The sequence below is a fragment of the Amblyomma mixtum genome, chromosome 5 (genome assembly GCF_055824585.1).
Source record: "Amblyomma mixtum isolate Tamu chromosome 5, ASM5582458v1, whole genome shotgun sequence".
Classification (NCBI taxonomy): domain Eukaryota; kingdom Metazoa; phylum Arthropoda; class Arachnida; order Ixodida; family Ixodidae; genus Amblyomma; species Amblyomma mixtum.
In genome coordinates, this window is record NC_143016.1 from 199,650,924 (window position 1) to 199,723,012 (window position 72,089).

General features: G+C 47.2%; 1 protein-coding gene across 1 annotated transcript; it reads left to right on the forward strand.

The window, feature by feature from the left end:
• The first annotated feature begins 13,829 nt into the window (after positions 1–13,829).
• LOC149345409 (uncharacterized) lies at positions 13,830–38,163 on the forward strand. The gene is made up of 3 exons (XM_089546618.1): positions 13,830–15,464; positions 35,235–35,352; positions 36,286–38,163. Exons 1-3 carry the CDS (start codon positions 14,108–14,110, stop codon positions 36,326–36,328), a joined length of 1,518 nt encoding a protein of 505 aa, XP_089402744.1. The 5' UTR covers positions 13,830–14,107; the 3' UTR covers positions 36,329–38,163.
• The last annotated feature ends 33,926 nt before the right edge of the window (positions 38,164–72,089 follow it).

Here is a 72,089-nt window from a genome sequence, read left to right on the forward strand (position 1 = left end):
ATCTTACCTCGCGATACTTCATCCACTTCGTTCAGATTAGATAATGACGTCATCAGTGAGCCGGCAGTAATATCAGATGCTTTCAACAAATATTTTCACTCAGTGTTCGTTCCCGATAACAATGTCATTCCACCGCTCACCAATATAATTTCTTCTTCAGCAATCAGTGATGTTGTGGTAAACCCTGATGGCATCCTAAATCGTGTACTCAACCTCGATGTTAAGAAATGTACCGGTCCAGAAGGAATATACAATGCGTTCCTGGTTCGTTACTCCATGTGGTCATCGAAATACCTGTCCATCATATTCAATAAGTCCTTATCATCTGCTACTGTCCCTTCTTCATGGAAATTAGCCAAAGTGCTCCCTCTTTATAAATCCGGTGATAGGCAATGCTTGTCTAACTATAGACCGATTTCTTTGACATCACAATCATGCAAAATGTTGGAACACGTCATTCATAAACACATCATGGTTTTTCTTGAATCCAGTAATTTACTATCTAACTTTCAGCATGGCTTTAGGCGCGGTTTTAGTACGGTAACACAATTAACAGAATTCACTCATGATATATTACTTAACCTCGACATCGGCAACCAAGTTGATGCCATTTTTATAGATTTCTCGAAAGCGTTCGATACTGTTCTACATTCCAAACTTTTTGCTAAACTAAATGCTGTACTAAACAATCCTCACTTGGTTGATTGGATTTCTAGCTTTCTCTCATCCCGTTCCCAGTTCGTATCTTATAATTCTTCTCATTCCGCTGCGGTTGATATGACGTCAGGAGTGCCTCAGGGTTCCGTCCTTGGACCGCTACTTTTTTAAATATATAAATGACTTGCCACATAACATTTCTTCTAACATTCGTCTTTACGCTGATGACTGCGTTTTATACGAAGTAATTAATGGCCCTAATGATCATCGTCACCTCCAAGAGTCATTTGCTATGTTTTGTAGTTGGTGTAGTACCTGGCAAATGAGAATTAATTTCGACAAAACTGTCCTCATGTCTTTTTGTAACAAATCATCCGTTTCCCATTTTAGTTACTCGTTCAATGGCCGTGTGGTAGATAGGGTCTCTCAGTATAAATATCTTGGTGTCATATTCACGCATAACATGTCTTGGTCTAAACACATTGATTACGTATGTAATAAAGCACTAAAAAAACTAGGTTATCTACGACGCACGCTACCCAATTCACCAAAAGACACAAAGCTACTGTTGTATAAATCTCTAATCCGCCCTGTTCTTGATTACGCAGCTGTAGTGTGGAACCCGTACAAGCAGTTTGAAATTAACATGTTAGAAGCAGTTCAGAAAAAAGCTGTGCGTTTTATATGTCATCGTTATGATCGTGATTTCTCACCCTCTTCTACACTTCTCTCATTGAACTTAACCACGCTCTCCGCCCGTCGCCACACTGACTCACTAAAATTCTTACATTGTATCGTCAATTCCTCGGTAAGGCTCTCAGTTAACCACTACATTAACTTTGCACCTTTATCATCTACAAGAAGTCATCACGAGCTAAATTTAATACCGTATTTTGCACGTACTAATTTGTTCAAATTCAGTTTTTTTCCCCGTTCAATAGAAGCCTGGAATTCTCTACCTGGATCCATTCGTTCATCTCCAATTCAAAGTTTTATAACTGCCATCGAAGACACATAACACCTGAATATTCCTACCGTGCCATTAACAGTTCCTTTTTTGTTTGTTACTTTTTGTGTGTTTTGAACTTCATTGTGCTCACTTTGTACATTTTGTTGTATTTTGTTACCTTTAGTATTTTGCTTTTTGTTTTTTCCCACTCCTGCCATAGCGCATATAATTGCGCTGCAGTATGTACAAATAAATAAATAAATTTACAATGCCATTGCTTCCCTTCCGCTCGTTCCCACATTCAATGCAGTTCATATTTATACAGACTCCCTCGCCGCCCTTAAACAGCTTAAGGCTGTTCGACGCACATTCCAGATTACACAATCAATTCACCTACTCTGCGCAAAATACCCATGTACTGTTCGCATACACTGGATTCGCGGTCATGCTCACGATCCACATAACATTCAAGCAGATGCTATGACTCACATTGACACATCAGACGACCCGCCACCTTCCCCTCTTCCCCCAGATCCGTTCCTGTCCCTTGTCTCCGATTCACAAGCTCTGCGCCAGCGAACACGCGCTCTAATTCCTCCGTGTTCGCACCCTCTCCCCCGTAGTCTAACTCGGCAGGAGGAGGTATCAGTGCGCCGGATTCGGGCAGGGGCGGCCCTGACCCCATCTGTCCGTTATCGGTGGGGTGATAAATATCTGCCAGCAACTGACAGGTGCCCTCACTGCGGCGCTGCACCGGACATTTGTGATGTGCGGCACCTGTTGTGGACTTGTCCAGCGACGGCCCCTATTAGAAAACGGCTCCTCAGGGAGGTCGGCCTGTGGTGGAACCGCGACGGGGACTATGTGAAGTGGACTATGGACAATCACTTCACCAGCAGCCTATGCGAGTACCTCGCCGAAACTGGTCTACACTCCTTCTTTTAACTTTCTGTAACCTACATTCCACTCCCCCTTTTCTCAACTTATGCCTCAAGGCAGACTTCACGAATAAAAAAAAAAATTACATCGTGGAGCCACTCAACCCCTCTTCAGACCTGCGCCATCGCGGCCGAGAAACCGTCCACGTCAGCCGCCTGAAGACTTACTACGACCCGCTCCTCTTGCCCTCGCCATAAGTCGCCAGGGTGGCTCCTCTTCGTTCCCGGGGTAATTGTAGCGAACCACGACGGCCGCGCCTGATTCGCCTAGGCCGATCGCTGACGGAGCGCCGACGACGACGAAGCGTTGATGAAAGCAGATTTCTTTTTGCCATTCAGCCCGAGGACATCATCAAGTGCGGCCACGCTGCACGAGATCGCTTGGGTTGGACTGGCCGTCTTCAGCGCTGCCCGCCGTTCCGCTCGCCGTTTTGTGACGCCCGCCGTGACGTTCCGCTCGCCGTTTTGTGACGCCCGCCGTGAACACCACGCCTTGTACAATTTGTGCAGAAACCCCCTTTCAGGTTGTTTATTAGTGCTAAAGCAATCTAAATGCGAAGCAGTTGGCACATTTCAGCTTTTACACAGGCACTCGTGTGCGTTTCTGACAGTCTGATTTTTTTTGCAATGTTTAACGTCCCAGAGTGGGACAGTCTCCGAGGGATGCTGTTTCTGAAGGGATCTGCACCAAATGCACAGTTGTGCTATAGATAACAGCTGTGATGAAGAGTGACATGGACTATTTATTCCAACATTGTTCATGCAAAATCACTGTATTAAGATATAATACGTTCAACATGCTTTTTCTTTTCCCAAGTATCAACAATACTGCATCAAGGCAGCCCTGTTAGGTATTGGACAATTAATAGCACAGTTCTTGGCATTGTTTTCATTTTTTTTTCATGTGCATTGTTCGAATGTGTGAAAACATGTGAAAGGTGTTGAATGCTACACTGTGCATGAATGAGACATTATTTACATGTTATGATATATTTATTTGTCTACTTTGTACAACAGCAAGCATTCACAAACATAACTGCTCAAGTTGAATAACTGTCCACTATGAAACCAGCTGTAACTTTACAGTGACAGGTTGTATAATAATCTCACATACTTGTAATTGCGAAGATACACTGATTGTCAAATTTTTTATGCAGATCATGGCATGAATTTTTAATATTTCGAAAGCTGTACAGGAGCAAACCGCATTCCAACATTTTGCTCTACTATCATTACCTTGCAAAAGACTATGCTGGTGCTCTCTGAGCGCGACTTAACCCACATGTCTCTCGCATAAAATTATTTCGTGTATGTACGCTTAGGTGCTTCGTTGCACGCATATTGAACATTCCAGAACGGAGTCTGTTTGCACTGTATTCAAACTGAATTCGCATCTTGACAAGCAGCGGTAGAAAATGAAAACGGAACAGAAGGCAGGCGCTGCACTGTGCGCGTGGGCCGTCTCCCTGTTGCCTCGTCTCCATTATGGAACAATAACGCGTCTGAGCACTGGAGGTGACGATGGTGCACATTTTACTAAAGGGACTCCAGGTAACGCCAAAAGGCATGGGGCATGCATGTTTACTAACACCCCGCACATCAAAACGAACCTTGCTGAACCTCACCAACAATACTCGTTGACCTTGGCTCACACAAACACAAACAACACGTAATGAGCGGCACAGGATTCACCACTACCTGGAACTATCTTTGGACATGAACTGGAATATAATTCAACACAGTACGTAAGCAAGCCGCAGCACCGTTCCTCGCTCAGCTTTTTAACGCGCACTACGAAGCGTGCGGCCATGCTGCACGAAGTTGCCAGGTTAGTACGCTGTAATTGACGGTAAACCGTTAAACTTGGTCTAGATCGACTGGATCATGCAGGGAACTATGAGCGGAGTAACAAGATGGCTGCCGCCCACGGTTACAAAAAAGTGGAGAGGGTTTACATGGGAGTGTTGCCGCCGCTTTCGCTCCAGACTTGGTATATTAGCTCTGTGTTTCAGAGAGCAAAACGCGTAAAGCTTGTCAGTGAAAGATTTATAAATTTCAGAAAATTTGCTTTTTGAGACATATTAAGCTGCGTACTGCACGATGAGGTAATCTGAATTAAATTATGAAAGGTAGAAAGTTGCACAGTACGATTTAATGGGATTTATTTCTAGAAGTTTAATCGAAGCATTTTTCGTTTCAAGCGAGAAAACAGTTTTGCAAGCTGAGTCCCTTCGTTTAGCATCGACATTGCTCCGTGCTTTCTCTTCACTCCAGCACGTCTTGCCACCGGCTGCAAATATGCACAAATGGTGTGCTGCACTTCGATGCCGCCAGCTTCAGCAATGCAGAAAATAAAAATGAAGCATGGCAGAATGGCTATTGTTCTTCAACACACAAACAGTACTGGGCAGGGGAGAACTCTTTGCGGTCTGACGAATCAGAGTTAGAACACCTGCTACCTTGGAAATGATTTGTTTTTAGTGGAATCGACTTTTTCGCCACGTTACATGGGAAGAGTGCTTATGACGGCATTGGTGGAACTGTGAGGCCCTTGGTAGCAACACAAAGCACAATTCAGAGGCCATACGAAGTTTGGTTTCATGTTTCAGTCTCAAGGTGGTTTAGCGTCCAAAGCAACTCTGGCTATGAGGGACGCCGTATTGAAGGGCTCCAGAAATTTCGATCATCTGATTTTCTTTAACGTGCAATGACATCTAAAAGTTTATGGGCCTCTAGAATTTCGCGCCCATCGTAATTCGACCCCCGCGGCTGGGATCGCACCCGAGACTTTCGGGTTGGCAGTCTAGCGCCATAACCACTGCGCCACCGCGGCGGCTACGAGGCCATACAAAGGTCGAATACTATGAGTTCCATGAGCTGTTTACATGCGCGCAGAAAACCATCAAGCGTCTGAGTGCTCCAACAAATGATTCAAGAAAACGAAGGTCAGCGCACTGGGCGGTTTACAAGATAAAAGGAATGCGCAAGTTTCGCCTTCAACTCTCTCTCAACAGTGCATGCTAACTTGCGTCATGCTCGAGTGACAAAATGTCAGTGAGCATGCCAGCAGACCTTTCAGGTCGACGACATGAGCAGCATCCACCCAGAGCACCGTGCAGCGGATGTGTCTCCTTGTTAAAACTGAAGGCACAGCGCACGAAAGACAGGACTAAGGTAGGGACAAACACAACGCTGCTGTGTTTGTCCCTACCTGTGTTTGTCCCTATCAGCGCTGTGTTTGTCCCTACCTTAGTCCTGTCTTTCGTGCGCTGTGCCTTCAGTTTTAACAATGTACGGACTAGCCCAAACTACTAGACACCTTAGACACCTTAGTGTGTCTCCTTGATGCCGGCTCGAGCGTGCGCCGCAGTGACGAGCAAGAAGCGAGCAGTGTTGGGGTTGAACGCAGGGATTCAAAATTGCAATAATATTTTCTTGCCTCAAACAAAAATTTTTCCAATTAAACTTTTAGAAATAAATGGCATTGCCATTAGAAAATAACTGAGGACCACCTCACTCTGCAACTGATGGCTGAGTATGCCTCAAAAATGGATTTCTTTTTTTTTGCTGACATGCCTTAAGTTCTTTTTTTTTCATCTCCGAAACATTTTTATCGCCTTCTTTGTCTTTTGGACAACACAAAAACAGTTCAACTGACGACTATGAGAGCATAAATTGGGTAAGAATTTTCAGTTTCATATTTTTGTACCTTCTTTCTTTTTTTATATTTGAAACCAAAATGCAAAAGATCACTGCTACTTATTGGATATCAAAGCAAATCTTTTATTTATGCGAAAAAGCTTGTGCCATGCGTAAAAATGTTTATTATTTACAAGTTGTTTGCAAGACTAGGCTCCGGCCGCTACCGCTTGTAAACATAAGACGGCGGCTACGACATAAAACATTTTTTTTTTTTCTGCGAAAAACAAGCTGGGCGAATCTTTGTCATAGTAACAAAATAAAGCGTTTTTTTTAAGAACTCAAAGGCGGTCGAGTGCAAAGTCTCGATCTATTGGCCTCGAATCGCCTTATCCAGTATAGCACAGCAACAAAATACACGGCCAACTTATCATCAGGCGTATAGCAGCACTCATACGGGTCAAAATATTGGCTAGACTGCAAGAAGCTGCTGCAACGAGAAATGGCATGAACAAGATCTAAAGAGTAAGTAGCGGGAATACTTAGAAGATCAAAATGTGAGAGGCCAAAAAAAGTTTATCCTAGGGACATTTGAAATAATGCTAAAACAACCCAACTTGAAACAAAAAAACAGTGCACAACAATAAATATAGCTACAAGTTAATTACTAGGAGCTCTCTAAATAGCAGCAGATGCAAAGTAAGCATTTGCCACACTTCCCAACTTATGTATTAGTGCCCGTCCAAAAATTTTCTTCGAAACTTTTCCTTTCCTCTTTAAATGTAGACACAACAAATTTTTGTATGCGTTTGTTTCTTTGGTGTAGTGTGTTTTTTTTTTTATTTAGTAGGATGCAAGTCAAAACGTGGAATTAACCTGCAGGAGCTGAATGATCAATGATTAAATTTTTGTGTCTTTTTTCGATGTAGGTATCAGAAGGCAAACAGCGGCTCTGACGCTTTCACGTCATGTGAGGCATACAAAAACTGCGATGCAATCTCTTCTGGCTCATTTTTTGTGATTCCCACTCTTTAACTGGCTTTCGTAAGAGTTGATGTGAATTAAAATGATGAAGTTGTGACCGCACTAGTTTTTGTATGGCTCGCGTGCCTGAACCAGCCTTGTACGTCTCAGCGGTTGTTCGGCTTTTGAAACCGAAACAGAAATCGCATGACAGAAAGAAATTCAATTATAGATAATTTGCCACTTGTAGGCGCAATCCAAGTCTATGACTTGTATTGTGCTGCACGTCATTCTAAAGAGAGAAAACCCAAGTAAATGTTGGGGTCCCCACTTCTGTAAAGAGCAACTTCAAGTACTTTTTCAACACTTTGAGTAAATGAGTTAATGAGCTAACTGCGCTCCTCTCTGCGGCACAAAAAAAAACTTTTTTTCTATGTACCAAAAGGATTTGCTGGGCTAGTTGATTCATTTGTGAAAAGTATGCGCTTCTATGTCGTAAAAGTGCCTCCCTGGTGTCCTAACCCTTTAGCACAGTTAAATATTTAATTCAAAGTATCAACTGGAGCTTTTAAAGCAGGAAACTAAACGTTGGTTCACGGGCAGGGACGATGCTCCAGTTGGTGCTGCAATGATGTCATGGACATTATTCAGAAAACCCTGGTATGCGCGCTCAAAGGCTGAAACAGCGACTGGCAATGATACCTTACAAAATGCCTTAATAAACTTAATACAAGTCTGAAAATTGGTTCTACATGCTCGGAGCGGGTAATAACGTGCGGTTAATGTTTGTGACATTGCACATGCGATGTTGCCCACAGAAATCTCCGGAACTGAGGCCACGGAATCGGCGAAATTTAAAATGAATATGCAAAAGGATGGATTTTCGCACGCCTGCAAAATTTGAAAGAAATGATAAGGATGAGGCGAAAAGTTAGAGGAAATGTTTTAAAGCGGCGCTGTCTCTTTCCAAAATGCTGCTGGTACCACGGTAGGTACTTTTTTAGCCCTTTTACAATTTTTTCTTAGTAGCACTTTTATCCCTTTTGACGATCAACCTTACTTGCAAAAGAAAGGCATCTCCATCGGCTCTTGCACAGCCTCTATACTTTGCAATACCTTTTTATCATTTATCGATCGCTCTTTACACCACCGTTTTAACGATACGAACAATGACAAGGTCCTTGAAGTGTTCTGTTAAGTGGAGGACTTTTTAATTGTTTTAAACAAGCAGCAGACTCTGTCGACTGAGACAACGGTGAATAGTATTTTAGATGATTTTAGACAACTCGGTAAAGGGCTTCCTGGGCTTATTCCCATCGTGCTCAAAAGGGTCTCCTGACGTATAATTCTGCCCACTCAAAGGCTGTGAAGAGGGGCATCGCAACCCTCAGCCTGGAGTCCTCGCTCCAGAAAATGTGCGTACATGCGATGCAAGCTAGCTTTAATAATTAATTGGACAGGCTTGTTGAAGCCGGCTTCCATGAGTCGGTCTTCCTCCCTGTGGCGGAAACGCTCCTGAAGAAGATGAAGGCTGGCGCTTGCAGAAATGAACCGGCGGGAAATGAGAGGCCTGTAGTGGTGGCACCTTACATCCACAAAGTCACTCATGGCCTGAAGGAAGTGGTAAACTGGTTTAAAGTAGCGGTTGCATTCTGTGCCCTCCGCAAGCTTGCGCAGCTCAGCCGTCGCATAACTTGCGAAAGCCAAACGATCGGCTACCAGCAGAGGCATGGCCAGCGTTTCCTGAAGTGTGACACCAACGTTGCCTACGAAATTCCGTTGTCCTGCGGAAAATCCTATATTGGAAAGACGGGACGATGCCTGAATGACCGACTTAGGCAACACGGAAAAGACATTGAAAATACTCTAGGCCAGCGACTTGTTGAGCACTGTAGGGCTTGCAACAATTGTAAGCCACGGTTCTGCGAGGTGAGGAATTTGGGCAGTGGTAGACATCATATCAAAAATGCAAGTCTGAGCTGCGTTAGTGACACTTCTGTCTTTCTATATCAAGCTGAGCAAAACTTTTTGTCGGCCTATTGTGATAAGATTGATGCATGGTGTGTCTGGGTGCCTTAATTGTACGCGTGCGCATACGCTTGGAGGGCTATATATTTCGTATGCTGTCTCTTGATTAAACATTTGGATTAAGCGTCCGTGCTGTCGTCTTTCTTGTGTTGAGTCCCCGTTGCCCTAAAAATCATTTATTATGTCTGAAAACCAACTAGCTCAGCAGTTAACCCTCTTAAGTATAAAGAACATGTTTGTGAGAAGGGTTGGTTTGTAGGCCAGTTGGTCATACATATTTCAAGAAATGCTTCGGCGCGGCAGACGAGGACAAAACGTAGAATAACACCACAGAGCGCCAGCTAACAACTGATTTTATTGGAACCCGCGTCAACGAATATATGCTTTGCGCTCATCAATGACAAAAGAAAAAAGATAACATGCAGTGAAGGCAGCATTAGGCAAAAACTGTTATCTTTTGTTATCTGCATGTTATCTTTTTTCTTTTGTCATTGATGAGCGCAAAGCATATATTCGTTGACGCGGGTTCCAATAAAATCAGTTGTTAGTTGGCGCTCTGTGGTGTTATTCTACGTTTTGTCCTTGTCTGCCGCGCCGAAGCATTTCTTGAAACATGTTTTTGTCAGGTGCGTGAGCCCGAACAAAAGAAAACTGTTTTTACTCCCCTTACTACTTCTGTGTTCCTGCTTATCGAGACTTGAGCATTTATATGTTGCAGTACAACTTGTTTTCAGGCATCACAATTGATGCTTCGACGTGTTTGGTACATAGTCATCTTCAGACATTTCATGTCGGTTTAGTAAAAAAAGATATGAATATTACTTGACTGCATCAATTGTGACTGATGCAACGATCACTTATAGCACGGTTTTGAAATTCCTCTAGCTGTTGTAGAGAAATCTGTAATTGGCTTCATTGTAGCTTCATACTTGCACCATTTAAACTCTGCACATCGCTCTTTTTTTTTCACAAAAGGAAATGCGGTTAGGTTTCTGCATAGAGCTGTGCATGGACCGCAATTTCGAACCCGCGACCGGCCCGGGCCCTACCCTACCGGCAGGAAGCCCAGCCCGACACTGAAGGACCCTGAGCACGCTCGGGCCTCGCCCGGCCTGCAAAGCGGCGACGACACAAAAAGAGAATTTCAGGAAGATGACTATTTCAATGACATTCATATTTCGACCTCGCATTCCGGATGACAGTTTGCGAATATACACCACACACAACGTATAAAGGTATAGATTTATCACACTAAGTTACTATGCAAGATCGAGTTGTTCATTGATGATGGCTTGATCGAAACACGAGCGGCGCTCCTTCATTACGAATGCGCTGAAATTACGAATGCGCTGCTGGAACGGGTGGCCGAAACGGCTAATACTTTCATAGCAAGAAGAGAAACGCTTGAAGTATGAAGAGCAGTGACAGGCGTGGTGTCGTAAGCCGTGGATGGCGTGCCACGGCAGGAAGACTTTTTGTCTTGTCCGAGGATGAGGGAGCAAATAAGCGACAGCACGGCGCTATCCTGCGAATGCCGATGTGGCCGCGACGTCCTGCTTCTGCTATTCACGGGAAGGCACGGTGCTGTGTTCAGTACGCCGAAATGCAGCAACCAAGCCTGCTCCAGAATAGTACACGAGCCGTAGTGGAGGCACCAGTTCATTCTCCTAATGCCATACATATGGTTGGGCCACCCCCCCCCCCCCCCCTTCGCTCGCACCCGAGACTATTGTCCGACTCCCCTGCCGGAACCGCAGCGAGTAGCTCCTGCCAGGGAGACTGACAAGAGGGAAGGCAGCCGGCTCTGCGGTACGTTGTGAAGCGTCTACGCATAGAATGGCAACGCAAAGCGTCCCATCGTTACCTTCGCTGGATACTGACACTGGTGAGTGGAAGAATTTAACCCTTTCCCAATGTGCTGCTGCAAGAAAACATACACATCTCGCGCGGGTAGTGGCAAGTTCTGCTTGTCGAGCTCTGTCGCCGACCAGTCTTCTAGCAATACCGTAATTCATTAGAAAAGCTTCCCTGGACACCGTGACCCCGCGACCTCGTGTGCGCCATACGCAGCCCTGCCTCCGCTTCCCGGAACCTTCCATTCTTATTACCCTTCCAACTGCAAGGCGCCCAAAACTGGTTGCTTTTCCCCAACGTTGGAACTTGCTAGAACCGAAAATGCGTTTCCAGCCCCAACCAGGTTTTTTTTTAGCGTTTGTACTATCCTCAGAAGAGCAAGGTTCCGGGCTAGTTGGTAATGCATTTGAAGGAACAAACAGCGCGACGAAACACGGACACACGTAGAAAAGACACACACACGAGCGCTGACTCACAACTGAAAGTTTATTCTGGTGGAAAGACCCTTAAATAGAAAACATGAGGGGGTGGGTAACAGGGCTGCTCAGCGATAACCGGTAATCAGTGTGGTCGCGTCACAGGATACATATGGTCACAGGATACATATGGTGTGTCATCCTGTGACGCGACCACACTGATTACCGGTTATCGCTGAGCAGCCCTGTTACCCACCCCCTCATGTTTTCTATTTAAGGGTCTTTCCACCAGAATAAACTTTCAGTTGTGAGTCAGCGCTCGTGTGTGTGTCTTTTCTACGTGTGTCCGTGTTTCGTCGCGCTGTTTGTTCCTTCAAATGTACTATCCTCCCGGATGTTTGTACATTCCCTCCTGGATGGTCTACACAAAAAGTACTTCCTGCTGCGCATGCAAGACGCCCAGCGCACCACAGCCATATTCGCACTTCCACATATGATATACATGCTTTGTCCAGCTTAGAGCCCAGGGTGTTTGGTTCTGAATAACACCGTGTGGCGCGTAATGCATTCCCACCAGGCAGAATTAAAATATGAGAAAATTTACCGCATGCTATTTCCTTGTATTCTCCGAGTAAATTACTTCTACAATAACTGCTCTCTTCTGAATTTACCAAAAGATAAAACTCAGTTTGCAAAAATGGTGCATGGAAAAATACACTACTTTTGTGCAAACTTCACAGGAAGTGCACTTAAACAGGCACAAGTGCATGACTAATTAAGCAAAAACAAAAGAGCGCTAAGGACGGAGACGCAAAAAAGGAACACAGTACGACGCTGTCTTCTGTGTTCCCAGTTCGGTGCCCCGTCCTTTGCTCTGGTTTTCTTTCTACAATCATGCACCAATTAACTCGTCCAGCTCTCCACTCTACTGGACCAATTAAGGCACCAAGCTTCACAGTGCATTAGTGTTTTATCTTACGCTACATATTTTGGAACTGTTTTTGCTTCAAAAGAGATGTAAGAGGTCAGCATACACGTGTTTCATGTACTTTACTTAGGAACAAAGCAGTGCATTTTAAGAGAACTTCTTGCTGGGCTAGTTGGTAATTCATTGTAAAGTAAAGGCGCCAGAAACCACACACACACACAAGACAAAAGAATGGGACAGAGCGCCACTCACAAGTAGTTTATTTTGCAGACCACATATACATATATACACAGCGCCAGCGCCTGCGCAAGAAACACGATTACGCATCAATGTGATAACTAATGCTCAAAAAACTTTTTTTCCGGTCTGATAGAGAGATACAGAAGTTTCGCTAACACATATTGCTGCTTCTGGCAAGGATCAGCACGAATGAAAAGCATGGCTCACAAGAGCGTGAAGGGCAGAATTTTATATGTTTCGGCAAATTTGGTCCCTCTTCATTTTGTTCTACGTTTCGTTCATGTTTAGAGCAAAACAAAACTGCGCGAAGACGACGGGACAAAAGAAAGGCACGAATACACACACACAAAGCGCAGTGTGTGTGTGTATTCGTGCCTTTCTTTTGTCCCGTCGTCTTCGCGCAGTTTTGTTTCGCTCTAACCATGAACCGACTAGTCCAACATCATGTCTTACTTCGTTCATGTTCCCTAATTCGCTAAGTAACGCAGCGCCCTGTTTGTCCTTTATAGGAACGACCGCACGAGAGTGTAATTTCATAAACAACCCCTTCGGAACATTTCATGAAAGGTCGCCCATGCTTAGTACCACACCCTCTTTCTTGTTCTTTTAAGGCGGAAGCCTTTAATGTCTCATCGTTGTAAGCAGCAGTTGTCGACAGAAATGTCACGCTTTTCAATTGTTCGAAGTGGTCGGGACGTCACAGTGCACAATTTCAAGGGCGAATTCTACTTTGTCTAGTAACCATGAAACCAATTAAAAGGATCGTATAGTGATGCTCCAAGTAAGTGGGACAGAGTTGAGTTAATTGCTTAATTACCCGATTAGCCTAGTCAACTTTCTAGTCAGGCAATATATATAACTAAAACCGAGTAGGAAATTGGTCGAGCTCGGGAATCGCACCCCGGTATTCGGCGTGCGAGACGAGCATGCTATCCACTCCGCCATGCCAGCTCGATGGTTTGGAATGAACAAAGGTGCGTCTAGTGAATACGGTGTCTTCGCTCACTCTCATCCTCCTCCCTTCTCTTCCGGCGAGGTTTAGATGTCCACCGAGATATGAGAGACAGATACATTTCCTTTCCTCAAAAACCAATTTACCGACGAGCCAGGCGCAGAACCGAATGGGCGATGGCGTTCTATGGACTCCCTGACAGCGTTTCAAGACGCTGTCGCGTTCCACACTCAGAGGCGAAGCTTAACATCTTAACGAGAGACGCTTCGGGTGTCCACCGCGAGCGACGTGCTCCGCATGGGCTCCGCAAATTTTGACCAGCCAGGCCCGATCATCTCAACGGACCTCCAAAATTTTTGTTGGAGCTTGAAGAGGAACAGAAGCGGACCACTTGGACACCAAATTCGAAGAGGTGGGCCCATTTTTGGGTTTTCTACCGGACTTTGAACTTGCCGAGTGGCGGGGTGCGAGCTAAGCCTCGTTGGCCTAGCACGACTACGGGCGTTCGAGGACTCTCCGGCCTCGTCACGAGCGCCGACGACGATGGCAACGGTCCCCTACCACGACAACCGACCCAACATCGAGAAGGCACTAGAAGATTCGCCAAAAAATTTCATGGAAACCCAGGAGATGGAAGAAGACTGCCACGTCAGCACTCGGCCAACGGTCGAGGCGGGAAGCGAGGCGGTTTTCGCGCCTCAAGAGGCCGCCATGCTGGGCCCGCAGGGAACGCAGGGCGGAATCGAGCAGGACGACGACCAAAACTGGGAATTAGCCACGTCGAAACGCAAGAAGAAACCCCGCAAGGAACGGAAACACCCCGGAGACTTCCCGCCTTCCGCCCAGGCGGATTTTGACGCGAAAACCCCGGGGAGCGCCTCCACGGCTGCTGTCGCGCCAGCTGCGCCGAAGCAAGACAAGAAGGAAGCGGCGCGTCGGCCGGGCCCGAGATTGCCGCCGCTCCCGAAAGACGATTTCAAGATAATCCTGAGGCCGAGGGGCCTCGTGGTACGATCGCTGCAAACTCATCAAGTCGCCCGAGCCGTAGTCGCGGCGACCAGTGCAAAGTGTAAAAGTGAAGACTTAATCATAAGACTACGAAACGGTTCGAACATCATCATAGTCAGCACGGACAATGAAGATGCAGCCCAGAACGTGAGACGCATTAACCATCTAGCGTTCGGTGACAAAGTGTACGAAGTCAACGCCTACGTGGCAGCCCCCGAGGGCACTCAGCGAGGCGTGATCCACGGCATAGAACCGGGGACATCATCCGCCGAGCTCAAAGCCAACTTAAGGGTGCGGACCCAGGGAGTCAAGATCCACAGCGCCCGAATGCTTGGAAAGTCAAGCTCAGCCGTCATCACGTTCGACGGACCCACCACCCCAAGACAAGTACTATACTACGGAGGGGAGATGTGGTGCTACCCATACCGCCCAACGCGGCAGATTTGCTATATCTGCTGCCAACAAGGACATAGATCGGACGTCTGCCCCAACCCGGAGAGCAAGGCCTGCAGGCTCTGCGGGACGCAGAACCCAACAGAAGGACATTCGTGCGCAACCAAGTGCCTGGTCTGCGGAGGCGATCACGCAGCCGGCACGAGAGTGCAAGCACCGGCTCAAGACGGCCGAAGAGCTGCGAGGAGGACCCCCACGAGGAGGGCCCTCACAGCGACAAAGCCGGAGCCGGAACCGAAAGGGAGGACGTGGACCAAGGTGGTTCAGCTCGTAGCGGACCGGGAGCCAGGGCCGGGACGAGGCGAGCCAGTCCAGGAGCCAGTCGCAGAGCCAGGGCCGGGGGCAGAGCTGGACCAGAGACGAGTCCTACCCACCCCTGGTAAAGCAAAGCGGAGGCCCGGGACAACAAAAACAACAACAGAAGAAGAGTGGAGTGAAGGTGAGCTGGGGAGCAGGCCCTCCCAAATCACTCTTTCCGCACTCGGGTCAGAAAAATCAGACAAATCATCATCATTTATTTACCCTTAAGGGCCCCAGGGGGCATTACATAAGGGGGGGGGGGGGGTCGAACAGTAATCAAGTCACAAAGAACAAAGAACAAAGTTGGAACATAAACTTAGACACATGTAGATACAGCTGTGAACACTTCAAAAGAAAAACAAGCGAGTAAGTAGGTAAACACAAGAAAAAGAAAGAAAAAAAAGAAAAAGAAAAAGGGCCTTCAACGGGAATCATTTGCGGAATAAATCAATTAACATCTGTTTAAATTTTAGGGAATTAACTTCATTCACAACACTGTCAGGAAGGACATTCCACTCGGCTATGGCAGCTGGCAAGAACGAGGAATTGAACGCATTGGTTGAACCATGAATGCGTTGGATACTACGGCAATTAAACAAACGTCGCGATGATCTTAGAGGGGGCAAAATTAGGCTCTCACGCAGTTGGGGAAAATTATAATAAAGTTTATGAAATAGACAGAGCCTTGCTATCTTACGACGGGATGCCAAGGAAGGTAAACCAACGGAGGATTTGATATTAGTAACACTCGACCAAGAATCATAATTTGATGTTATGAACCGAGCTGCTCGATTTTGAATGGCCTCTAACATATGTGCTAAATACTCTTGATGGGGATTCCAAATGCTCGATGCATATTCAAGTTTAGTGCGGATGAAAGTTTCGTATGCGATTAGTCTAACCTTAGGGGGAGAAAATGTGAGCGATCGTCTGATGAATCCTAGTGATTTAGAAACGCTAGCAGCCAGGGACGTAATGTGCTTCGACCAGTTAAGATTACTTGTTATTTCTATGCCGAGGTATCTGTAGGATTCAACTTCAGATAGCGCGGTCCTGTCTAGCGAGTATGAAAAGTGCAGGTTAGATCGTTTACGGGACACGTGCATAAACTTGCATTTAGTTTCATTCAATTTCATGAGCCAGGTAGAGCACCAACTTTGTATCAAGTTCAGGTCGTCCTGCAGCAATGACTGGTCGTTCGTAGTGCTAACACGGCGGTAAAGAACGCAATCATCTGCGAACAAACGGATGGATGATGAAATGCCAGCAGGAAGGTCATTGATAAAGACAAGAAACAGGAGCGGCCCAAGAACTGAGCCCTGAGGCACTCCGGAGGTAACTTTAGTAACGGTAGAAGGATGGTTGTCGATGACGGTGTATTGCGAACGATTAGTTAGGAAACTGCGAATCCATGATAATATCAGCGGGTGCAGTGAAAGGGAGGAAAGTTTAGCCAAAAGGCGCTGGTGGGGAACTCGGTCGAAAGCTTTAGAAAAATCGAGGTAGATGATATCTGTTTGAAACAAGGAGTCAAGGTTTAGGTGGAGGTCAGTCGTAAATTCAAAAAGTTGAGTTTCACATGAGAAGCCAGAACGGAATCCGTGTTGGTTTGGAAAGAAAAAAGAATTTCTATCGAGGTGATTAGCTACTTGGGAGTAAATAATATGTTCAAGTAGTTTACACGCAATGCATGTTAGCGAGATGGGACGATAATTTGATGGATCAGAGCGGTTCCCTGCCTTAAAGCAAGGCACGACTCGGCTAATCTTCCACTCAGACGGAATTTGGCCACTAGAAATAGATTGCGTGAAAATGATTTGCAGGAAGTGGCTGGATATTACTTTGGTACATTTAAGAATTTTCGCAGAAATGTTGTCGGGCCCAGGAGCACTTGATACCTTTAAATCTTCAATAAGTTTACATATTCCTTCGGCTGAGATACTAACAGGTGGCATTTCAGATACATTTAGGCTCTGTGATGTAGGAATGTTTACGGCTGGTTCGTGGGTGAAAACAGATGAGAAGTACGCATTCATTACGTCCGAGCGAAGCTCATTTGGAACATGACAACCATCTTGATCTAATAAAGATATATTATGCGAACCGCTACGACCTGGAGTTAAAATAGTCCAGAACTTTTTTGGGTTGTTTCGAAGGATATCGAGTAGGTCATTGCTGTAAAAATTTTGTTTAGTGCTCTTAAGCAACTTGGTGTAATTTCTCAGGCAGCTAAAATATTTTTCCCATTTAGACGCTAAGTTGGAGCCCTTAGCTTCTCTAAATAATCGTTTTTTCTTATTGCACAGACTTCTTAAAGAGTTGGTAAACCACGGTTTTCCGGCATCACCACGAATGCAAACGAGGGGTACATAAGATTCAGTTAAAGAGGTAATTTTATCTCTATACATGGACCAGTTATCATCAATAGACCTGAAAGAGGCAGTCTGTTCGAAGTGGTGAAGAAATTTTGCTAGTTCTTCATTGATTTTAGAAAAATTGGCCTTTTTGTAGTCGCGTATGTATTTCACTGAGCGTTGTCGTGGAGTGATGCGAACTGAAAAATTGAACAACACTATGCTATGATCGCTAAGACCGGCGATGGATGATAAAGACTGGATTAAATCAGGATTAGATGCAAGTGCAAGATCTAGGATGTTAGTGCCCCGAGTTGGTGTTCTGACTGCTTGAGAGAGGTCAAACGAAAGAATAAGATCCAAAAATTCTCTGGAATGGCGGGAAGATGCGGTTAGATTGTCCCAATCGATGTCAGGGAAGTTAAAATCGCCGCTAACTATAAGGTTGGCTCTGGGAAACTGTTTATTTATGTCGAGCAGAATGGTACTTAGGTCGTCGATGAAGGAATGATCGGAGTCAGGTGCTCGGTAACATGCGATTATTATATTGGTGCAATGAGCAAGAGAAACGTTCACGCAAATTATTTCACTTTTACTATTGACTGCGACAGCAGAAGAGACCAGAATACTTTTAACAAGAACCATCACGCCGCCTCCCCTACGCCCTGGTCTGTCACGGCGGAAACAAGTGAAGGATTGCTTATCTTGCAAAAGTTCGTCATTCAGTATATCAGGTGTGAGCCACGTTTCAGTAAAGATCGCAATATCTGTGCTGTTGTCTTGCAATATAGCTTCCACGCCTTCTTTCTTTGGAAAATAACTTCGGATATTTGTTAGTAAAACGGAAACTGATTTATCGATTGGGGCAGGGGCTGCACGCGTGCGATTTTGGAAGCATTGGTGCATAAAGGACCTGTGTGCCTGCGGTGAGCGCTATAAATTTATTTCAACCACAGAATCTTTAACAGCATCGTACACAAACTGTTTGTTGTTCATGATGAGCTTATCAAACCGGATTTTAAATGAGCCACCTCGTTGCTGACCATACGAAAAAAGTTTCTTCCTTGCCAAGCGAACGCGTGCAGAGTAGTCCTCACGGACAGAAAAGGAAGAATTTTTAAGCTTGGAGCTGGCAAAAAGGATACGCCCTTTGTCTTTAAATCTCATAAAGTTTACAATGATAGGGCGGTTTTTTCCTTGTTGGAAACGGCCAAGTCTGTGAGCACGCTCAATATCGTGGCTATCAATTGTGACATCGAGCTCGTCCGCGCAGAATGAAATAATCCGCGATTCAGACTCGGACCAAGATTCATCTTGTTGATCTGCGATTCCAAAAAACAGCAAATTGGACCGTCGGAGGCGGTTCTCAGCGTCATCACATTTATCTGAAAGTAGCTTAATGTCGGATGAAAGTTTAGCCATATCAGGATCGGCTGATGAACTCTGGCTACTTAACTGATTTGAGCTCGTGGATTGTTCCAGGGCGTCAACTCGCGCTGAAAGGCTGGATATTGAATCCTCGACCTTCGACTGAGCAGCGCGAATCAACGCTAGTTCACTAAGCACAGTATTTTGAGAGCATTCAATGCGGGATATAGCCAAGGCAATTGATTCGAGGGACGGCTGAGGGGCGTTATTCTCTGGGGGTCCTGGATTCAATTCCACATCCCCGGCTAGCACAAGCATAAGACAAACGACATATGCGTTGATACACTGGTAGCATGAAGAGCACAAGAACCTTCGCAAACTGCAGTCAGCGTCGATGGGGCACGACACCGCAACCAAAGACGCGTTATCAGAGCGAATGCAAATTGAATTTGGTAAGTAACCAACCTGCATGAAAAAGGGCATTCTTGTGACCTGCATCGTTGCGGTGGCGTGCCCCGAGTGATCGCAGTGTGATGGCGGTATTTGTAGTCCAACCAACGCGGTGGCGCTGAGCGTAGTTCCTGGTTGCTGCCAGATGTGGAAACGGTTCGCCAGATGGGGAAAGGTTGATACAAGCGGGTACTGCACGGCGTCGATTTCGTTGTCCATGAAGTCAACTTGCTGCCGAACGTCGGAATCCATGTCCAGGTTGTAACAGCTGCCTTGACAGCCCGGCGGCGTTGACGTGGTAATCCATATCAGTAAGGCCTGCATGAAAAAGGGCATTCTTGTGACCTGCATCGTTGCGGTGGCGTGCCCCGAGTGATCGCAGTGTGATGGCGGTATTTGTAGTCCAACCAACGCGGTGGCGCTGAGCGTAGTTCCTGGTTGCTGCCAGATGTGGAAACGGTTCGCCAGATGGGGAAAGGTTGATACAAGCGGGTACTGCACGGCGTCGATTTCGTTGTCCATGAAGTCAACTTGCTGCCGAACGTCGGAATCCATGTCCAGGTTGTAACAGCTGCCTTGACAGCCCGGCGGCGTTGACGTGGTAATCCATATCAGTAAGGCCTGCATGAAAAAGGGCATTCTTGTGACCTGCATCGTTGCGGTGGCGTGCCCAAGAAACTAGCTGAGGAGAACAGGGCACTAAAACAAGAGCTCGAACTTTGTCGCGAGGAAACGCGGCAACTTAAAAAAAGAATAGATGATCTCATAAGGGAGATGCAGCTCCAGAGGCAGGGTTCGCCTCCGTGGATAATGAGTCCGCCTCCGCGAACGCCGGGCCCGCCCTTGGAGCAGCATACAGAACAACCACAGAGCTTAGAAAGCAAATTAGAGAGCTTTATGAGTATGATGCAAAATCAAATGACGCAACTGCAAACGCAGATGCAAAACTGTCGTGTCCGGTCGCTGTGTTGAATGCAGCGAAAGACGCACACGGTACTTTAAGACTTCGTTTATTTAAAGCCGATGAGGGTGCGACCAGCGTCGACCGAGGCAGGAGCCGAACTGGCCGCCCGAAGAAAGGAGGGAGCGGAGAAGCGTCCACGGGAGGGAGTGGCTTCCCAAAACAGGAGGAGGATGCGGGGGCGCACCATGGGGGGGCATCTGGCGACAGCGTGCGACGAGGGGCAAGTGGTCGTTAGGAGGAGGATGCGAGTGGTCGTTAGGAGGAGGATGCGAGTGGTCGTTAGGGGCGCACACACACAAAAGCAATAAGGGGACACAACACTTCCTTCCCCCTTAGAAAGTTGCCTGGTATCGTGCAGGGGGTCGGCGCTCACGCGTGGAGGCGCGCTGGCTTTGTGCGCTCGGGGGAGAAACACTTGTAGGCTGGCTGTTGTTCGCTGTGTCTCCTAGGTCTGTCCTGGGCGAAGTCTCTTCTTCCGGGAAGAGGTGCCAGGCTATGTGGGAAGATGGTGCACGTGTTCTCTCCGCTGGCGGACAGCTCTCAGACGGCGTCGTAAATCTACGCAGCTGGTTGAGATGTCGGCGTGCTACTGTGCCATGTATGTTGACGAGCCAAGAGCGCAGGCCTATGCGTCTGACAATTGTAGCTTCCTCCCAGCGTGGCTTTTTCAGAAACTGTCGGGCGAGGACGCGCTGCCCCTCATTAAGCGCGCCGCAGCGCGGAATTGCTTTTTCTTCCCGGAACGTCTCTGCCTTTGGCTCGGGGAGGATGGCTGTGAGCTGGGTTCGCATTTCACGCTCGAACATCATTTTCGAGGGGGTCTCGCCTGTTGTGCTCTGAACCGTCGTGTGCTGCTTGAAGAGAAAGCGCGCAAGGCGGCGCTGCAGCGAGCCTGTCTGATCTCTTTCAAGGGCGCGTTTTAGCTCGGCTACGTAGCGCTGGGCTTGTCCGTTTGTCGCTGGGTGGTAGGGGGCCGATGTAACTGATGAGATCCCGTTGTCGCGATAAAACTTGAGGATCTCCGCAGACACAAACGGTGTTCCGTTGTCCGACACTACCTTGCGCGGCAGGCCGAACGTTGCAAATAGTGATCGGAGGTTGTCAATGACTGCTGCCGAAGTCGTCTGTCCCATTTGCCTTATCTCAAGCCACTTTGTGTAGGCATCTACGACCACAAGGAAAGTGCAGCCCTCAATTGGTCCTGCAAAATCAATGTGCAGTGTGTGCCATGGTGTGTCTGGCTTTTCCCATTCTGGGACAGGAGCTTTCGGCGGGGCGCTCCGGCTGCTCTGGCAAGGCTTGCATTCTCGCACCACTGTTTCGATGTCGTTGTCAATGCCAGGCCACCACATGTAGCTTCTGGCACACTTTTTCATTGCAACGATGCCCCGATGTCCGGCGTGGATGAGAGACATAGCTTGTGCGCGTAGTTCTCTCGGCATCACAACTCGGGACCCAAATATGATGCAGCCGCGATGGGTGCTCAACTCTGTAGCTCGCCTGCGGTAAGCGTCGAAGTTGTCCCCTTTGAGTTTATGCACGTTGCCTTGTTGAACAGCTGTGTAAACTAGCCGGAGAGCTGCGCACTTCTGCGTAGATGCTGCAACTGTGCCTGCTGTAAGCGGAGGTTCTGGCAGTGCTTCGAACATCAGAACGTCTCCTGGTGGAAATGGTTCGTCAACAGTTGCGTCTAGTGGCAGACGGCTTAGCGCATCGGCGTTTTGATGTTTACTCCCATTGCGGTAGACCAGAGCGTAGTCGTACGCTGAGAGTTTGATGCACCAACGTGTCATTCGCGGAGACAAAGTTGGTGGCATAGGCCTTTGTGGTCCCAGAATGCCCAATAGCGGTCGGTGATCGGTTATAAAGGTCACCTTCCGGCCGGCAATGTACTGGTGAAAATGTGTCGCCGCGTAGACGATGGCTAGCCCTTCTTTGTCAAGTTGCGCGTAGTTGCGTTCTGCTTGCGACAACGTACGTGAGGCGAAGGCGATGGGAGCTTCCCTTCCTTGCTCGTCAGTTTGCGATAGAACCGCGCCGACTCCGTACGGTGATGCGTCGCAAGCCAAAAGCAGAGGCTTCCTTTCGTCGTAGTGGCGGAGGACTGTACATCTTCGAATCAGGTCTTTCAGGGCATCGAATGACTGCTGATGGCGTGGCGACCATGTCCATGTCACATCTTTCCGAAGGAGTTGGTATAAGTCGTTGGCCACGGTAGCTCTTTGTTCCAAGAACCGGTCGTAGAACGTCAAGAGTCCGAGAAAAGCCTGTAGCTCCTGCTTGTTTGTTGGAGCTCGTGCTTCTGTGATCGCTCGCACTTTGTCCTCGGTAGGGTGAATGCCTTCCGCATCAATTCGGTGTCCCAGAAATTGCACCTCTGGCACCGCAAAACAGCATTTCACTTTGCTTATGCGCAAATTTGCGTTTGATAGCCTTTCGAGAACGAGCTCTAGGCGCACTGCATGCTCTTCAGTGGAAGTGCCACTGATGATGACATCATCAAGGTAGACACAAACTCCTGGGAGGCCCTGAAGAACTGTCTCCATGAATTTTTGAAATATGGCTGGGGCTGCAGCTACGCCAAAAGGCAGTCGCTTGACTTTGTACAAGCCCTTGAGTGTGTTGATTGCCAATAATTCAGCAGTTGACTCGCTCACCTTGAGCTGCTGATACGCCTGGGTGAGGTCCAATGTGCTGAAGACTCTTGCGCCACGCAGTACACTGAATACTTCTTCAGGTGTCGGTAGCGGGTAAGAGGACGCTTTAGTCGCAAGATTGACGGTGCTCCGGTAGTCTCCGCAGAGGCGTATGGTTCCGTTCTTCTTGCGAACTACGACAAGTGGTGTGGCCCATTCTGAATGCTGCGTCGGCTCGATGACACCTTGCTGCTCCAGTTTGTCCAACTCTTTTTCAACTGAATCTCGGAGAGCAAACGGCACCGGCCTGGCCTTCAGAAATTTGGGTTGCGCGTTGTCCAACAACTCCAGTGTGACCGGGGGCCCTTCGTTTCCTGGAATCTCTTCCGAGAACACTCTTTCGTATTTCTCTTGCAGTTGCTCAACCATGTTCTGGCTCGGCGTCTGGTGTATGCCGCATATCATCACGCCTAGTGGAGAAAACCAGTTTCTCCCTAGAAGGCTTGATCCTGTGCCCTTCACAACAAGCAGAGGTAGCGTATGGGTCTGGCCGTTGTAGTTAACCTGCACGTTGGCAGAGCCCAATAGTGGCAGATTCTGTCCTGACCACGTTCGCAGGTGCGTGTCGTCTTGTTGCAGGGCGGGTGCGTCAGATGGCCATGAAGTTCGGAACGTGTCCTCACTGATCAGAGTACAGGCTGCGCCGGAGTCCACCTCGAACTTAATCAGCTGGTGATGTACGCTTACTTCTGTAAAAATCTTCGGTCGCGGGCCGAGATTCATGGTGTTCAGGTCGTACAACACAGATGGTGTTGCTGATGTTGTTCCATGGAGATCAGGTAGCGGCGTATTCTCTGAGGCGTTGACGCTGTGATTAGGCTGGGAAGGTGACTTTATCTTGGCAAGTCTCCGTTTCGTAATGCATGCTCTTTCGATATGCCCTCGCTTGTGGCAAAAATTACACGTGGCTGACTGGAATCGACATCCCTGGGGGTTGTGTTGGTCGTCACACCGCCAGCAGCGTTGTGCCTTTTTGACCGATTTTACAACAACAGAAGGCTTGCGCACCTGGTTGCTTGTCTGGTGTACCGGCTCGGTGTTCCGGCGAATCCCTCTCTGCTGGTGACCGGCGCTCTCCGCTCGAACGGCGATGTCGTAAGCTTTGCTGAATGTGAGGTCCTTCTCAGCGAACAGGCGCTGCTGCAGTGACTCGTCACTCAGTCCGCACACAAATCTGTCGCGTAACATCACGTCCAAGGGAAGCATGGTGGTGTTAGCAGAAGAAGCTGCGTCTCCCTCCTGCCCGGTAGCTGTTGTCGACAGCGTTCCAAAATTGCAGTCGGCAGCGAGCTTCTTGAGCGCGGCTACGTAGGCGCTCACAGTTTCTCCTCCCAGTTGATCTCGTCGTTGGAAGCGAGCCCGGCTGTAGACCTCGGATGGCCTTGGGTCGTAGTGCTTTTGCAGCGCTTTTACGATGTCGTCGTAAGACACTGCCGCTGGTGTGCTTGGCTGAATAAGGGCGCAGACAGTATCGTAGGTCTGCTCCCCGCACAGCGTCAGCAGGTTGGCCCTCTTCAAGGCTGGGTCTGTGATGTTGTTAGCTTCAAAGTAGAACTGAAGGCGTCCAACCCACGATGACCACGATGAGCCGTTGAACTCTGGTATCTGATTGGGAAACCCTCGCGTAGCCATGGCTTGTCAATAGCGTTGCGTAGCGCGGGTCGAATCCACTTTCTCGTCGCCACTGTCGTGTCCGGTCGCTGTGTTGAATGCAGCGAAAGACGCACACGGTACTTTAAGACTTCGTTTATTTAAAGCCGATGAGGGTGCGACCAGCGTCGACCGAGGCAGGAGCCGAACTGGCCGCCCGAAGAAAGGAGGGAGCGGAGAAGCGTCCACGGGAGGGAGTGGCTTCCCAAAACAGGAGGAGGATGCGGGGGCGCACCATGGGGGGGCATCTGGCGACAGCGTGCGACGAGGGGCAAGTGGTCGTTAGGAGGAGGATGCGAGTGGTCGTTAGGAGGAGGATGCGAGTGGTCGTTAGGGGCGCACACACACAAAAGCAATAAGGGGACACAACAAAAACCAAATGACACACATACAGCAGAAAGTAGCGCTGCAAGATCAGAACTTCCGAACATACGTCAAAAGCCAAAACACACAAAAAACCACAAATGACGCCAGAGACAGGCTTTTTAATGAAAGAAGATTCGGAGCAGAAAACCAAAGTGGAAAAAGTAGTGACGCAATATGGCAGGACACAACCAACTAGACATATGGCAGTGGAACTGCAGGGGATACCGGCGCAAGCAGGGACTCCTCCAGCAGTTCATTAACACTAGACACGCAACACCAGACATGATCATGTTACAGGAGACTAACATAACACCCACCCTGAGGGGCTATACATGCCAGGAAAGCGGACGCACCGCCACCCTCATCAGCAACAAGCTGGTCACCATAGCACACAAGGAGATTGAGGGCACACAGATAGAACATGTAATAACAGAGATTATACCCAAAAAGAAACACAAGGCCAAAAGCACTTTCATAGTTAACCTTTACAGCCCCCCCAGACAAAGGGATGGCGATTTTAGCAAGCTTTTTTCGGAGGCGAATAAGCTAGCCAAGACGAACACCTTAATAATCGCGGGTGACTTTAACGCAAGGAGCTCGAGCTGGGGATACCAAAAAACTGAGAAAAAGGGGCAGCAGATATGCGTAGCGGCGGAAAACATAGACTGCGACCTCCTAACGGATGAAAACCAACCAACTAGGCGAGGTAACAGTGTGAGTCCAGATACTTGCCCTGACCTCACCTTTATTAAGGGAGCAAAGCAGGCCGAGTGGGAAAATCTGCTGGAAGACCTTGGCAGTGACCACTACATTCTAAGAACGAGAATCGAAGCAGACAACGTAAAGAAGAAGATCGGAACGGCCCACCTTACCAACTGGGACGCCTTCCGCAAGCACAGCGAACGGCTAAAAGGGGAAATCACTTCCATAGAGGAGTGGAGCCAACAGCTGAAACAAATACAAGAACTCTGTACAAAGGAAATAGATAGAACAGAACAAGCACCGGAGGTGGACAGGCGGCTACTCGGGCTATGGGAGGCAAGACGCGGGCTCACCAAACGCTGGAAAAAACAAAAGCTAAACAGAAAACTCAAAAAGAAGATTGCGGAAATCACGATGAAGGCAGAGGAGTATGCGACGCAACTGGCCAGGCAGGGATGGCAGCAGTTCAGCAGCTCACTGAACGGCACGCTCAGCACGGCCAAGACGTGGCGCATACTCAAGGCCCTCATGGACCCAACCAAGACAAAAGCAGAAAGTGGCAAGGCAATTCAGAAATTGGCCTACCAGTACGAAGGATCGGACGAAGAACTGCTAGAAGCAGTCCGCATCAAATGCTACGGCAAGGACAACCCCCAGGGCTACAACGGGGAGTACCAAGGAGCAGAAAATCCCGCAATGGACAGGCCGATCACAAGAAAGGAAGTCCAGGCGGCGATAAGCGCGACATCAAGAAATACAGCAGCCGGCGCAGACAAGATCAAGAACGCCTTGATCCGCAACCTCAGCGACGAGGCGATCGACCAGCTCACGGCGCACCTCAACATGCTGTGGGCAGAGGGAGTGGTGCCGATGTAATGGAAGCACGCTGTCGTGGTTATGATACCCAAACCCGGCAAGAAGCTTCAGATTGAGAACCTGAGACCCATTTCCCTCACGTCGTGCCTTGGCAAATTGTACGAAAGAATCGTCACCAGGCGAATTCAACAATACCTGGAGGACGAAGAACAGTACCCGCACAGCATGTTCGGCTTCCGGGCGAACCTGTCGACTCAAGACGTCCTGCTGCAGATCAAGGACGAGATCATAGACACGGCACCTAGAACTGGCGAAAACATTATCATGGCCCTGGACATCAAAGGGGCCTTCGACAATGTTAGCCACGAGGCCATTATGGAAGGCCTAAACAACGCCAACTGCGGAAGAAGAACCCACGACTACGTAAGATCCTTCCTGTCAGAACGCACAGCGACTGTGGGATTGGGAGACCTGCGAAGCGACACCTTTACCACCCCACGTAAGGGCACGCCGCAAGGATCCGTAATCTCACCAGTGCTTTTCAACCTTGCAATGATCGGACTGGCCAGAAGACTCAGCAAGATCGATGGCATCCAGCACGCGATGTACGCCGACGACATTACGGTCTGGGTGAATCGAGGCTCGCTAGGACAAAAGGAAGAGAGACTGCAAGAAGCAGCAACGTGTGTAGAAGAGTACGTGAGGGAAAGGGGCCTAGTATGCTCCACGGAAAAGTCGGAACTTCTTAGGGTAGGGTCCAACCCTACCAAGGAGGAACTGACAGTAAAGTTAGAAGGCCAAAATATACCAGAAAGGGATATGATACGCATCCTGGGCATGTGGATCCAAGGAAGCAGGAGATGTACCTACACAATTAGCCTACTCAAGAAGTCAACAGAACAAATAAGCCGCATGATAAAGAGGGTATCACAGAACAGAAGCGGGATGAAAGAAAGCGACACGATCAAGCTCGTCAGAAGCCTGATAGTCAGCAGAGTCACGTACTCGCTGCCATACCACCGCATGACCAAGAAAGACAAAGAACAGACGGAGGCGCTGCTAAGAATGGCGTACAAGACGGCACTCCACCTGCCAAGAAACACATCAAATGAAAAGCTGCTACAAATGGGCCTAAACAACACATTCGAAGAACTAACGGAAGCCCAGCTAAGTGCGCAAATAGCCAGGCTCCAGCAGACAGCCACCGGCCGCAAGCTCCTAAAGAGATTAGGGCACAATGTAGAAGGGATCGTAGATAGAACTGCTAGCATTCCAGACGAGGTCCGCCAGACACTGGACATCAGCCCTCTGCCGAGAAACATGGATCCCAACCTCCATGCCGCTAGAAGGCAGGCCAGGGCAGACTATGTGAAGCGGAACCTAGCCACAATGGAAAACACAGTATACACAGACATGGGACCGCAGGACCAGAAAGTTCCGAGTCGCGGCAGCAGTGGTAGATTACATGGGGGAACCAATTAGCAGCGCGATATTAAGAAACTGTACGGTAACGGAGGGGGAGGAATCTGCCGTAGCTCTAGCGGCGGCCGAAGGTTACCGTAGGAACAAGTCTTTGATAATCCTGACAGACTCCAAAGCAGCATGCAGGAACTACATACAGGGCAAAATAAGCAAGGAAGCGCTGAAGATCCTCCTCGAAGCAAAGCTTCCAAATAAGACCTTAAGACACAGGATTTTCTGGATACCGGCACACACCGGGATAGAGGGTAACTCGAGGGTAGACAGCCTAGTTCGCGAGATCACGAGCCGAGCCGGGCAGTCGGAAACCCTGGAGGACCCCATGACGGTGGAACCAACATATGCAGAAATATTAATTAAACTATCACAGAGGGCGGAGATTCAAATACCCACCACCGCACACATCATTAACACAGCACGAGGCGGTCTGCTGGCGGAGACTGCAAGCAGGGACTTTCCACAATTTATACATACTACATAAGATGTTCCCTACACAATACAGGGACACATGTCCGTGGTGCGGAGCAACCCCCACGCTATATCACATCACATGGGAATGCGAACGTAACAGAGCATTTCACAAGCTAAATGACCCGAATGCGGAACAATGGGAGGGCCTGCTGACCAGCAGCGAGCTCACGGCCCAAAGGGCACTGGTGCAGCACGCCTGCGAAGCAGCAAGACTCAGCGGTGCCCTGGAAAGGAGCGCCGACCTTGTGAAGAGGCCGAAGACATGAAGACATCGACCCACCGCTAAACCCTGATTTTTGGAGCATTAAATGTTTTTCACTCACTCACAACATCTTAACCACACATCAGTGACCACACTTTAGGTCAAAAAAGTGCCCCTCCCCCCCTGAATTTGGCGGGTGTCCACCAATATATGTGACAGTTACTGCAAAACTTCTCTCCCTCTAATACAATTTTCATTTTCTTCTTTACGGGCCCTCTTTTTCTTCTTTCACTCCCACTTCCTCCTTTCCTCTACGGTGCGGTTCAGGTGTCCAAGGAGATGACAGAGAATTACTGCGCCATTTCCTTTCCTCAAAAAGCGTTGCGTTCAAAGGGCAAAGCATCGCACCGAACGGGTGATGGCGTTCCGTGGACTCCCTTGCAGCGGTACAACACGCTGGCCCGTTCAACTCCTAAAGGCGAAGCTTATGCGTCATTAATTAGCAGTTGATTAGTATTCAGACATTAATCAGTAATTAACCATTAATTAGTGATTTGTCATCACTTAGTAATTAGTACTCAATGATATGTGACGCCACCAGTGCCACAGAAGCAGCGAAAGTGGTGCGGAAAACGCTTTCGCCTCTACGCACTTAAGACAGTCAAAGTGTCTCCTGAATTTTTTCTTTTGTCGATTCGAGGACCAATGCTTCCGAGCTTCAGGTGGGCTGAAAAGACGAGCGGGACACTATGCCTGCTCGCAACCTTCTTCAGGTTGTGGGCCAAATTGTGCACATACGGCAACGCCACAGGTCTCACCTCTTCACGAGGGACCTCTGCCCCAGCTCTCACTGCCCTCATCATCAACTTCTGTAAGAGGCATTCGGCGACCCCTGTCACGAGCGAACCAGGGAATCCGGCTGAAGCCAGCCTAGCCAATTGGTTTTCAAAACTCGGTCGCATCTTGTGAACGCATGACTTCCTTAGAGCGTATTCAAGGCACAATGAAGCAATACCTCTTTTCACTAATTTGGAGTGCGAAGACTCGTATGGCAGAAGCCCTTTTCTTGCTCGCGGAGCGTAAGACCAAAAAACATGATCCGTACAGAACTCAATTTTGATATCTAAAAACTGTAAAACATTGTCCACGGCAGTTCACACTTAAAATCCAAGCCTTTTTCATGTTGTCTGAATAGAGATAAAACATTATGTGCAGCTTCAGCGAAGCTTAAGCTTGCGGCCTTGGTTAAAACAATCAAAAAATTGTCCACGTATCTAAAAACTTTAAAAACGGTGTTAGCTGGCAAAACCTGATGACGGCCTTGGTCCATTTGTGAAAGAAAAATGTTACATAAAACCGAATTGACACACGAACCAATACAAATGCTCGCTTACTGCAGAAAAAACCGCTGGTCAAATGTTATAAAAGTGGACTCCAGGTAAAACTTTAATACAGTTAAAAAACCATGAACAGAAATACCGGCAGAGTTCTGAAAGGAAATGGGATCATTGCTCTACGCATAGAGATCTACTCAACGCATAGAAATGTCTATTGGCGCCATTGTGTCATACTTTAGCAATAATTCCCTAGCACTTCTTCATGCACATGAGGGTGGCTTCGTCTTTACCTCGGAGGATAACTTCTCGTTAAAGGCAGCCCAAGCGATTGAGAACAATTTTTCACCCATCCCTGTAAGGTCTACAAAAGTTAAAAGTCGTGCAATGGCTTTGTGTGACCGTCTGGGTTTCGTCAGCCTTGCAAACAAAGGTAAAAACGTAGCGCAAAGAGACAAGGACACAGAAAGACAGACAACGCACGGCGCTAACTTCCAACACTGGTTTATTTCAGAAAGGAAAGGTGGTTTTATATCGACATCAAGACCAACACGCCGTCAAACCATGCACTAGGAAAGCGTATCAGCCAGATATGCGAGCTCTTTTGCCAGCAATGAATCAGAGGGGGTACTAACACAATCATCTTTCAAAAGTGATATCCATTCCGCTTCTATGATTTCTCGTGTCAACCGGTTATTGTGCACTTTTAAAACCATGCATTGTTCAAGAAGCGGTATGCAGTGACACCCACGGCAGTGGGCTGACAACCCTTTTCCATGCATATCATCTACGTCACGCCCATGCTCTCAAAGCCTAAACATTCAGGCATCTGCCGGTTTGCCCTACATACTGCTTGCCACAGGAAAGAGGAATCTGATAAATGACATTTTCAATACAACTGACAAACTTTTTCCTATGTTTTTTCGTACAACGAACACCCTTTTTAGATTTTTTGAAATGTTTCGTACACAGATGACTAAACTTCTTAGGCGCCGAAAAAACCACTCTGTCTCCCGAACGTGGAGCTATTTTTTTTAGATAGAAGCTCGAAGGCCTTTGATCGCTTAAATCATACTACATTACTAAGGAAACTTGAAATCTACGGATTTCGAGGGGTTTTCCTAAGTTTACTGAAAAGTTTTCTCCAGTATCGCGAACAAAGAGTGCACATTAATACTCACATATCTGAAATTAGACAAATTAACAGCGGGGTGCCTCAATGGAGTATCCTCGGCCCATTGCTGTTTAATATTGACATGAACGATTGATGAATCAGCTACGTTTGTTATTTACGCCGATGATACTACCATATTTTTTACTTCACCTACTCCAGTGGGCTTATTCAACCGAGCAAACCTTACATTGTTAAAATTGCACAAATGGAGCGCTGTAAACTCATTAACAATCAACACTAATAAAACCAAAGCTATTCTCTTCAGGCCAAAAAATCAGCATGTGTCCGGTACTGGGAATCTAATGATCGGTACATCAGTCATTGACATCGTCCATTCCTTCAAAAGTCTTGGGGTCATATTCGAGGAGCATTTATCTTGGAATTCACATGTCGACATGGTGGCTAACAAAATTGCCAAAGTAGTTGGAGTACTAACCAAATTACGTTCCTTTTTACCGAGCCGAATAAAATTAGCTATATATAACTCACTCATCCTTTCGCACATTAGCTATTGTCATCTGATTTGGGGGACTACCACTGCTACTAACATGAACAAGCTATTGTTACTCCAGAAAAAGTCAGTGCGCGTCATTTCAGACTCCTCATATGATGCTCATACAGAACCCCTCTTTGAAAATCTGAAAATCCGTCCAGTTCACTTTCTGTATAATGACACATTACTCAACCGATACTTTAAAACAAGAAACCAAGGAAATAATTTCATTGCAACATTATCGAACCTCATGAGAAATGATAATGTTTATGAAACACGTCACCATGAAATCTGGCACATTCCATCAGTGCGTACCAACTATGGAAATCAGTCATTACGCGTGAGATTGCCGTCCCTATTGAATATTCGCAATCTATAAAAAAATCAGTTAGTTAAAAGCAAACCTAGAAGAAAGTCTACGTCTTTTCCTACACATTTTAAACTTTCATCAACGTGTCATTTTCTCTTGTTTTTCCTAACGTTCTTATTGCTCGCTTTGTTATCCTGTATTCACCAGTGCTTTCGTGCTGTCGTCCTCTGTTTGTTTTGCTTAGCTATTCTCCATGTATCTGCCTTGTATCATTACCGAGAATGTTTTACTAGTACATTATGAATTGTTGGTCTTATTAATAACAGAATTGTTCATTTAGTTTTCAGTCATGACTTTTTATGTTCTGAATTACAAATCTGCAACTGAAGATGCCAAATATCATTTCTACATATCTGTACGCGCATGAAATGTTAAGGGGCACAGACCCCGTCAAGCTGTCTTCTTCAGCTTTTTGTCTGTACTCCAGACCTCTCTAAAGATGTCGAATAAAGATGAATGAATGAATGAATGAATGAATGAATGAATGAATGAATGAATGAATGAATGAATGAATGAATGAATGAATGAATGAATGAATGAATGAATGAATGAATGAATAATCCATGCAACAACGATAAAAAGACGCCTCGGAGATGGCTAAGTAGTCTAAGGCATCCCTAAACGGAGCTTTCCTGCTGCGCCGCCACTGGTACGAATCCAACTCGGAGTATACATACTCGTTTCGGTTTAGTTGTTCTTTTTACTGCGTTAGCAGTATAGCCTCCTTACGCAAAAATAACCACACTGTGTGTGCGTGCCTGGAGCCTCCACCCTCGGTGCGCACTCCGGTGGGCGCACATCCGGGCACTAACTGGTAAAAATGCATCTTCAACAACATTCACTGGTCCCCCATCACCCACCTGTACCCAATGTAGCCGAGGCGGATTCTTGTGAATGCTCAACGTATGCCGTTCGCCCAAGCATTCTACAAAAAACCACATGCAAGCATAAGCCTCCCGTCTCAGACACCAAGAACCTGATGTATGATAGCGAAAAGTAGATGTAAGCCGTAAAACAGAGAATTCAAGATCCAGCAGTCCGAGAACAGTGTGATGAACCCACCCGCTAACGACTGGCATCAATTTTTTTTTTATAAGCAGAACACTTCAGCGAATCGGCGTGTCGAAATCATTTCATCGCAGTTACATTTCTTTGCAATAGCACCTTTCTGGGCGTTATCACTATCACGTACCAGCGGACGCATGCATTTCGGCATTGCCCCCAATCGGTATTTAATTTTTTCCTTGTATCTCCACCGCTGCCAAGAGCCCGAGCTTTCGTTGCTTTTTTTTCGTCGTGTGCAAAAAAGAATATTCGGATCCTAAAAAAAAAGAAGCTGCACCAATTCAGACATCCTTTGTTTGGTACTATAGATGCTCTTTGTCATGGCTCCGTAATTTTCTTTCGAATCGGCAACAGTTCACACTCATTAATAATCATTTATCTCCTCTTTCTGATGTTACGTCAGGTGTGCCACAAGGGAGCGTCCTTGGTCCCTTACTTTTAATTTACATAAATGACCTGCCGTGCAACATTTCATCCCGCATACGAATATTTGCTGACGATTGTATTGTATACCGATCCATAAAGAGTACTGACGACCACATTTCACATCAAAGTGACCTGGATTTAATTCATGATTGGTGTAGAACATGGCTAATGACCCTAAATGTTTCAAAGTGTAAAATAATCTCTTTTTCTCGAAAATCTGCAAACACTTACTTTAATTACCACATTAATAACAACATATTGGGTCGGGCTACTCAATACAAATACTTAGGTGTTCACTTCTCACCAAACCTTTCGTGGACTGCTCACATAACCACCATTGTTGTCAATGCTTCACGATCATTAGGTTTCCAGCGCCGCAACTTACAAAGCACTACTGCTAATGTGCGTAAACAAGCGTATTTAACTTTTGTTCGATCTCAGCTCGAGTATGCGTCTTCCATTTGGTCTCCTCACCAGAAGTACTTAATTGACATGCTAGAAGCAATCCAAAATAAAGCTAGTCGATTTATTTCACTAAATTATAGTTTTCAATCAAGCGTTACCCAAAAGAAGCTGGAACTTTCTCTCCTTCCATTAAGAGCCGCCGCGGTGGCTCAGTGGTTATGGTGCTCGGCTGCTGACCCGAAAGACGCGGGTTCGATCCCGGCCGCGGCGGTTGAATTTCTATGAAGGAGAAATTCCAGAGGCCCGTGTACTGTGCGATGTCAGTGCACGTTAAAGAACCCCAAGTGGTCGAAATTTCCAGAGCCCTTCACTGCGGCGTCTCTCATAGCATCAGTCGCTTTGGGACGTTAAACCCCATAAAACCAAACCAATCTCCTTCCATTAAGAACTCGTCGAGACATAGCCCTTTTATCTCTGTTTCACAAATTAATTCATGCCACTCGGTCACCTTTATCTCACCTGCAACGACCGTCTTATTCATCAACCAGATCGCACAATAACCTCAGCTACACACGCATTTATGGCAGTACTCACGCCTTTAACTTTTCTCCGCTCCCACGTGCTATATGTCTATGGAATGATCTTCCAAACTGCACTGCATCGCAGCGCAACCACGGCATGTTTCATAATCACCTGGTCAAACATTATATAGATAACACCTAGCACGTTTTCTTCTTTACCCGAGTCATGCCTTTTTTTTTGTCACACCCTGTTTATCAGCCCATTTGCGTTCCTATGTATTTTGCTCATGTTCTTTTTTTCCCGTTACTATTAAGCCTTATTTAGACTGTGAAAGGCAGCATAGGTGAAATCAGCTGGAAGGCGTCGTTTCCTTAAGTTTAGAAAAAAAATTGTGTGAAACTCTAAAAGAATAATATACCCTGGCTTAAGCATTATTAGTGAAGCATAAAGGTGATTTTGCTATTCAAGGTAAAATTTTCATAACAGTGCTACATCATCAGTTACACAGCAGTCCGTGGAAATGACAGTAGGAGGGGGAAAAACATTTCTCTTAGGGCACGCGGAAAACAAATATGTATGACTCTTGTACATTTTATTTACAGGTGTGTTGTTCCTGCCATTGAAGGTTCCAGCTCACACGAAGTCTATGCGGCATCCATCCATGACCCACTTGTGTGCAATCTCTCTTCATGGGCTGCCCGCCTGGAAATCGTCAAACTGGTGAGCACGTGCTTAGTGTGTTGGGGCAAGCATGAAGGGATAACATGTTTGCCTGCAGTAAGATTGCGTACGGCTAATGATATCTAATTATGTATAGTTTATTGAGCAAGCAAGACCAGTGTAAATAGAGCCACATATGAAAATAACGTAACTAAATCATGTCTGTACTTTTCAGGTGACAGCAGAAATAGGTGTGCGTGACACGCAGTGTTGTTCTGTGGCTTTGAATTTCTCTCAGTGACCACAATGTCAAGGTAGCCTCATTTCGATTGGTGCAAAATGCAAAAGCATGCATATACTAAAAAACTCAAGGTAGTCATAAACAGTCAAACTTGTGCCCTTCCTTGCAGTGCATTCTGTAGCGGTTTTCTTGAGTACAAAAAGACTAGTAATTATTTCTTTGCATCAGTTTGGGAAATCTGCCATCAAGTACCTCTAGCTATATAGAAACAGTTTATTTATTTATTTTTATTTATGAATACTGCGATCTTGTACACAAGATCATAGCAGGTGGGAAACAATGTATTAAGATACAAAAATACAGACACACACGAACAAAACAGAATTGCACATAGAAAAATCAGGAAGAAAATACCGCGGCAAGACCATAAACAAAAAATTATTTCAAGTGCTCTTCAAACAAATGCAATGATCTCTGCCTGCCTGACTGTTTGTTTTGATACTAATGATTGGTTTTGCAGTGAGAGTATTTTACATTTGTAGTAAAACTAGACTAGAGTTGAACTTGCGGCTTCAACAATTTCACATATTTGGAAACACAGTGTCTAGCTCGTTGGGAGATTTCAGTGCACAGCGTTGATTAGTGTGCAGGTGATGGTGCGCATCTTATGCAGACGTGACGGACCACCCTCACCATGGGGTCTCATGTGCTCTGGAGCCGGGATGCCAGATTCATGTTTTCTCACCTCCCAGCTGGACTGGTTACCCAGCTGGGTGGCCATACCGGGCTCCTTAGGTGTCTGCAAAGGCCATGGTACAGCATGATCAAGAGTTCTCTGCGAAGGTCACCACAGCTTGCACTGTGCAACCCAACGTATTCATCCACATTCAGCTGCAGGACCATGACACCACTGGCAAGTGGTGGTAATAGCAGGAGCACCAACATCTGCAACAAGGAGGAGGAGAGAGCACCATTTGGATTCTGCCTGACAGACCGGAAGTGCATGATCAGCAGCTGCGTGCGGGAATTGCACTCACTGCCGCTGTTTTCATGTGTAGCTATGCCACAAGTAATCAGTGTACATTTGCTCTGCTTCAAGTTTGATGGCATACTGCTAAGAAGCTGGTGAAGTCTTCATCACTTTGGTGTTCCTCATTAAACTGGACCATATTGATGGTATCCATGACAGTAGAAATCAGTTTTGTCTGGTGCTGCATTTTTTTGTGAGTCAGGAAGTGTCCCAAGTGTTTTCAGTGTGCCGTCTGCCAAATTGCTGAGTGCGTGCTTCAACACATGCTTGGTGATTGTGAAGAAGTGCCGTTCCTTCGTGTGGTGCCTCCCTATGGGTTCTGCTTGTACACAATGCACATTTTATTTGGTGCTTAAGTTCAGTGAAAGACAGGAGGGCACCAAAATGTTTTCCTTCCAGCACCAGGGTGTTGACTGGACATGCTTTCACCAGTGCTTTTCTGTTTGCTTTGGTGTTTGTTGAGAGCCAGCAGTCCAGAACATGCCCAACATACAGCATGGTCGCTGTCTTTAGTCATTTGCAACATATTTTCTTCAGGGTGCAACATGTCTTGTGTGGCACTGTTTGTGTGATAAGATAGCAACATGCTTTGCCTCATGGCATTTGGTTGCCTCTGTGTGCTTGCTTTCGACTGCCTCTTTCACATGCTGCTTGTAGTTATACAGCAGTCAACTATTTTTCCTGAAGGAAAATTCACGTAATTGTTTCATGGTCATTTTCCCAGATGAAAATGCAAGGTCTGGCCAGTGTTTTCACACGTGTACCCATTCCCATCTTCTAGCTGAAATTTTTACCCTTGGCGAAAACCTACAAATTGTACATTAATTCAGTTGAAGGCAAATGGAGGTATAAATTATGCAGCTGGACGTAATTTATGTTTAAATAATAAAGCTCCAAATGGCATTTTGTAGCTGGAAGGGCATGATCCGGTAATGTAATGCCCGCGGACCCTTAAGGAGAAAATAAATGAATGAAATGAATGAAAAAAATAATTCAACTGGAAATGGATCATAATAGTAGTAGTAGTAGTAGTAGTAGTAGTAGTAGTAGTAGTAGTAGTAAACTTTATTGATCATTCTGGGTTACTCAGGCAGTCTTCCCAGGTCCGGTATCTTTTTCTCTTTCCAGGAATTGTGGTCTGGGTTCTTTTTCTATGCTGGGCCATCAACCTTGAATGCATGGATTGGAAGATCACTGCCCACCTGTCCTCTGAATGAAACTCTGTTAGATCCCATTTTCATTGCCTTGTCCCCTTGCATTTCGCTTCGTGCAAATTGTGGATGCTGTTTGGTCATTTTATGAAAAATCCTCGACAACCTGTTTACCCTCTGAACCCTTATTGTGACTGGACCATATCAGTGTACGTGCTGCCATTTTTCTGTTTAGCAAAGGCGACTGTTGGCTACTTCAGCCTGCAAGCTAGGCAACAATAATGCGCATGTACACCTCTGTCAAACGTTTATGTAAGACTGGTTTGTCCCGAAAAATTCTTATCTTTGTAGACGAGACATATTCGTCAATATGTATTGTTCCACTAGGTAATGATTCGCAGTTAGGCTGCATAATGAATTCTAGGATGCATGAAGTTCAGTGATGAAAATAAATTATTTTGCCAATAATGGCTTCCACAAAATTTTCACTGTGCATGTAAAAGACAGCTCACCTTTTTTAAGCAAATTGCAACACCTAAGAGGCAATGCAACTTGTCTCGCTCCCCAAAAATGTAGGGGCACACTTAAGCTCAGCATTCATGGGTGTGACACGACAGTGTTCATGGCTCCCTGCAGCGGTTTCTCTTCACACACACAGTCACTGTTCTTCATTCGTGTTCACACATTTATCAGAGTTGCCTCAACGCAGGTTCCCAATTCTTGTCTTTGAACTCTTCCACACTGCAGTTCACCTACGTAATGTTACTGTAATTATTTTCTCACTAATTGGCACATCTCTAGTTCACTGCAGTAATTACATTGCTAGGCTTCAAATTAAGCCAACAGCACCCACACATCACTCCCCTCCCCTTTCATCATCATCATCATCAGCCTGACTACACCCACTGCAGGGCAAAGGCCTCTCCCATGTCTCTCCAATTAACCCTGTCCTTTGTCAGTTGCGGCCACTGTATCCCCGCAAACTTCTTAATCTCATCCGCCCACCTAACTTTCTGCCGTCCCCTGCTACGTTTGCTTTCTCCCCTTTGTACCTCAGCAAAGTCAATGTGCCTACACGGCCTAGTTGGTAGCGTGCCTGGCTGGCGATCCAGGGTTCATGGGTTTCAAGGCAGACAGAAATTTATTAATTTTCTGTACGTAAAATCTATTACTTTATAACGTGAAGTAGTTTCAGACATGTGCTGACGTTTGATTCAGATTACAAATCCTCATCTCAGTGTCTTTCCCTGCCGACATACACGCGTGAAGCACGTTTTTTGACACAATGCCGGCTGGATAACACTGGGTTTTCTGCTGAATGGCAGCCTCTCTCCTTGACAGTGGTGTGTGCAGGCTTTCCGTACCTTTCTTTTCTGGTTGCACATGGCACCCAATAACTTCTTAGCACTAATTGCGATGCCATCATATACAATACAGCACTAATGATATTACTTGGTGGTAGTGAGAAAAAAAATTATTCTTATAGTGTGAAAAAAGAATAGCCGCCTGTTTCCACCTGACTTGGTTTGGTTTCATACTTCTGCTAGAACTTTAAGAGAAATTAGCCAGCAAAGCTCTACAAGACGGTAATTTTTCAGGGGGCTTAAATTTTATGCACAGGCACTTGCAATGACTCCAATTTCATCAACATTTTGCAACCTGTTCTATCATTATATTGGTGATGAATAGCTTCTGTTTATCAATTTAACACTCTCCTCGTGGAAACTCTGAGTCAGACTTGCTTACCATTTTTCAAGCTGCCTTATCATGCTCAAAAAAACAATTTACCCTCCATGTGCACACAGCACTAGGCATTTTAAGTGTTCTGTTTTTTTTCATGCAGTGGAGTGCAATACATACATAGAGGGGAAAAATCTCCAACCTGTCACTTATGCTCGAGCACCAGAGCGGATTTTAAACGCACCTATCAGGCTTGCCCAAACAAACCGAAACCTCCTTTCCAAGGGATGGAATCACAGGAGCGATGGGAGGCTGCTCTGCGCAGCTCACAGGCATGACCTACGGCTTCGCATCATGGTCTGGGCCTTGAAGGTCGCCGCAGCCAAACAGTGCCTGGTCACCTAGAGTGGCCTGAGGGCCCGTCGCCGACCTGTTCAACACCCCTTCACCTAGCCTCACCTGATCCACTGAAGTGGGACTAATAAAGTTATTACCAACCAAGGGCTGTAATAGCCTTCCTGCCAATGCACTTCACCACGGTAATTTTGAACTGTTTCTTTGAACAAATAATCTGTGAGCTGTATGCAAGCTTTGTTCTCAGTACAGGTAGGCCCTTTGTTACTGGAATGTGGTAATCTACTGTTGCAGAGCAACTTCAATTAGTCCTCAGTGTACTTTCAGACATTTGCCAACATTTCAGCCCCTACATCTGGTATGGTGCCCTTCACTGAACTGTAGATGTCATATTTTGAGTGTACATAGAGGGTTGTCTATTTTAGTGCACAGTAAAGGATAGTACTTTGAGAGTGAACACATTTCATTGAGCATTACTCTCCTGCAGTGCACAATAGTGGCATCACAGGGTCTTTATTGCATCAGTGTATGGTGTAAATGTTGCCTAATGGCATTGTGATCCACCGCTCAAAGAGAACCAACAGTGGCCCTGATATGTATGTGGTCAGGAGTGTGCACAGAGGGAGAGTCACGCGCTTGCACATCAGGCTAGAAACATGACTGAGGCGTAGTAGATTGCTCGTGGAGTGCACAGGGCTTGCCAAAACCAATCTACATCATCCAGTGTTATCATGCTGCATTAATGGACCTTCTGCCAGAATACCACTGCTTGTCTGTGATGCTGCCTCCCTCAAATACTGTGGGCCATGTTAGCCTTGCATTTTTGCCCCCTTTGTGTGTTATCTTGCTGCTGTGCATGCTTATGCTTTTCTTGTTGTGTTGCTGTTCTTCCTTCTTAACTTCACCGTTGTTTTTATTATTCTTCAGCTCCTTGACTTGACCCCGAGATATGTTCAGGCTTGATATGACATGTGCACTAGATAATACACGTGTATGTGCATGCTATGATAATAACTTGCATGCCCGTTAAAGAACCCCAGGTGGTCGAAATTTCTGGAGCCCTTCACTACGGCGTCCCTCATAGCCTGAGTCGCTTTGGGACATTAAACACCAATAAACCAAACCAATAACTTGCATGAAGCAAATAAAGCAAGTGTCTTGCACACTGGATTAGCTGTTTGTAATGTGGCATCACCCTCCACCTTCACTATCCCCCTCTATATTTGTCCCATTCCCCAGTATTGAGTAGCATATCTTTTTCCAGCCGACTTCACCTCTCCTGACATCACACATTGCCCTCTTGCAAGGAATGTTGCTGCATTGAAAGGAGCTGCCTGGTGCTGCTCTAGATGCAATACTGTTGTCCTACAGCAAAGGAATTGTAGGGATGGGCATGACAAATTTTGTTTCACCTCTCACATATATTGGTGCGTACTTGCATCACACGAGTGGTGTAGCTGCCTATATGCCCTTGGTAAGTGCTCTGTGCTCATTGTTAGACAGAATTAACGAGATTGAGGGCCTTTTCAAACATTGAAATTAAATAGCATTATTGACAGCATTTTTTTATTTGAATGAAATAATGTACCTGCCACTCTACGCCATGCATTCGTGAGGTGCTTTTATATAAAGTCCGTGAAGTCTGCTTGCAGGCAGACTTAGTTAATGTTCACAAAGGAAAAGATGAGTTCCATGTCCTATTCAGATTAAGTGAAACGCCAACACTGTGAAATACATGCTTCTGTTGACAGTGGACTTTTAGCTGTGTCTGTTTTTCTTTAAGTACTGGCGGGAAACAATATCTCCCTATTTTGCTTTCGCATTTGACGCTTTTGGTAATAAGATGTACGCGCTCATAGCGTTGCACTTGACGCGCTTCGCAGTCGCGGTTCCTGCGCGGCCGCTTGCAAACGTAACCAAGGGTAGCGTTAAGTTCTATGCACCTGAAGAAGTGACACGGTGAGGTAAAGCTTTCCAACGCCACTGACGCGTTGAGGTTACGATCGAGAGCCAGCTGTTTCTCCGCCAATTCCTCTCCCGGTGACGCTGATCGCATCTCACAAGTACGGAGACGCGACACGCTGCGCGATGGCTTCGGGCAATAAGCGGTCGCTTCATGCAGTACAATTACCGCTAAACTCTTATTTCCGTGACGACCGGCCACAGGGTCTTTAGCGTCGCATTCAGCACCATCACTCAGCTAGTGTGTGCGGCGAGTACGCCGAGACCGCCGCCGCAACGCATTTCAGCGTCCATCTCTACGGCGCTACTGTGCTAATATACCTTCGCGCCGCAACTGGGCGGTGTTTTTTGTACTTGGCGCAAAGTAGCAGACGACACTGTTTCAATGTCGTCATTCTATTCTGCTGTTACGCATTTTCGCACCGCCCCGATTCACACGTCACGGGTACGCCCCGCTCATGGCGGATTGGCGAATATCGAGAATCGGGCCCCTGTGAACAAGAAACCCGTACGGGTTTCGAAACGTCTTTCTTTTTTCGACTATGGTCAGTGACTGCTACTTCACTTCATTGCAGCATGAATGTTATAGCAGTGCCATCGTATGTGGTTCAACATTTATTCATCATTTGACAATATTGCTGCAATGTGAAAAGACCACTTTAGAGCAACGTTATTAGCATGTTGCTTGGTAACATTGCAGCAACATTATCTAATGTTGAAGAATGTTAGCACAACGTAGTACAACATTGGCAATGTTGCTACAACGTTGCAGTAACATATTGTGCTACTAGGGCAAATGCCTAAGCTTTCCTCAGTTCCCCATTGCAATAGTTAGTTATCATTGCTAGCGCGATTAGCAGATTTAACACATTTTTGAGTTAAAATAACTCCCAAAAATTGAACTGAACCATTTTTTTACTTTAAATAGTTGGATAAGTTGAATAAAACATGCTTAATCAGAAAAAATGGTTATTATAGTCCTGGCTGCTGAATAGACCCTTTAGAAAATTCAGTCTGGCAACTCGGCAGGCATCATCATCAGCAACTTTCGTCGGCGCCGGGCGCCATATTTTGGGCACCTTTGGCTGGAAGACGCGCAGCTATAGCGCTCTGCACAGCCTTTGCACTAGTTTCCACCTTGTGGCATGTCTGGTTGCGTTTGTGAAAGCGATGGCGGAAAATTTGCAGTGGTCGAGGGACCTGACTGTCATCCCGGGCGGATTTTCGGAAAGGCTTTTGGACTCCTATTGTCCGGCCGCACCTCTCAGCGAAGCTACAAGCCGGTATCACTGCGATCCGTCGACAGTGCGCGTTGCCGTGTCACCCTGCAGGTCGAATCTACTGTCGAGGAGGGTTAACAACACTTGGACCGGACTCGACTACGAGCAGGTGCACTGCGGGGCGAAATGCGTGTGGATCCGGATACGGGCGCTCGATCAGCAGTGCCGGTGCGCTAGCCGTCGGTGCGAAATCAGTCGCGTTGTAGTTGTTCACCACCTAGGCCTAGCGACGACTACGGCAGTCGGGGACCAGCGCGCAGTTCGTCGCCCGGCGTTGCCGCAGGCGGTGTCGTTGCCGAAAGCTCCACTCTAGCACAGGCATGCTGTCGTTGCCAGAATCTAGCATGCATCCTTACTGGTAGCATGGCTGTTTTGTGTTTTCTTGTGCGAACGTGAAGTAAGCCGAGCCTGCCGGCCGGCCAGTCTGGATTCCGTCTGCCGGCGTCATAAAAACGAGCTAATGAGTGTTCTCGACGTAAATAATAAACCCTAGGATAGGAAAATGAGAAAATATATCATTTTTCTGGGTCATTGGTCAATACCGAGTTGCTGGTAAAAGTGACGTCTGTGGTACGAGCGAATTTGTTGCGAGAACCGCCTTGAAGCTGCCGCTGGCCCGACGCCGGGGTCCGGCTCGACTGGCTCCCGCTAGCTCCGCTGCTGAAGGCGCCGTAGAAATTGACCATACTATTATTTTATTGTGAGATGATGCTGTTGACAGCAAAGCGGAGTGAAGAATAGGCCTTCAATCATAGCGCAGGCGACTTCCGAAGCGCCGGCCCCTGCCGCTTCGATGCGAAGCAGCCTATAGGCCTAGCGACGACCACGGCAGACAGGCAGCCGCAGAGCTCCCACGAAACACAGAACCTCTTAAAAAGGACTCGAAACGGCTACACCCATCTTCACTCAGCTTGAGCTAAACCAACACGTCTCAGAGACGTCTTTGGCAAGACGTCTTTCAGAAACCTCTTTAAGACATCTCACTCAAGAACAAATTAAGAAAACGTGCAAATGTTCAAGGAATTGAAAAAAGGAAAAACTGCCATCCATCTAACAGTTACTATTTTGGTGTACTGCCATGGAGTCTCGTAAGCCATGACTTGTTCTCTTGTGTACTCAGTTGTCTGCATTGAATTGATCGGAAATCCCAACTTTCCAAGGTACTTGACAACCATGTGTATGCACGCGACTGTTTGAAGTGAAAGCACAACTTTGAAAAATCTGCTACCGTTACTTTCTTTAATGTCTGATGGCGTGATTTTTTTGTTTTGTTTTTATGAGAGCTTAGTTACGTCCCAAAGTGACTCGGGCTATGAGAGATGCCGCACCGAAGGGCTGCGGACATTTCGACCACCTGGGGTTTTTTAACATGCACTGACATCGCACGTACAGTACACAGGTCTCTAGAATTTTGCCTCCATCGAAATTCGACCACAGCGGCCGGGATCGATACCGTATCTTGTGGGTCAGCAAAGCAGTTCTAGACTTCTAGCGATGACATTTCAAGCCGCCGAGATACCAACGAAAACGTAGTTACAACACAACAGTGCACAAAACTGAGCCAGTAACTACAGCTTACTACAGCTCGTACATCTTGCAATCGGATCATCAATTGTCGCTAGGCTGCTTGCACTGGCTAGCACCATCGTTGCGTTCTCGCCTGAGTGCGAAAGGGTTTTTGATCATGGATATGCGAAGACGCAGGCTGCATGATTTATTACTTGACAGGCCAGCGCCGCAAGCTTCTGAAATCGACATCGTGTGAACATTGTCGACGTGGACTATATTTTCGGTCTAAATTTATGATCAACCGGAGAGGCAACGCTTGCAAACTTCAAGAAACATTAGGATGCTGGTGCACCCGACTGCTCACATTTTTCCGATGCTGGAGATGGCGGAAGCACATATAGCTGTATCAGCTGTCAGTGAGCACGTCAGTTCTACCAAGGCTGCTCCCCAGCTGTTCGGTCTTGCGTTACCGCGCGCTTCTCAACAAATAGTCTCGTAAAAAACGAGAGAAATGGGCCTTCATTCAATAACTTGACGGCCGGCTGCTCGATCGAGCCAAAATCGTCTTCCACGCTTGACGCTTCAGATGCAAGAACAACGTATACGTGCCTTACACAAGATTTGCGAGCTTTCTCAAGTTGCTCGGCTTGGTCAAATGTTTAGGGGAATCCCCCAAGATGGAGTAGATTTCTAATAATTGGGAGTAATTACTCACTGACGTCCACCCGAGCGCAGCCATACGGCTACAAAGGAAAGCTATACAGCTTTCTCAGAAATTTCGCAGTTGCTCGGCTTGCTGGTGTGCGGCTTTTATTGATTGCTGAACTGCCTCATCCTAATATAGCAATATGTGCGAGGTGTTTCAAGTAAATTACCGAATTCTCTAAAAAAAGCGGCGCACCGGAGCTGGGTGAGACCAGGGACATATTGTTTCCCATCGTGTGCCACTACTCAGAGTATTTTTGAATTCAACTTAATCAGTTAATTACCTAAGATTAATTATGCAAAATTTTTATTATCCACTCTAGGGTCTGTGCGTATCGTTAAGCTGTAGAGGAGGTTCCGAAACAATTGACCGTTACATTTTTTTTTTTTCACATATCTTACGTGGTCCTTTTTTCCAGCATTTAATGCAGGCACACGAAATATGGAAACAAACCAACAATGCTCTTGCGCTGCCGTATTGTGGCGCTCCCGAGCACATTCTAAATGAACAAAGCGAGTGCGCGCTCACTGTCTCGAAGTGAGCGGCCGACGCCGCCCACAGCATATAGTCTCCCGGAACATGGAAAGCGCGCACCATGATCTGTCCGAAGTGATAGCTAGGCCACCGACAGCAATTCAGAGGAAGCTTTTAAGGCGAGAGCCTTTAATGCCTCATACTGTCGTTAGAAGCCCTGTCGGCAGCTGTGTCCGCGTTTCGGCGTTAAAAAGAACCTGCGTCGAGGCTGGGAATGGAACCAGGGCCTTTGGCATTTGAAGCGGGGACGCTACCACTCCGCATCGAATGCTCAAGGTATGAGCATGAATAAAGGCGCATCTAGTGAATGCATGGGTTTCATAAATAAAATAAAAGGAATAAAAGAATGAAAATAAAAGATAAGAGACCAATAAAAATAAGAAAAAGCCAAAAATAAAAATAAAATACGAAAAATTATTGAATTGAAAAAAGAAAATAAGAAAACAAACAAAAATAAAAATAAAGTCAAAAATAAAATATGAAAAATAAAAAATAAATAAAAACCACACAGTGCGCCAGGAAAAGCTTTCGCCTTGCAGCACTTTAGAGAGCCAAAGTGCCCCCTGAATTTTTATTGAGCCATCACACAGGCAGAACAAAAAAGGAAGGTAAAACACGTGATTCGCGTATTTCAAAGAAGCCTCCGTTTTTTTTTTATTCAGTTGTGCAGCCCGTCGAACTGAGCGGCTGCCGCTTATCATTGGGCGCGGCCAGCGCGCACATTTGGTTCGTTCAAAACACGGCTCGGAGAGCGGAAATATGTTAGCGCATGAGCGCAGTCGCCAGTTTTTTATCACTTTTTCAAAACTGGATCACTTTTGTTAACCTCCTCTAGAAGTGAATGAAATGCACATGACTCTAAAGTGAATATAAAGTGAATATAAAGTGAATAAAATATAAAGTGAATATAAAGTGAGTCTCCACGAGGCTCACGCGTGCCGAGTTGCCCACGCGCTGGCCCTCAACAAGGTCTTGTACTTTGCACCCTACGCTTCCTTCACGCAGACTCAACTTAACGCTCTGGAGACTGCCCTTGTGGGCCTCTACAAGGCAGCTCTCAACCTCCCTATCACTACCTCTACCACTAAGCTCTTTGCCACAGGCCTCTTCCATCCTCTTCGTTCTCTTCTCAGTCTCCATCGTGACTCGCAGCTTGCCCGGCTTTGCCTTACCCGTCAGGGTCAGTGGTTATTGACTCAAGCGGGTATCTCGCCCATTCCAATCTCCCCGTTTATCTCTCCTATTCCCACCCCTGCCCCCAATCTTCGTATCCTTCCCCTCCCGACCAACATGTCCCCCGTCCTGCACGCCGGACGTCGTCATGCGGCCGCACAGCACCATTCCCCTCTCTTTGATACCCAGGGTGTAGCTTACACGGATGCCTCCTTCGTGGCTCCTCGAGGTTCCTGCGGCTACGCCCTGTACCATCCACACCTCCCTGCTCCTGAAACCCACACCAGCGGGCCGTATCTACACCCTCCAGACGCATTGTCCCTCGAGGTCCTCGCCATTGCGCATGCCCTCCAGTCATTTTCCCTCCTTCCCTCTCTCCAAGAGTACACAGTCTATTCGGACTCACAAGCCGCTATACACCACATACAGAAACGCACCCTGACCCCTTCTCTCCAACAGGAGGTCGAACGAGCGGTCTCCGCACTGCAGCCTTCCATCGTTTTCCTCCGCTGGGTCCCTGGGCATTCAGGGATTGACGGCAATGAGCTGGCCCATCAGCTCGCCCGCGACACACTTTTCCGGGCACCGTTGATCCCCTGGCCCAAGCCCTCGGAGGACGGTGGGAGACTCACCCTTCGCCGCACCATAAAAGAGGTCTACCTTGAGCTCCGCCTCGACAAACGCCTTTACCCTCCCCCTCATCCATCACTCACGGTGCCGGAGTCTCGCCTTCTTCGGCACATTCAGATGAATGCAGTTATCACCCCGTCCCGCCTCTTCCTCTATCGCTATCGATCGGACCCTTCCTGTCCCAACTGCCCCTGTATCTATGCGGACCTGGCCCATTGCCTATTCTATTGCCCGGCTGCTCAGCAGTCGGGTTCCTTCCCGCCACCCTCTCTATCCATCACCACCTGGCTCAGCTGGCTTGGCGCTGAAGGGGAAGAAGAACAGCGGCTTCTGGTCGCCCAGGCGGTCGAAATGCTCGGCCTGTAAATTATGGTCGATTAAAAGTCTTTTACTACTACTACTTAAAAATTGTGCATAATTAATTGCAGCTATTTGGTTATTTAGGCGCAATTTTTTAAAAAAATACTCTGAGGCGCACCACACAATTAACGGTAAACAATACGTCATCGGTTTCATCCAGCTCCAGTGCGCCGCTTCCTTTAATACTTGGTTCAAATTACGTGAAACACCCTGTATAGGAATTGAAACGATCCGCGGTTCTATCCACTTTGTACTAGTTCAGCACACGGAAGTGCAATGTGTAGCTTATCAGATTCTCGGAGGCGAGGTTGTAAGGATCAGGCTTTCATGACCACTATCGAAAACTTTTTCACACTTTCATTTCAATTTCGCCTTGAACATGGTCATCAAGCTTTTCAAAGCTCTTCCAGCTTAGCCGCTGTCCTAATTTGAGCTGAAAAACGAGTGGAGGTCATAAAGTTACGTAATACGCTGCTCTCGGTCATCTTTGGCCTTGCAGTTCAGAGACGGCGAGCGCCCTGAGTCGTCTGCTCGACCCGGCTTTCTGCGCGCTCGGAAAATGAGATATTGGACAGTAAGTAGTATGAAACCTTTGACCTCATTAGAATTAGACAAATAAATATATCTAATTGTTGGTGTCGTTATATGACTGAACGAAATGTTTATTGAGTCAAGCGAAGCCTGCGCATCCTGTGTCATCGAAGCTCTCAAATTTACCGCGCGAACCCGTGCTGCTCCTAGTGGTGGCGCTCTCATCACAGCGCGGCCTTCCTCCATGGCGGCCGCCCATTGGCCGCGCCTCGGTCCTCCCCTCCCATGGATGGACTCACCCATCCTACATGGACTCGACCATAACCTCCTCTCACCCGGTCTCTCACCCAACCCGTTCTCTCTTCTCAGAGTTTTGCACCGGTGCTCTTTGTTCTAAGATTTCGACAGACAAAGAAAGCGCGGGCTTTTCAGCAAGCACGTCCGCGCTTCTAAGACGGCCTTTGTTTCCGTCACTTCGTCAGTCAATGAAATTGGTAAGTCCCATGAGCAATTTCGGTTTCGGTGCGCGCGACGCGACCCAGCCGCGTGAATGCGCGCTGCAGGGCGCGAGTTTTGTGCACGTGCGTGACGACATTATTGCTGTCTAACCCAAACCAGGCACTGGTCAGATCGATTTGCTCTCACTGGACAGAGGCCCACGTACAGACTAATGAAGTTGAAATCTCACTTCATGTCACACACAAATTCTTCCCGTGTTTTTTCTAGGCCCAGGGGAAATCGTGCTTCACTCATATATACGCAGATCCCCCCTCGTTTTTTTTTAGCATACAGTGGCGCCTTAAATTAAATTGCGAAATATCCACTAGTGATCTGCTTGGCATACGTACCTGCACGAGTGTAGGCTCATTTTGAGCGAGACTGCGAATCTTTGTTTTCATGGTCGGATTGCCTAACGGTATAAAAGCTATGGAAAGAAAAAGAAAGACTATCGACGCCGTAACACGGGCCCATAGGTACCGTAGACTTAATGCTGCCATTCAGCCATTGCTTTGCCAAACAGGAAGGGAAGGAGACGAGCACGGCACTATCAGTCAGGGTTCTTTTTCTGAATGTGCACCTGAAGACTATACTGCTGCACTTGGGAGGCATTGTGAATTAGTTACTGAGAGATCCTCTGGAGGCAACAACGAAGTAGAGATAGGATCACTGGATGGAAGAGAGGAACCAAGTTCTGCTCCTGAGCAAGGCAAACCAGAAGAAGTGCAGGTTTTTTTCTAATGCACCAGAAAGGTGACAGCGACAGCAGCAGTGATAGCAGCAGTGATCAGCCTGCCAGGATAGATGCAAGCTCATCAGACGAAGTAGCTGCTAAGCTCAGGGTTTGGGCATGCGAACATAATATGACACAAACAGCATTTTCCTCCCTACTCAAGATCCTGAAAACGCACGCATGTTTTTCAGGCTTTGCAGCTGATGCCCGAACACTTCTTAAGACACCTCGTTTGGCTCAAGTTCAGACCTCTCAAGATGGTTCCTACAAGTACTTTCGTATTTCTAACAGCATTAACTGCATTAACTGATTTGTCTGTGCTGCCCGAAAGCTTAGATCATGTTTTTTATTGATGGTCTACCACTGAGCAAAAGCTCACAAAGCCAGTTCTGGCCAATTTTAGCCAGGGTGGACAGCACACCTGGCAGCAGTGTATTCTTGGTTGCGTGCCACCATGGAAGCCATAAGCCTACATCCTTGAACAGCTTCCTGGGCCCACTGGTTGATGAACTGCTTGAGCTTCTACAGACAGGGCTGTGCTTTGGTGATTCTTGCTTTGTGGTTACCATTAAAGGATTTGTATGCGATGCCCCTGCCCGAGCCTTTATTTTAGGCACAAAACTGCATTCTGGCTATTATGGTTGTGGAAAATGTCAGCAGAAGGGAGAATACGTTGAAGGAAGAGTAGTTTTACCTGACACCGATTCCCCTTTGAGAACAGATTAGGATTTTGCTAACAAAGTTCAGAGTGAACACTGTATCAGCCCCAGACAGGCTGATAAGGGACTGACAATCGACTACGAATCCGGGAGAGGCAATCCTGCCACTGGGTTTATTGTGAACGCTTATATAGGCCGTTCTCGGTTGACGCGCAACACGGTGCGCATCACGTGCCATATGCCGGCATGACCCAGCACGATACATCTTCCCATCTTTTTTTTTTTTTTTAACAGAACAGCAAAGAAAGAATAATGCGACAAGCAATGAAATATTGAAACAAACGCTACAGAGATAAGAGACACTAAGAGATTTGTTCAAAGTTGGAACCGTATGCTAAACGCCGTGGTTCAGCCGTAGTCCTTGACGATCTTCTAGGTGCCGGCGTAGTCGCACGAGGTGAAGACCGATGCGGAGGCTCTTCGGCATCAGCGTCTCCCACGTCACTGTCACTGTCGTCGCTGTAGCTGGAGTGCCTGAATGCCTCCGAGGTGGCCAGCAGATGCTGACGGTTACGTCGCAGCGTTCTGCCCTCTTCTGTTGCAATGTTGTAGGATCTAGGTGCTACTTTTTCTATTACTTTCGCTTTTTGTGTCCAGGCCTGGCCTCTCACGCGAACAATCTGTCCTGGTTGCAGTTGGTGCAGCGGCCTGCCCGACGACTGCTGCTGGCGCTTCTTTACGGGTGGTTTGGGCTCCTGGCTGAAGTCTGGTAGTCTGGTGCGTAGGCGCCTGCCCTGCAGAAGTTCCGCCGGTGACCGACCATCCTGCAATGGGGCAGAGCGGTATGCGAGTAAACCTAACCAAAAATCTTCATGTGCGTTCCCGGTCTTCTTAAGAAGCCGCTTGATGATCTGAACACCCTTTTCCGCAAGCCCGTTGGAACGTGGAAACTCGGGGCTCGAAGTAATGTGTTTGAAATCGTACCGTCTCGCGAAGGCGGTGAATTGGTGGCTTGAAAACTGGGGGCCGTTGTCGGTGCAGACTTCCACCGGGATTCCGTATCTTGCAAAGATGGCTGCCAACTTGTCGATGACCGTAGTCGCAGACGTGTCTCCGAGTTTTTCGACCTCTGGAAAATTTGAATATGCGTCAAAAACTGCAAGATGCATGGATCCAGCATAGTAGAAGAGATCTACGCCGACTCGGTACCAGAGGTGATCCGGAGGGGGTCGTAGCATGAGAGGCTCGTTCGGCTGTTTGTATGCATAGGTTTTACAAACCGCACATTTGCGTACAACGTCTGCAATGTCGGAGTTCAAACCGGGCCAGAAGACTAAACGCCTTGCCTTCGCTTTGCTCTTATTTAGACCCAGATGGCCCTCGTGAATGCGCCTGAGCGTTTCTGGACGCATCTTCTTTGGAATAACTACTTTGCTGCCCTTCAGCAGAATTCCGTCAATCACTGAAAGCTCCGACGCAAATGGTTTGAGTGTTCCTTCGACGGCTTTGTTTGAAGACAGGTTTTCTGCTGCTGCACGCAGCTCCGGGTCGTTGTAGGTCTCCTGTGCCAAAAGCCGTTTCGTTCTTTCGCTTACCAAGGACGACAGAACAGCAACTGCGTGAACTTGAATGTCGCCGAAATCGCTAGTGTCTCCACATTCTGCCGGCGTGGCCCTTGACAGCATGTCAGCAAGTGTCAAGTCCTTTCCTGGCACGAAGTGTAGAGCATACTCGTATATCAACAGACGAAGAAAAAACCGTTGAAGCCTGGGGGGCATGCTGCCAATGTCTTTGCACGCAATGGCGATCAATGGTTTGTGGTCGGTATCTATTACGATTTTCCTGCCGTACACAAACTGGTGGAACTTGTGACAGGCGTATGCAATTCCCATGGCCTCTTTCTCGATCTGGGAATAGCGTTTTTCAACTTCGGTCATCGCTCGCGACGCGTAGGCGACAGGACGCCAGCCACTGGTGTGTCGCTGAAGCAGAGCAGCGCCTAGGCCATCTTTAGAAGCATCTGACGTTATCTTAGTTTCTTTCACGGGGTCGAATATGGCCAGCAGCGGCGCAGTGCGCAGTGCGTCGCAGATTGTTTCCCATTCTTGTGCGTGCTTTTCTGTCCAATTAAACACGGTGTCCTTCCGTATGAGGCTTCTAAGAAGCTTCGTTTTCTCAGCTAGTGTTGGCAGATATTTGCCGAAATAGTTGATTACGCCGAGCATGCGCTGAATGGCAAGTTTATCGTTTGGCACGGGCATTTTGCTTACACCGTCTACCAATGCTGGGTTTGGACGAATTCCCGCTTGACTAAGCACATCGCCCAAGAAAGCTATTTCCTGTACTCCGAAGTTGCACTTGGCCAAGTTAAATGTTAGCCCTGCTTGTTGTGCTGCAGATAGAGCGGCTTTCAGGCGATCGTCATGCTCCTGCTTAGAAGATCCCCACACCAAAATGTCATCTATGTACACCCTTACTCCTGGTAAAGGGTCAAAAATCTCGCTAAGCGTTTTCTGGAAGACTTCGGGTGCGGATGCGATTCCAAATGGGAGTCTAAGGAAGCGGTAGCGACCAAACGGCGTGGCGAACGTGCATATCTTTGAAGTGGCCTCGTCGAGTGGAGTTTGGTGGAATCCCGCGTTAGCGTCGAGGCGACTGAAAAATTTTGCGCCGGATAGCTCCGCCTCAATATCTTCGCGTTGTGGCATCTGGTAGTGCTCCCGTTTCAAACATGCGTTTACATTTCTTGGATCCATGCACACCCTGAGGCTACCATCTTTTTTCCTCACAATAACAAGAGGACTTACCCAATCAGTGGGCTCGTCCACTTTGCAGATGATGTTCGCCTTTTCCATGCGCAAGAGTTCTTTCCGCAGGGGTTCCCGTAACGCCAAGGGGACGCGACGCGCTGCTTGGATCACCGGAACTGCATCGTCACGAAGCACCATCCGATATTCTCGCTTCGCGCAACCAGTGCCTTCGAAAAGGTGGGGAAATTGCTGTACTGCTGGGGCAACCTTGTCTGCGGTCACGGAATCCACAGCACGGGACAGTAGTGTAAGGGATTCAGCCAGTCTCAGACCTAAGATGGGCTGGCCCCGTTTCACAACGAAGAAGTCTGCTAGGCACCGACGATCGTTGATCGTGACTACTTGAGTTGTCACTCCGCAGTGCATGATTGCATTCCCGCTATAGGACCGCAAGACGGAATTACTTGGCCGTGCCATATGCCGGCATGACCCAGCACGATACAAACACCACATAGCCGATACACCTCTTTCTGCATTGCCAATTGGTTTAGTATCTCACTTCCCTCTAGACTACATGCACCTAGTGTGTATTGGGGTGACAAAAAAACTTGTTGCTCTGGATGAGAGGTCCTTTGCAGTGCCGTTTGCCTTCGTCTTCTATTGAAAGAATTTCTGACAAGTTATTAAGGCTGGCTAAACTTCAATGCGACGAGCTTTCTCGAAGCTAGGCCACGTTCCCTCAGGGAAATTGATCGCTGGAAGGCAACAGAGTTGCGATGTTTTCTTCTGTACTTTGGACCATTTGTACTGCAGGGCATTTTGCCAAGAAACACCTACAATCACTTTCTCATTTTGCATGTTGCTATTACAATCCTCTCAAGCACTACTATGTGCCATGAGTACTGCAGCTATGCAAAGGAGCTTCTAATATGCTTTGTTAGATCATTCAGATCTCTTTATGGAAGGCACAGCGTATCATGCAATCTTCATTGTTTAATACACTTGGCAGACGATGTTCTAAAATATGGGCCTCTTGACAACTTCAGTGCTTTTCCTGCTGAAAACTTCATGCAGCAGCTCGAGAAGTTGGTGAAGCACTCAAAAAAACCACTGGAACAGCTCAGTAATCGCTTGACTGAATGTATGTCTGCTGGCACATTATACGGCACAAAGCAGTACTCCAGGCTAACATGGGAACTCTTACAAATTCACAATAATGACCCCTTAGCAGGCAATTATGGTCCCCAGTTTCGCACTGCAAAATTTTCAGGGTTCACACTGAGATGTTCCATAGGCAACAATGTTTGTGCTCTGTCAGATTCAACTATTGTAATGGTAGCAAATTTTGCACATGACATCCATGGTCAAGAAATTCTGATTGGCAGGAAACTTGAAGTTGTTGGTGAGTTGTACACTATGCCATGTGTATCATCGAACCTGGGGATCCGTGTTGTAAGAGAGGCAAATGACACCCTCTTTTCATGGGCACTGTCCGATGTTAAGAGCAAATATATCTTGCTGCCTGTCTCTAGCTCACAGCATGAGTACGCCATTTTTCCCCTTCTGCATTCAGCCTAGTGATCAGCATCCAATTATCCTAGTTCCTGTGCCGTATTAATGCGTGCATTTTTTTTTTATTCGAGCTGTTTGCCATCAGGCATAATGAAAAAGGAAAGAAAGTTATAAAAAGAAGTGCAAACAAGATGTGCTTGCTGAAATCCATTGTTATTATCAATTGTAGGTCATGTATGCTGTTGTGAAGTTGTTGTGCTGTTGTGAAGCTCTTCGCCCGGAGCGCCCTCGAGCGGTGCCGTTGCCGAAAGCTCGCAACATCAGCTGGCATGCTTTGTCGCCGCTCGAGTATAGCTGGCAGTCTTTCTGATAACAAGGCGATGCCGTTTGTTCTTGCAATATTTGTACACACCAAGCCAAGCAGCGCTCAGGCACTGCTGCGCTGCGGCGAAGTGCGACACCGGTTGTGGGCGGAGCTTGGGCAGAGCGGCGCAGCAGTGCTTGCCGCTGCGTGTGTCCCTGCTTGCTGTGGTGTGGCAGTTCGGAAGCGGCGACCGAAGCGTGTCGCCGGACATGTGTCTCCTGCCTTAGCCAGAGTGCATAGGCACCCTGACCGAACGAAAACACAAAGCTGCTGCTCCTGCACTCCGCCTATGTCGTTTGCGGCATGCTCGCAACAGAGAGAACGACGGCGCTCCTCGCCGCGCCGCATCGTCGTGCTCTTTTTCGCGCACACGGAACTCTCTATGAATGGACGTGGATGCTTGAAAAACCAAAACAAGCGCGTTTGAGCTACGTTTTGATTTTGTGACGCGCCGAAACAGTCGCCAGCATCGGAATGCATGTCCTCGAGTGCGCCGAAGGTGGCACCTTTATTTTTGTGCTCACTATACAGCGGAGCGGCTACACGGTAGAAGGAACTTTTCGCTGCTATTTCAATACTTATATCATTTATCTTAATGTGAAAACGAACAGGTCACGGACGATTAAAGAAGCATGCAGCTACTCCGTGCGCTCCGTGCTCTGGAAACACAGCTTGTTTCCGTTCGCGTCTCTTCGCCGCGCTGGCTGCAGAAAGGCACACAGCAGCATGCCGGCATAGCTACTATAGCTTGGTGCAGAGAGCCAATGTCAAGGAACATGGCTAGGACATAGAAACAAGAAAATTGAGCTTGTTGTGGCTTCGCCGGTCGCCGTACTTTTCAATCTGGCCCGAGAGCATACCGGCAGGCGTATGCCCAAGTAATGGCGGAGGTACCGCGGTTTGCGCACCACACACCAGATGGCGCTGAATTTTCTAAAGGGTCTATAACAAAAATGTTTTTCAGTGTATCCTCACTTTTCAGTGTGGTTCAGATAGCTTGCATTGGCTGTAGCAAAAGGTATAAATTGAATGCAGAAATAGTAATGAAATAACAATGCGAATCCCGACCAAAGTGACTGGCATTTCAAACCAACTGCGCACAGTTGAGTCAGAAACCTCATGCGTGTGCATTCAGATTTGTCTTTGCTACTTCCCGTATTTTTCTTCTTTTTAGGTAGGATAATGTTGCCGTGAAGTGAGCACGAAAACACAAAAACACAGGCCACGCTGGTCATGCCTCCAATTTGTAGTCAACAGGGATTTCCAACTTTAAATGCAGTAAGGCAACACGGAACATAGAACGATTGAAATATAGTTCAAAAGAATCTTCTGGCGGGCTAGTTGGTAAGAATCATTCATAATTAAAACTGCGCGAACAAAACAAGGACACGAGCAAGAAACCAGACAACACATACGAGCGCAGACTTCAAACATTCCTGCCGGCATGACTACAAACCCGCCTTCCTTGTCAGCCTGCATTATTGTAAGGCCTTCCTCCTTCAAGAAGCTGACAATTTTCTTGAACGGTGGCTTCTTAGGAGGTCCTTCACTTACTGTACGAAGTAGGCTGTCTATTCCATCCCCGATGACACGATCCTTGTCCTGGCTACTTGCGCAGTGAGCAATTTGTCGCACTGTTGCTACAAGTTGAGAACGTTTTGGCCCCGGCTCGAAGGAAAACTTCGGCCCCTTTTCCAGCACACGTAGTATGTTATTCGGGATGCAGGCATCTCCTTGTACCGAAACCGTGCTGCTTGGCTTGTTGGCACAAGTCCCCGAAGGCAGTGTCGCGCGGACACTGTGCCACAAAACTTCGGTGGAACTTCATGCCGGCAGGAATGTTTGAAGTCTGCGCTCATGTGTGTTGTCTAGTTTCTTGCTCGTGTCCTTGTTTTGTTCGCGCAGTTTTAATTATGAATGATTCTTACCAACTAGCCCGCCAGAAGATTCTTTTGAACTATATTTCTCCTGCCCTGGGCTCTATTTTATGTAACATGCCGAATGACAAAGCAGCAACCTTCTGTGCATCCCTCATTGCTGCCTCCAAGTGCAAGTCCGGTATTCTTAGCTACTTCTTGAGAAAGAAGATCGTCCCGCCGCAAGTGTTAGCCATCTTCGGCACACCTGAACCTTCTTGGGGTCACACCAGGCGGGTGAGCAAGGTTTTGAAATCGGAATGCTGGAGACAAGTCCGGTTCTACACTGACTGGCTGCGCGTTCTTGTTTACGAAGGAGCGGATCCTGGTGTTGCAAGTCGACGCTTTGCGGGAATGATAAGAATGGCAGCGTGTTCCACCGAAGTGTTGTGGCACACTGTCCGCGCGACACTGCCTTCGGGGACTTGTGCCAACAAGCCAAGCAGCACGGTTTCGGTACAAGGAGATGCCTGCATCCCGAATAACATACTACGTGTGCTGGAAAAGGGGCCGAAGTTTTCCTTCGAGCCGGGACCAAAACGTTCTCAACTTGTAGCAACAGTGCGACAAATTGCTCACTGCGCAAGTAGCCAGGACAAGGATCGTGCCATCGGGGATGGAATGGACAGCCTACTTCGTACAGTAAGTGAAGGACCTCCTAAGGAGCCACCGTTGAAGAAAATTGTCAGCTTCTTGAAGGAGGAAGGCCTTACAATAATGCAGGCTGACAAGGAAGGCGGGTTTGTAGTCATGCCGGCAGGAATGTTTGAAGTCTACGCTCGTGTGTGTTGTCTGGTTTCTTGCTCGTGTCCTTGTTTTGTTCGCGCAGTTTTAATTATAAACGATTGAAAAATACGAAATTCTTAAATTATATCTCTCTTACATTCCCAGGACGTGACAAGTCTACGAGGAGTCTAGGTTAAGGCAGATGTAATGTCGTGGGTATGTCTCCAGCTTCAAGTTCCGCGAAAAAAGGTTGGTAAATAAGACGTCTGAGAGATGTTGCTTTGGTACATAGACGTTCAGATTTAATCTGGACATCTATGGGAGGTTTGTGGTTTGCTGGGTCTTGTCCGTCTCCCGGGCAGGAGCAACATCGCTGCGGTTCCGGCAGGGGAGACGGACAGCAGTCGCGGGCGAGAGCGAAGGGGGGGCCCCACCACATGAATGGCATTAGAAGAATGCCACTGGTGCCTCCACTACGGCTCGTGTACTATTCTGGCGCAGGCTTGGTTGCTGCATTTCGCCGTACTCGCTTGCCTGCGAAGTGAACACAGCACCGTGCCTACCCGTGAATAGCAGAAGCAGGGACGTCGCGGCCACATCGGCATTCGCAGGATAGCGCCGTGCTGTCGCTTATTTGCTCGCTTATCCTCGGACAAGTAAAAAAGTCTTCCTGTCGTGGCAGGGAGACCGTTCTCAGCATGCACGACCGCATGATGAAAAAAGGCGGGAAGCCTGGAAACGCCAGCGGAAACGCTGGCACGAACGCCGCCGCGAATTTCGGCGGGAACGCTGGCGATCACGGCGCCGGGGAGAAGAAATCGACTGGCACTCAGAAAAAGAGGCAAGACCCGAACATCCGAAAAAGGGCACCAATGCCGAAGCTCCCGGAGAGCGACTATAAAATAATCTTCAGGCCCAGAGGCTGGAACTTGAACGATTACGTGCCACGTCACCTACTGCAGGCCACCTGCGCGGCCGCGCAACTACCATGCGGAGATGTCCTGGACGAAGACACTTCAAGAATCCTATGTCGATGTGTACGAAACATTGTCTGATTCACTCAGCGTTGATGAGCTGTGGCGCACACTGACAGCCAAACTTTTTGATTTGCGTGAGCAGCATGTGCCGTCATGGGTGATGACGAAACGTCGCAGCAAAAGCAAGCCATGGTTCACAAAAGCGCTGCGCAGAGTCGTTGAAAAGAGGCAACAAGTATATGCGCGCTTCAAAAGAAATCCGTCGGAAGATAACATGGATCAGTTAAAAAAGATTACAAAGGATATGAATGCTTCGGTCAAAGAGGCTAAATTTACCTACTTTCAGTCTTTCGACATGCGTATCCAGGATCGCCCTAAAGAATTTTGGCAGTACATAAAAAAAAACAGAAAGGATGAATTGTCTATCCCGCCACTCGATCACAACGGAAGTATCGTTCATGATAATCTGGAGAAAGCCAAGTGCGTTAACACGTTTTTCAGCTCAGTTTTTTCTTCTGAGGACAGCAATAGCCCTGCCGATTTTCGCCTTGCCTTGAACTGTACGGAACCCATGGAGAACATTGAATTTGATCAGCGAGGAATTGTGTCGCTCTTAGAACGCTTAAAAGATAACAGTGCCACCGGTCCGGACGGCTTACCCACGATCCTGCTCTCTTCTTGCGCTTTTGCGTTGTCAAGGTACCTTCAAATTCTTTTCACAAAGTCATTACAGGAAGGCTCCTTGCCTGATGAATGGAGGCTTGCTAATGTTGTACCTATACATAAATCGGGACCTAGGAATGTTGTTTCAAATTATCGACCAGTGTCCTTGACCAGTGTATTATGCAAAGTTTTAGAGCATGTGTTTTATACTAGTATTATGAATCATCTTAGTATACATTCATTATTAAATACTAATCAACATGGCTTTCGCAGTGGTTACTCGTGTGTCACCCAGCTTACCGAATTTGTACACGACCTGTCAAGTGCTTTAGATAAGGGATATTCTGTTGACTGTATTTTTCTAGATTTTAAGAAGGCCTTTGATGTTGTATCACATTCCTTATTAATACAAAAATTATACTGGTACAACATAAATGAGAACGTTATTAGGTGGATAAAGGAATATTTGAGCGTTAGGCGTCAATGTGTTGTTGTCAACGGGAAACAATCGCATGAGGTGGCTGTAACATCAGGGGTGCCTCAGGGATCCGTCTTGGGCCCATTACTGTTCATAATTTACATGAATGACATCTTTTCAGGTATTTCTTCATACATGCGTCTGTTTGCGGACGATTGTGTATTGTATAGAATTATTAACGATCAAAGTGACTGCGATGCATTACAACAGGATTTGTGTAAAGTGGCCCAGTGGTGTGAGAACTGGAGAATGCATATTAACTTACAAAAATCTGTACATATGTGTTTCACTAAAAAGAAGGTTCCCCATATTTTCACTTATAACATAAATAATAGCAGACTGCTTTCAGTGTTGGAATTTAAATATCTTGGTGTATATTTAACAAGTTCAATGTCTTGGCATCGTCACGTGCATTTCGTTACTGCCAAAGCCTGTCGTGTTTTAGGTTTCCTGCGACGTAACGCTAAACTTTTCCCTTTAAAGACTAAAGAACTGCTGTATAATACAAACGTTAGAAGCATACTTGAGTATGCTTGCACAGTCACGGATCCGAAAACCTTGCTTGACGTTCAAAAGCTAGAAAGAGTTCAGAATTTGGCCGTTCGTTTTGTTTTCAATAACTATGGGCGATATTTTAGTGTAACGAGCGCGAAAAAATCTTTGGGTTGGGACTCACTTCAAAAACGTAGGAAAGTACTGCGTTTAAAATTATTTCATAATATATTTCATTCTAGAACTGGAATAGACAGAACCAAATATATAGCCAACCCTGATTACGTGTCTTTACGTAGAGATAATTCACTTAAAGTTAAAGAATACAGGTGCCGGACTGACCTTTTTAAAATGTCTTTTTTCCCCAAAACGGTTTCGGAATGGAACAAGCTGCCTGAGGAAGTAGTGTCCATATTATCAAATGATTCATTTTCTTCCATGCTGTGACATTTTTTGTGTATAATAATTCCGTGTTCTTTCTATCTCATTGTTATCTTTTTTTTTGTAACCACCTGCACGCGGTGGCATTTGTGTACTTTTTCTTCTACCCCCCCACTGTAATGCCAGCCAATGGCGCTGTGGGTATGACGATAAATAAATAAATAAAGAACCAACTCCGTGAACAACACGTACACGATCAGCACACCGAATCGTCAACGCGCGAGCACCTACGCGAGGATAAAGACGATAGTTATCGGGGAGAAGACCCTCGCCATGGCACCCTACGTCGCGGCTCCCGACGACGCAATTAAGGGCGTGGTATACAACGCCTATGATATCGGAACACCGGAAGAAGTCCGTCAAGGATTCATCAAACGCGACCCGGACATCGTTGTACTCAACGCCAGAAGAATTGGCAAGTCGAGATCTATTCTCATCACCTTTGGAGAGAAAAAGCTTCCCAGACAAGTCTTCTACTGGGGATCAGTGTTCATCGTCTACCCGTACCGAGAGCGGGTAGAGACCTGCTACAACTGCAGGAAGACGGGACACAGGACGGATGTGTGCTATAAGCCATGGGTAAAGCGTTGCCGCAGATGCGGCGAAGACCATCCAGACCCACCGGAGGGAGAACTGCCGACATGCAAGCCCGAATGCATCGTATGCGGGGGGCCACACAACACCGGCAGCCGGAATTGCAAGTATCGGCTGGCAAAGAAAGAACCTGATAAAGCCAAGAACGACCTGGGGCAACTTGACTCCGGACACCAACCAAGACCGAAGACCAGGGGCCACAGCGGCACCCGCCAAGGCCACCGGGGGAGAAGCAGATCGAGCTCCTTCCCACCATTACCGGGGACCGGAGGCGCCAGCTCGGGTCCTGACAGAGAGAGCAGCTCGAGCAGAGGAAGAGGCTCAAGCAAGGACAGAGACGCGGGCAGAAAGGTGAATTCCAGAAGAGGGCAAATACGGGCTGGTTGGTACATGTTTTACGAATTGGAAAAACAGCGCAATAAGCGCAATCAATCAATCAAAAAAAAGATACCGCACAACCACACAACTTGACTAAAAAAAGGCACGTCACTGATTAAGATACGCAAGTTCCTTTGAGAGTAGATTTATGGATGGGCTGCTGATACAGGTGTTACCGAGCTTTCTGATATGGCAAGCCTCCGAAATGAGCCTTGTGGTCTCATCTTTATAACGGGCGATGATAGTGGTCCGATTGAGGTGCGCTTCGCTGAGTGTGAAGATTGCGAAGCGCACCTCAATCGGACCACTATCATCGCCCGTTATAAAGATGAGACCACAAGGCTCATTTCGGAGGCTTGCCATATCAGAAAGCTCGGTGACACCTGTATCAGCAGCCCATCCATAAATCTACTCTCAAAGGAACTTGCGTATCTTAATCAGTGACGTGCCTTTTTTTAGTCAAGTTGTGTGGTTGTGCGGTATCTTTCTCTCATGCTTATTTTGTGTTTTTACTCGTGCCATTTCATATATATGCTGCCTTGCCTGTAGCAATAAACCAGTTGGTTGTTAGTCAGCGCTGGTGTTTTGTCCTTCTCTTGTGTCTCGTCTTTGATTGCGCTGTTTTTCCAATTCAGAAAGGTGAGCTGGCCAGATAAGGCCTCTTCTTGGGAAACCGCTCGGGAGAAGGAACTGGTAGAGCAGCTCGCTAAGAGAGACAGAAAGCTAGACACCATAAAGAAGGAGATGGCGGAGCTGAGGAAACTCATTAACGCTAACACAAAACAGCCGAAGGTGGTCGAAAAACCACCTTTGCAACAATCACAAAACGCGAGTCAGGCGCCCCCGCGTGACACATATGAAGGGGGAGACATTCAAAACACAATGGACACAGACACCAGAGTCCCCTTGAAAAGACCTCTACCCAGAGAGGGAAACACAAACGACAGTACTCCCAAAAAGGGAGTACTGTCAAAGGGGACAACAAGGGGGAGTACAAAGGGGACAACAGTCTCTTTATTCTGAATATATACAACTCACCGAAAAACCGGGGCACAGGGCTGGCGGACCTATTACGTAAAGCCATTAGACTATCTTATAAGAAGGGATTAGTAATCACGGGGGACTTCAACGCCCCGCATCCGGCATGGGGATATCGGACGGCCTCCCCTAAGGGAAACAAACTATGGACAGAAATCCAAAACTTAAGGCTCACGCTACTAAACAACCCGCAAGACCCCACGAGGATAGGCAATAGCGTCAGCGTAGACACGTCCCCAGACTTGACGCTAGGCAAAGACCTCGAGGGTGAAAGATGGTCAAACACAGGACACACCTTGGGTAGCAATCACTACATCATAGAGATTGAAACACAAACCAGGCCGATGAAGGGGAAGCTGCGCGAAACGAAGCTGACAGACTGGGACACCCTCCGAAAAGTCCGGGACAGAACCGCTCCGAGGGAGATATCGGATCTAAATCAATGAGTTGAGACACTCAAAAGAGACGTAAACAGTCACACTAGACAGACCCCAACCACCGAACATGACATCACAGACTCGAGGCTGGCCCACATGTGGGAAGCCCACGAGAGCCTCTTGAAGAGGTGGAAAAAACAGAAACACAATAGAAGGCTAAAGAAGAGAATATCGACACTCGAAAAACAGATAGAAGACTACACAAACGAGTTCAGCGTCAACACTGGGGACAAATTTGCGATGAAATGAATGGACAGCTAGGGTGCAAGAACACGTGGCATCTTCTTCGCCACTTACTAGACCCAGGACAAACAAAGTCGGCGGCACAAGGGCAGCTTAAACGATTGATTCACAAATACCAGGGAACAGCCGCGGACCTAATAGAGGAACTGAAGAGCAGGTACCTTAACACAGACAAAGGGGGTTCATCTCCAGCTTACCAAGGAGCAGAGAACACACAGCTAGATGAGGACATCTCCATAGCGGAGGTATGGAGAGCAATGAGTCAACTAAGAACCACGTCGGCAGCGGGGGCAGATGGGGTAACCAACAAAATGCTAAGGAACCTAGATCTAGTCTCGGTCACGGCAGTCACAGATTACCTAAATGAGATCTGGAAACGAGGTAGTCTACCTTCACAATGGAAACATGCCAAAGTAATCTTTATTCCAAAACCCGGGAAGAAACTTGAAGTAGGCAACCTCAGGCCGATATCGCTAACGTCCTGCCTGGGGAAGCTGATGGAACATGTCATATTAAACAAACTCCAGGAATACGCAGAGGAAAGGGAGGTATTTCCTGAAACGATGCTAGGCTTCAGGAGCAAGTTGTCCACGCAGGACGTCATGCTCCAGCTCAAAGCAGACATCATAGACCCGCCGAACAAAGGGGACGCCAAAACTATACTGGGCCTAGACCTACATAATGCCTTCGATAACGTCAAACACGAGGTCATACTAACTAATCTGGCGGAGATTGCCCCTGGAAAGCGGACCTACGATTACGTAAGAGACTTTCTAACCGGCAGAACCGCAGAAATAAATCTAGGAGACATCCAGTCAGAAACTATTAAGCTGGGAGACAAGGGAACTCCGCAGGGCTCAGTGCTCTCTCCTTTCTTATTCAACCTGGCGTTGAAGAACCTACCGCCGCTATTGAAGACTGTCGAAGGTATAAACCATACGCTATATGCGGATGACATAACAATATGGACGCATACAGGAAACGATGGGGAAATAGAACAAAATCTCCAACACGCGATCGATATTGTCCAGGATTACGCGGAATGGGCAGGACTAAAATGCTCGCCAAGCAAATCCGAACTTCTGGTGATCCGGGGGGCTAGGAAACGCGATACCAACGCAGGAGACATTCACGTACTGGTAAATGAGACTCCGGTAGCCAGAGTTGACAAAATCAGGGTCCTAGGACTTATAATACAGGACAATAGAAAGAACACAGAAACAATAAACAGGCTTAAGTCCACAATTAACATGACAACCAGGCTCATAAGGCGAATAGCTAACAAAAGACGGGGAGTCAAAGAGAAAGATCTCTGCCGAATGGTTCAGGCTTTCGTGATAAGCAGAATAGTTTACGCCGTTCCCTACCTCAAGCTAGGGCTGGCGGAACAGAACAAAATAGATGGGATCATAAGGCAGGCATATAAAGCAGCATTGGGGCTGCCCCACTGCACTCCTACTGAAAGACTTCTTAAACTGGGGATCTACAACACCACCACGGAACTATGCGAGGCGCATATATTTGCGCAATTAAGGAGGCTTGCGACCTCACCCCCGGGGAGAAAGATCCTGAGCAACCTAGGATTACATGATAGAATTCCGGAAAGAAACGCGCAGGCAAAATTACAGACCAAAGTTAGAAGATTACTCACTATTAAACCACTTCCAAAAAATATGCTCCCTGCTTTTCACGAACGCAGGAGGAGAGCCAGAGCAAAGGCCCTTGAAGCCAAGCTCGAAGGCTCGGAATACACAACCTATGTAGACGCGGCGGAATACGAAGGAGGCGACTCCTTTGTGGTCGTGGCCGTGAACGACTCGGGTGAAACATTAACGGCCGGTTCGGTCAAAACAAAAAACTCAGGGACAGCGGAGGAGGCGGCTATCGCCATGGCAATGGCCAGCACCAAAGCAGTCACCATAATTAGCGACTCCAAGGTGGCTATCAACAATTTTGAGCGGGGTATGATCTCCCAGGAGGCAGAACGAATCCTAAGAGATAAAGACTGGGACCAAAGAGAGGTGGAACTAATATGGGTGCCGGCACACTCGGGGAACAGGGGAAACGAGTTGGCTCACAGTATAGCTCGAGGTTATGTCAGCCGAGCAGTGAGCCGGGTTGAGTCCCCAAATTTCACGAGAGATGCATTCATATCATTTCACGAATACACCAATCAGTTTAAATTGGAAAGGAGGATCTATCCGCCACCAGACAAAAAGCTCGACAAAAGCCAGGAGGTAACGTGGCGTCGGCTCCAGACGCGAGCCTTCTTTAGCCCGTCGAGACTAGCACACATGTATCCAACACAATACAACGCTACTTGCAAACAATGCGGCGAGATAGCCGGATATGACCACATTTTATGGAGCTGCAAAAAGGCGCCGCCACCGGCGGACCTACTACCAGTCCCTTCTCTAGAGCGGTGGGAGGCTATACTGGCCAGCTCAGACCCGTTGACGCAAGTCCGGGCCACTGAGTGGGCTCACAAGGTCGCCAAGAGCCATGGGCTCGAAGCCACCTAGTATAATGCCCACTAGGGCTCAGTGCTGACAATAAACGTTTTCCAATCCAATCCTGTCGTGGCACGCCATCCACGGCTTACAACACCACGCCAGTCGTACTTCAAGCGTTTCTCTTCTCTCTATGAAAGTATAAGCCGTTGCGGCCACCAGTCCAAGCAGCGAGAAAAATTTCAGCGCCGCAGGATTCGTATGAAGGAGCGCCGCTCTTGTTTCGATCAAGCCATCATCAATGAACAACTTGTTCTTGCATATTAACTTAGAGAGAAAAATCTATACCTTTATGCGTTGTGTCTGGTGTATATTCGCAAACTGTCACCTGCAAAGCGAGGTCAAAATCAGAATGTCATTGAAATATACTCATTTTCCTGAAATTCTCTTTTTGTGTCGTCGCCCCTTTGCAGGTCGGGCCCGAGCGTGCTCAGGCTCCTTCAGTGTCGGGCCGGGCTTCCTGCTGGAAGGGTAGGGCCCGGGCCGGGCGCGGGTTCGAAACTTCGGCCCGTGCACAGCTCTATTCCAAAACCTAACCACATTTCCTTTTGGGAAAAAAGAGCTATGCGCAGAGTTTAAACAATGTAAGTAAGCTGCAATGAAGCCAATTGCAGACTTATGTACAACTGCTAGAGGAATTTCAAGAGCATGCTATACGTGATGCTGGTTACCTTAGTCACAGTTGATGCAGTCTACTATTATTTCATATTTTTTTTACCCAGCTGACATCAAATGTCTGAAGATAAATATGTACCAAACACATCGAAGCATCAATAGACGATATGCGAAATTGCTTGGCGGTCTGGCAACACCGCGCCCACAACTTCCGGTTTCCATCTTGGCTCGGTCGAGCTCGCCGAGCTGGTGCATCGTTTGCTATGCGTACTTTCTTCTTGCGAGTGGAATTTCAACAGGCAAGCTTCAGCTGCTGCGTTGTTTTCACAGCTGATCTTCGACCAAATGTAGGTGCTTTCAATAAGCGCCAGCTTACTCCTACCGCGTCCTCAGCTTCGCTTGAAGTCTGGCGCTGATGATCGCAATAATCGGCACTCGAAAGTGGGTTGGAAAGTCGAACCGTGACCGTGTGCTGTTGTCGTTTTAATGCTCGCATTAAAGCGCCAGTTCAAGCATCACGCATTACCATGGCTATTTTATTCCCAGGTGAACGCGAATTCATCTGGTAGGGTAGCGAGCGGTTATTTTGCGCTGAGTGCGCACGTGTGTTGACAAACTTCTTTGACAGTGCGAACTTTCGTTCGCGCCGACGCCAGGAGCTTCGTGCATTGCAGTATAGTCACACAAGATCCTCGACCAGCTGCGTAATTCGATTCCTTTACTGTAGTGTGGGGAAAAACTTCGCAAGAAAACATCAATAAGCTACTCGTATTACGGAAAAATTTTATCAGAATAATTGAAAATGTTCCTAGAACATTCCATACACAAGAACTTTTTTATAAATACAAAATACTCCCGGTAACTAAATTGTACACCTTTCGCCTCAGCCACGCACTGAAGCGCGAAATTATTAATCACACGTCCTTTCATGAACTCTCCAACATTGTAGTAAGCTATAAAGTACACAACACAAGAAACGTCGATCAGTGGCACATTAAAACATACAGAACAACATATGGCTGTCAAACACTTGAAAACATATTACCGCGTCTACTAAATGCTCTTTGTGTCAATGACATTGACCTAAAAACCACCTCACACAGAAAGCTTTTAGAATATTTTTTATTTACAGATACTGCATTGAATCTGTGAACCGAATTTACTGTATTGCACTCTTCATTGCTTTGTTTGTCATTTTGTTTTTCTTGTGGGAAGTACCTGTCGCGATTTTTTTGCAATATTGTATTTAGTTTCAAAGTGTGCCACGGTTTTGTTGCCAAAGTTCGCAGCTGGGTGTCCATGGCTAAGTCAAGCGGTCCAAGAGGCCGCTTTTACTATGGGCGCCCTGTCACCATGTATATTGTGGTGGTAAATAAATAAATATCAAATCAAATAAGAAATAATGTGCAATGCGCATCCGTGGTTTTCAACGTCACCGTTTCAGAGCCCGGCGTCGGTTGATTTTCGCCACAATTCGTTGAAACCGCGTCCTGCTTACGACGCAGTCAGTCGACATTAACAAGAGGAAAGTAGGCATGCACATATAATTCAAAATATTGTAAGCAAAGACGCAGCTTTTTTTTTCAGATAAGCACTGAGCCACCGCGGCGGCTTGATTAGAGAAAGATGCTAGTGTATGCACGTAGGCTACAACAACAACAACGACTCGATACGCTGGTCAAGCTGTGTGTGCAGGGGGCGAAATTAGCATGGTCGGTTGCTTCCGAAACTTAATTAGCTTACTCCCAAACTTGGACAAATAGCTTTGTTGCGAACCAAGCTGTTGGAGCTTGCCACAACGATAATAAAATCTGGAGGAGTGTATGATGGGGGGCTAGTTGGTAATCTATGAACTAATAACGAAAACCACGCAAAGGACGATACACAGGGAAGAAGTAGACAGGACGAGCGCGGACTTGCAACTGTTTATTGAAACACATCTTCCTTCCATCACCAACCCTACGCATGCGCAACAAGCAATCTCTATCTAATCGAGTTCAGGAACTTCAGTTCCTTCTTGTACAGATGGACCGAAGCCTAGCTTACACACTTTTCGGGCCCATATCTATCAATCTGCCAGGCTTCGATGACCTCACGTGTTTTCTGGTCTTCGGCCCTTCCAATTATCTTTGTGCGCTCAAAGAGTGGCGTGCATTTATTGTCACACGAAAGACAGTGTTTTGGCAAATGCATGCCGCTGTGAGAGCCCAACGAATTTTTATGTTCTTGTAGGCGCTTATCTGTACAAGAAGGAACTGAAGTTCCTGAACTCTATTAGATAGAGATAGCTTGTTGCGCATGCGTAGGGTTGGTGATGGAAGGAAGATGTGTTTCAATAAACAGTTGCAAGTCCGCGCTCGTCCTGTCTACTTCTTCCCTGTGTATCATCCTTTGCGTGGTTTTCGTTCTTAGTTCAATAAAATCTGATGGCCTGAATCGTTTTCAGAACACTGTTGCACGTACTTTCTAGCTTAGAAATGCGTCCCTCCTTCATAATGAAGTAGCTATATTATTCGCTTCTTTTTTTTTAGATTTTAGTCGCTGCAGATATCGAAGGAATAGGAATCCTCAAGAAATAAAGCATTCGCACCTCAGTTTTTATACGTGGGGTGTATTGCTTCACAAAGACTCCTTAACGCGCATAACATGTGCGTATGGTCCAGAGAATTTGCTCGCCCTTCTAAAACTAATTGAACACGGGAAAAACCTAACTGAACACGTAGCAAACTAAGCGGTAATCGGCATATGGTTCTTCGAGTGAACTTATTTCGCCACGGCACGACCGATTGGCCCGCTCAAAAAAATTACCTTCTCTATTACGTTGTTCAAGTATGCGTCTATATATATTCACGCCCGACCGGAGAGTTGATAAATGCACGAAATCGGCTTCTAATTTTGATCAGAGACAACAAAGGCTGTGGTCCTTATCTTAACTTAAACGCAAATCACCTCGAGAGATTTGTCAAAATTCAGCGCGAAAAACGAAAGCTGCGCACTGATCCGCGTGCATGGCGTTTTGTGTTACTAAAACGTTGGGACGGAGTAAAAAATTGCTGAGGCTCAGCTTGGCTAAGCCTGGGGAATGCGAAGCATATTAGTGGCTAGGCTTGGTAATACATGGCTTTCCTTGGTTGAATACTTGGTCATTTTAATACAACCACTAGAAGCCTTCGTCGTGGGGGAAGACAACGGCATGGCTACAGCGGAACGCCGACTAACCCCGACACGCGCGTTGGGTGAGCGCCTGGATTGCCACGGAAGCCGCGTCTGCCTGCCAGGTGGAGCGAGCGTTTCACCTACACCGAGTGTGAACGCGCGTTCGAAATGCGCGGGAATGCGCGGGTGTGACGGCTAGGGGTCCCACGGCGACGGCGCGAGGTGGAGGCCGGCTCTCATCCGATGTCACGTGGTGTGACGTCACGGTGTCACGTGGCGTGACGGCTAGGGGTCCCACGGCGACGGCGCGAGGTGGAGGCCGGCTCTCTCATCCGATGTCACGTGGTGTGACGTCACGGTGTCACGTGGTGTGACGTCACGGTGTCACGTGGGGGTTCCACGGCGACGGCGTGAGTGGTAGCTCTAGCAATATGCTTCGCATAAAAAAAATAGAAAAGCGAAAAGCTGGAACGCACCTAGTTCTGGCACGCATCGTAGTGTCTTTTCACAGTGGAGAGGGTAGCGCAACACTGCATCGGCATTTCATTTTTCAAACGAAGCGCAGCCGTTTTAACCCAACGCTGGGCAGCGGTTTCGTTTCGTTTTCTGTTCCGTACCAACATGGAGGACTTAGTTCTCGGAGCGCCGAGAGATGGCGCTGCTGTTCATGCTGGAACACCTCATAATCAAATGTGATGGTATCCATCCGGATGTCGATGCAGGCAGAGTCACTCTTTAAAGATAACAATGGTCATGTAAATAAATCTGCAGTGGAAGTCAGCAAAAAGCGATTGGAGGATTGGTGGCTGAAAAGCAGAGATGTGGCATAAGGTTAACACAGTAAACACAAAAAAAAATAAAGAAAGAAAAGCTGAGCATGGTGGCAATTGCCACCACCCCGTTTCAAAGGGGGCGCTCCTATCCATCCATCCATCCATCCATCCATCCATACGTGATAAATATGGAAAGAAGGCTAGAAGAAAGTAATCTAGGTTATAATATGTCGTACAGATTAGGCGGAAATGTAGTTCAGCAGCGACTCCCGGGTTTAATGTATGCGGACGATATTGTACTGTTAGCAGATAGCCAGGAAGATTTACAAACTTTGGTTAATTGCTGTGGAGACGAAGGAGACGCTCTAGGATTCAGTTTTAGCGCAACTTGATGATTTTTAACGATACAACTGATCAGGTGCTTACCATACAAGGCCACGAAATACCCAAAGTGGCCGAATACAAATACATCGGGATATGGCTAAACGAAGGGCAGATATACACGGAAAAGCACGAACAGGCTCTTAGGGCAAAAGGACGAAGAGACGCCGGGATAATGAAACATAGGGCATTATGGGGGTACAACAAATATGAAGTACTAAGAGGTATTTGCAAAGGAATAATGGTGCCGGGACTTACTTTCGGCAATGCGGTTCTGTGCTTAAGGGCAGAAGTTCAGTCGAGATTAGATGTAAACCAGAGAGCTGTTGGAAGATTAGCAGTAGGTGCCCACGGGAAAACCACAAACGAGGCAGTACAAGGGGATATGGGCTGGGCATCGTTCTAAGCACGGGAAGCTAAGAGTAAAATACTATATGAAGAACGCCTGAGGAAATTGAACGATAACAGGTGGGCAGCTAAGCTACTTAAATATTTATACAGAAAGAGCGTTGACTCAGAGTGGCGGAAAAGAACTAGAAAACTAACCAGTAAGCTAGTATATGCAGGTCATGAGTGTATCAGATGTGGCTAACAAGCAAGCGGCCTGATAACATGCCAACGCCCCTTCTTCATTTCCCTTCCTTTCGCTGCAGCCGCAGCTATAAATCTATGCGCAATAAAGGACCGGGCGTCTTTTCTGGCATAGCTACTGATGTGTCGCGTCTCTGCATGAAGCGATCGATACATGGTGTCAGAAGTGGCCCGGTGTGCCCAGCTGGATTATTCAAGCAGCCGAAGCAATGGACATCGTGAAACCGTCGGGACCACTTCAGTTGACTGGGAATGTCAGAATAAACTGGCTAATATTCAAGCAGAAGCTGCATCTGTTCCTGACAGCGACGTCGACCGCCACCCCAAAGTCAGCACCGGTCAAAGCAGCGATCCTTCTAAGCGCTGACGGCGACGAGGCACTGGACATCTACAACAACTTCAGCTACGCGAAAGATGAGTCCAAAGATGATTACGACACGCTGCTCAAGCAATTTGACAGTTACTTCGACGAAAAAGAAAACGAAGTCTACGAGAGGCATGTATTTCGTATGCTCCGCTATGCACCCTGGCCAATCCCCCGCCGTGGGTATGTGCCATTCAGCCCGAGGACATCATCATCATCATCATTTCGTATGCGAGTGCAAGGTGAGTTCGAGCCATTTGAGCCATTTCCACGAGACCTCAGGACGCAAGCTAAGCTCTGCAATTTTGGTGGCCTTGAAGAATCCATGGTACGAGACCGGATTGTTTTCGGCACTAATAGTACCCTG

What these genes read in the sequence shown, in the direction of transcription:
- LOC149345409 (XM_089546618.1), top strand. Translation starts at nt 14,108, where the DNA reads ATGGCAACGGTCCCCTACCACGACAACCGACCCAACATCGAGAAGGCA. An exon ending in AGAAGAAGAGTGGAGTGAAG is followed by an intron (nt 15,465 to 35,234) that starts GTGAGCTGGGGA and finishes TTTTATTTACAG; the next exon opens with GTGTGTTGTTCCTGCCATTG. An exon ending in GCCTGGAAATCGTCAAACTG is followed by an intron (nt 35,353 to 36,285) that starts GTGAGCACGTGC and finishes CTCACCTCCCAG; the next exon opens with CTGGACTGGTTACCCAGCTG.